At 33.1% G+C, this 72,089-nt stretch overlaps 2 pseudogenes; one reads left to right on the forward strand and one right to left on the reverse strand.

Moving 5' to 3' along the window:
* Nucleotides 1-19,429: 19,429 nt before the first annotated feature.
* LOC101971146 (pyruvate dehydrogenase E1 component subunit beta, mitochondrial pseudogene) lies at nucleotides 19,430-20,616 on the reverse strand (annotated as a pseudogene).
* Nucleotides 20,617-39,913: 19,297 nt separating this feature from the next.
* LOC144367238 (large ribosomal subunit protein mL48 pseudogene) lies at nucleotides 39,914-40,498 on the forward strand (annotated as a pseudogene).
* Nucleotides 40,499-72,089: the final 31,591 nt, after the last annotated feature.

A 72,089-nucleotide genomic window follows, 5' to 3' on the forward strand; every position in this document is an offset into this window, starting at 1 on the left:
GCTTATGATGAAAGTATTCAAAATCCTATCTTCTAGCTATTTTAACTGTGTAGTACATTATTGTGTTCTAGTCATTCTACTGTGCCAAAGCACATCAGAACTTCTTGCTGTTAACTATAATTAAATATCCAGTGCCCTTCTTTCTTCTTTCCCTCCCACTCCCTGTTCCATCCAGACTCTGGTAACCACTATTCTACTCTCAAACTCTGTGAGTTTAAATTTTTTAGATTCTACATATGAGTGAGGTCATGGTACTTGTCTTTTTGTCTTGACTTAATTCACTTCATGTCATGAATTGTGTTTAGATGCATGCTGTTGCAAATGAAAGAATTCCATTCTTTTTATTGCTAAATAGTGTTTCATCTTGTACACATGCCATCTTTTCTATACCCATTAATCTTAGTAGGTTTTTTAATGACCTTGCTATTGAGCTCATAGTCATTCATTGATTTTAACTTCCCGAGAACAAGACCAAGATGTTGCTTTCTATTCAAATGTAATTACAGAGGTCTCAATTTTTAAGGTAAAAAAGAACAATAAAAATGTTTACTAACTTAAAAAATGTATTTTGCTTGCGTTAATATCCTAGAGGTGATCAAGTCAAGAAGTGATTGATTTATTTCTATTTAGAAAAGAATGGTATATGTTGGTGGAATTCAAACTATTTTTTCTAGGAAGTAAAAAAATCTGGGGGTAATTATTTTTCTGCCCCTAACTGCTCTAGATGTAAAGTCTAATAGTTTTAAAGAGTGCATTTTACTTAAAGAGTGCATTGTAAAATACAGAATATTTTTCAATAATTAATTATCAATTGTTTTTATAAATGTCGTATGTATGTAGATATAACTGTAGCTATATCTGTACCATATTTTATTCCTCACAAGAATTTTCTGGGATAAGTACTATTGTCATTTTTATTTACAGATAAAGATAGCAGAGTTAAGCAAATGATATGAGATATATATATCTCACATTTTCTTTATCCATTCATCCATTGATGGACTCCTAGGTGGATTCCATAGTTTGGCTATTGTTAATTGTGCTGCTATAAACATGAGTATGCATATATCACTGTATGAAGATGAATTTATAACTTTAGGTTAAATACCAAAAAGTGGTATAGCTAGGTCGTATGATGATTCCATGTATTATCTTTTGAGAGGCCTCTATACTGATTTCTTTAGTGGTTGTACTAATTCACAGTCCCTCCAAAAGTGTGTTTCTTTTTCTACGCATCCACTCCAGCATATATTATTATTTGTATTCTTGATGACTGCCATTCTGACTGGTGTGAGATGAAATAGTGTAGTTTTGATTTGAATTCCCTAATTGCCAATGATATTAAAGATTTTTTTCATGAATTTGTTGGCCATGGGTATTTCTTCACTAAAGAAGTATCTGTTTAGTGTATTTGTTCATTTATTAATTGGGTTATTTGATTTGGGGGGTAAAGTTTTTGAACATTTTATATTCTAAGTATGAATCCTGTGTCAGAACAAAAGTTAGCAAAGATTCTCTCCCATTTTTTTACATTCTTTCTCCACGTTTCTAATTGTTTTTTTTTTCCTGTAAAGAAGCTTTTTAAATTTGGTGTTGTCCCATTTATTAATTCCTGGCATTATTTCCTAAGTTTGGGGGTCCAATTGAGAAAGTCACTTCCTGTGCCTTAAAGCTAGAGTGTTCACTCTCTATTTTCTTCTAGGAATTGCATAGTTTCTGGTCTAATTTTGAGATCATTGATTCATTTTGAATAGATTTTTGAGCAGGATGAGAAATGGGGTCTAGTTTGATTTTTATACCTTTGGATAAATAGTTTTCCTAGTACCATGTGTTAAAAGAGCTGTCTTTTTTTCAATGTATATGTTATATATACCAATATGGATACAGAGACAAAACAGAGTAAGAATTAATCTGTCATATACTCAACTCTTATTTTTTTTGTCTTATTACTTGGATAACTGTATTACATGTGGATTTCACTTTATTGGTAAACAAATAGTCTTAAATAAGAGAATTATTTTTCCTTAAGAAAATGTCTCAATAATAATTTTATATCTGGCAAAATCATCTTAATAAATATATTCAGTTCATTATAGATGTAGAGTGGTACTTTCAACATTTGCATTTACTTTTTCCCTTAAGCATTTCTAGTTGTCAAGTGTATATATATTCACTGAGAAGAGCTTCACTAATTTGGTAATTTCATTCAGTTATAAGACATTGATTTTCAAGTATTTGTGTTAAACTGTTAACTCATATAGAAAATGTGGTGTTATTTAGAAGTGGAAAAAGCTGTTCTATTTTCTAAGATTCTTTAAGTGGTTAGGGCAGGAATCAAGACATTAAAATACAATTTATATTAACATTCCAGTTCCATTTGCTATTGGGACATGTGTAATTACCTCTTTATCATTAATCTACAATACTTTTGAAGATTGTTTATGTTTGTAAATATATCACATTTTTATCCCATACTTACCAGTGGCTTATCACTTCCTTTTATTATAGTAGTTTAATGTTACTGCTACATGAACAAAATGCGGTGCTTTAGAAATCAAAAGCCTGCTGCTGTCATTGACAATGTGCAGAAGGCTGTATCGGGTTCTCTCTAAAATGTATTTCTCCACTGTAAAAAGCCTTAAGCAAACCTACAAAGGCCAAGGAAGCTTGAATAAAAGGGAATTGTGATGCTAGAGCGGGCGCAATCATCCCTAGGTCCATTCGTGTGGGAAGGGCAGATGTGACTCACATGATAAAAGTGGGAAGTGAGCCAAATATTGAATGCATTCTGAAAGTTAAATACCAGAGTAGCTACTTCATTTCCAGAATTATACTGCAAAAGAAATTTTTTTTGAGGATGTTTATGCACTAACAAATAAATAGGAAACTATTTGTTTTCCTAAAGACTAAAGATATTAAGAGGAAAATCATATATTATGTAAATATATTAGTGATATTTCATACTTATCAACAGCAGAAGGGAAGAGTTAAAGTACAGCCTTATCACTCATGTGGTACCCAGAAGGATGTTTCAGCTCACTCTCCTTTTCTACTGAGTCCAAGCTTAGTAGAATATTCGTTTTTGCATCAGAAAGATTTATCACGTCATTACGCAGTGAAAAGCCAATAAGTGGAAAAACAATTTTATCTTTTGCTTCTCTTCTTTCTCTGAGGCTCTGTGGGGACTAAAATTGGATAATTTTATATCACAACTTTTTATTTACCAACAAAATTTCCTATTTTAACAACATTCACAGATTTTGGGGGTGGGGGGATGCCAGAGACTGAACTCAGGGGCATTCAAGCACTGAGTCACATCCCCAGCCCTATTTTGTATTTTATTTAGGGTCTCACTGAGTTGCTGAGGCTGACTTTGAACTCCTGATTCTCCTATCTCAGCCTCCCAAGCCCCTTGGATTATAGGCATGTGCCATGGCACCCAGCTTCACAGATTTTTGATGTGTATAAATAAAATTTTGAATAATTAAAAGATTATGAGTTAGGTAATAAAGGAATGATCTATGTAATCCTATTTTTATAATTTACATACTACATGCAAATCCTTGAAGTACAGCAGTTTGAAATGTGACAAAATGTTTTGATGTTATATGTTTCTAATTTATTTGATTCTATTATGATAGTGAAATTAATGCATATTTCTGATACTTTAGAATTTTTCTGATATTTTATAAAAATTATATACCACAATTTAAGTGCACAATAGGATAGTTTCTAGGGTATCACAGAATCATACAACCAGAAACCCCAACACAAAGTTCATGCCCATTTAAACATATTCCCCCTTGCTTCTCAGCATTTCAATTCAAGCTGTAGCCATCTACTTAAATCTATAGGTTTTCCTATTCTAGACTTTCCATTGTAATAGTATAATGTGTGGCCCTTTATTTCACTAATGTTAATAGTTGCAAGGTTCATGTAGGTCTCAGAACTTCCTTTTTTTATTACTGAATAGCATTTTACTGTGACACTCTTCATTTATTTACTCATTGTTTTGCAGATATTCAAATTATTTTGAAATTTGGGAATTTATGAATAATCCTGATATGGATAATTTGTGTACAATGCTTATTTGTATAAAAGGTTTTGGGTATGTGTCCTTTATATTCTGTTTTCATTTCTCTTAGATATATGCATCTAGGAATAAAACTGCTAGATCATATAGTAATTTTATTTGACCTTTGGAAGAAGTGCCCGGATATTTTTTAGAGAGGATATAGTCTTTTATTTCTTCCAGAGGCAAATTTAACTTTTCCCACATCCTCATAAATGCTTGTTATTTTGTATTTTTTAAATTTATTTTTATTTATGTATTATAAAATTTATTTATCTATTTTAATGTTATATATGACAGCAGAATGTATTTTGATTCATTGTACACAATTGCAGCACAGCTTTTCATTTCTCTGTACACGATGTAGCATCACATTATATGTTCAATCATACATGTACCTAAGGTAATAATCTCCATCTCATTTCACCATCTTTCCTGCCCCCCCACCCTCCCTCTCCCTTTTGCCCAAAGTTCCTCCATTTTTCTCATTCCCACCCCCCACCCCCATTATGGATCAACATCAACTTATCAGAGAGAAAATTTGATCTTTGTTTTTTTAGGATTGGCTTACTTCACTTAGCATGATATTCTCCAACTCCATCCATTTACCAGCAAATGCCATAATTTTATTCTCTTTTAATGCTGACTAATATTCCATTGTGTATATATGCCACTGTCTCTTTATCTATTCATCTGTTGAAGGGCATCTAGGTTGGTTTCACAGTTTAGCTATCGTGAAAAGACCTATAAACGTTGATGTGGCTGCCTGACTATCATATGCTGATTTTAAGTCCTTTGGGTATAGACCGAGGAGTGGGATAGCTGGGTCAAGTGGTAGTTCCATTCCAAGTTTTCTAAGAAGTATCCATATTGCTTTCTAGAATGGTTTCACCAATTTGCAGTTCCACCAACAAAATATGAGTGTGCCTTTTCCCCCACATTCTTGCCAATACTTATTGTTATTATATTCTTGATAACTGTCATTCTGACTGGTGTGAGATGAAATCTTAGTTTTGATTTGCATTTCTCTAATTACTAGAGATGTTGAACATTTTTTCATGTATTTGTTGATCCATTTATATCTTTTTCTGAGAAGTGTCTGTGGAGCTCTTTAGCCCATTTCTTGGTTGGGTTGTTTGTTATTTTTCTGTTAAGTTTTTTGAGTTCTTTATATATCCTGGAGATTAGTGCTCTATTTGACATGTGCATGTGGCAAAAATTTGCTCCCAAAATGTCGGCTATCTTTTCACCTCATTGACTATTTCTTTTGCTGAGAAGAAACTTTTTAATTTGAATTCATCCCATTTATTAATTCTTGATGTTTTTTCTTGTGCTTTTGGAGTCTTGTTGGAAGGCGCAGCTTAATCCAATGCAGTGAAGATTTGGGCCGGCTTTTTCCTCTATTATGCACAGGGTCTCCACACTGTTTCCTATGTCCTTGATCCACTTTGAGTTGAGTTTTATGCATGGTGAGAGATAGGAGGTTATTTTCATTTCGCTTCATATGGATTTCCAGTTCTTCTAGCACTGTTTGTTGAAGAGGCTATCCTTTCTTCAATGTGAATTTTCAGCTCCTTTGTCTACTATGAGATAACTGTATTTATGTGGGTTTGTCTCTGTGTTTCTATTTTGTACCTTTAGTATACATCTCTATTTTTGTTTGAATACCATGCCCTTTTTGTTACTATATCTTTGTAGTGTATTTTAAGTTCTGGTATTGTGGTGCCTCCTACTTCACTCTTCTTGCTAAGGATTGCTTTGTCTCTTCTGGGTATCTTATTTTTCCAAGTGAATTTCATGATTGCTTTTTCTATTTCTATAAGGTATGACATTAGGATTTTAATTGGAATCACATTGAATCTGTATATCACTTTGGGCAGTATGGCTATTGACAATATTAATTTTGCCTAACTAAGAGCATGGGAGATCTTTTTATTTTCTAAGGTGTTCTTCAATTTCTTAGTGTTCTGTAGTTTTCATTGTAGAGGTCTTTCACCTCTTCTGCTAAGTTGATACCCAAGTATTTTATTTATATAAAATATTAATTAATAAATTATTTTATTTAAATAAAATATAAATTAAGTTGATAAAGTGAATGGGATAGTTTTCATAATTCTTTTTCAGAGGATTCATCACTGATGTATAGGAATGCATTTGATTTATGAGTATTAATTTTATATTCTGCTACTTTCCTGAATTCATTTGTTAATTCCAGAAGTTTTTTGGTGGAGTTTTTTGGATTCTCTAAGTATAGAATCATATCATCAGCAAATTAATGATACTTTGAGTTCTTCATTTCCTATTCATATCACTTTCACTTCATTCATCTGTCTAGTTATTCTGGCTAAAGGTTCAAGGACTATGTTAAATAGAAGTGGTGGAAGAGGGCATCCCTGTCTGGTTTCAGTTTTTAGATGGAATGCTTCCAATTTTTCTCCATCTAGAGTGATGTTGACCTGGGGCTCAGCATCAACAGCTTTTACAATCTTTAGGTATGTTCCCGTAATCCCTAGTGTTTTTTAGTGTTTTGAATATGAAAGTGTGCTATATTTTGTCAAATGCTTTGTCTGCATCAATTTATATGATAATGATTCTTATCTTTAAGTCTATTGATGTGGTGAATTATATTTATTGATTTCCATATGTTGAACCAAACTTGCATCCCTGGAATAAACCCTACTTGATTGTGGTGCATTATTTTTTTATGTTTTTTTGTATATGATTTGCCAGAATTTTATTGAGAATTGTTGCATCAGTGTTCATCAGGGATATTGGGCTAAAATTTTCTTTCCTTGATGTACCTCTGCCTGGTTTTGATATCAGGATAATACTAGCTTCATAGAATGAGTTTGGGAGTGTTCCCTCCTTTTCTATTTCATGGAAAATTTTGAGGAATATTGATATTCTTTTTTGTAGGTCTTGTAGAATTCAGCTGTGAATCTGTTCCTGGGCTTTTCTTGGTTGGTAGGCTTTTGATGGCATCTTCTATTTCCTTGCTTGGAATTTATCTGTTTAAATTGTGTATGTCCTCTTGACTCAGTTTGGTTTGATCATATGCCTCTAGAAATTGGTCAGTGTATTTTGTATAACAATGAGTGTCTCCTTCCATCTTCCATGCAATTCCTCTTCTCCCTCCCTTTCCCTCCCACCTCTCTTCCCTATCTAGAGGTAATCTTCTTATCAAGCTCTTCTTCCCTACCCCATTTTGAGTCACCCCCCTTATATCAGAGAAGACATTCGGCATGGCATTTGTTTTTTGGGGATTGGCTAACTTCACTTAGCATAATCTACTCTAATGCCAGGAAAAAAAAAAAAAAAGAAGTGTGTCACATTGGATTGCGTCGAGAGAAGTGATGAGAAGGGAGGGGAGGGGAGGGGTAAAGGAAGGACAACAGAATAAAATAGACATTATTATTGCTGTGTGTTTAAACGTGACTGCATGACCAATGTGATTCTGCAACCTGTACAGTCAGAAAAATGAGAACTTATATCTTATCTGATTCAAATGTATGATATGTCAAGGTCATTGTACTGTCATGTTTAACTAATTAAAACAAATAAAAAAAATTTAAAAAAGAAATTTGTCAGTGTCTTCGAGGTTTTCTATTTTACTGGGGTATAAATTTTCAAAATAATTTCTCATCGTCTTTTGTATTTCAATAGGTGTCTGTCATGATATTTCCTTTCTCATCATGAATTTTAGTAATTTGAGTTTTCTCTCTCCTTATTTTCTTAGAGTGGCTAAGGGTTTGTTAATTTTATTTATTTTTTCAAAGAACAAGCTTTTTGTTTTGTCAATTTTTTAATTGTTGATTTTGTTTCAATTTCATTGATTTCTGCCCCGATTTTAATTATTTCCTGTCTTATTTAATTATTTCCTGTCTATGTTTGGTGTTGAGTTGTTCCTCTTTTTCTAGAGTTTTGAGCTGTAATGTCAAGTTGTTTATTTGTTGACTTCTTTTGCTTTTAATGAATGAATAGCATGCAATGAAATTTCCTCTTAGCACTGTCTTCATAGTATCCCATAGACTTTGATGAGTTGTATCAGAGTTCTCATTTATCTCTAAGAATTTTTTTATCTCCTCCTTGATACATTCTGTTATCAAAGCATCATTTCATAGCATATTGTTTAGTCTCCAGGTATTGGCATAGCTTCTATTTTTTATTTTATCATTGATTTCTAATTTTATTCCATTGTGGTCAGATAGAATGCAGGGTAGTATTTCTATTTTTTCTTTGTGTGTATGTCTGTGTGTGTATTTTCTAAGACTTGCTTTGTGGCATAACATATGGTCTATTTTGGAGAAGGATCCATGTGCTGTTGAGAAGAAAGTATATTCATTCATCAGTGGATATAATGTTCTATATATGTCTTGTAAATCTAAATTATTGATTTTATTATTGAGTTGTATAGTTTCTTTATTTAGTTTTTGTTTGGAAGATCTATCCAGTTTTGAGATAGGTGTGAATTAAAGTCACCCAGTATTAGTGCATAGTGTTCTATTTGGTTCTTGTAGTTAAGAAGGGTTTGTTTGATATATATTGATGCCACGTTGTTTGAGGAATAGATATTTATAATTGTTATGACTTGTTGATATGTGAGTCCCTTAAGCAGTATGAAATGTCCTTCTTTATTCCTTTTAATTAGCTTTGGTTTGAAGTCACCTTATCTTATATGGGAATGGATGTAAACCTCTGCTTGTTTACATGGTCCATGTTAGTGGTATTTTTTTTTTTAATATCTTTCCCTGTGAGATGAATCTCTTGAAGATAGCATGTTGCTGGGTCTTTTTTTTTTTTTAAATCCAATCTAAGTCTTTTAATTGATGAGTTAGGCCATTCACATTCAGGGTTATTATTGAAATATGATTTGTATTTCTGGTCTTTTTTTTTTGGTATTTAAGTAAACTTGGTTTCTCCTTTGATTGGCTTTTCCTTTAGTGTAGTCCTCCGTTTGCTGATTTTCATTGTTGTTTTTTATTTCTTCCTCTTAGAATATTTTCCTGAGAATGCTCTCTAGTATAGGCTTTCTCACTGCAAATTCTTTTAATTTTTGTTTATCATGAAAGGTTTTCATCATCTGTAGATTCAATATAATATGTGTTAAAATCCCAGGTGCTTCTCCTATTCAGAATTGATAAATTAATCCTAAAATTCATATGGAAATGGAAAGAGACACAGAAGCACAAACGATTTTTACAGAGAACACTTAACAATTTGAAAACTACTATAAGACACTAGCAGCCCATCCAGCAAGATATTTTTAAGAGGACAAAAAATATATATACTAGTGCAAAAGAATTAACAGTACCGAAATAAACCCTGTATTTATGGTCCCAAAATGCTAAGCTAATTTAATGGGGGAAGAGTAGTCTTCTCAACAACTAGTGATAAAACCACTAGAATATCAACAGGCAAAGAAATAAAGTTGGGCCCCTGCTTTATGCCATAAACAATGGTTAACTCAAAAGAAATTGGATTAAGTATAAAATTTAAAATCAAGAAACCAAAGATTAAATCTTTGCAGCCTTGATTTAGGAAGAGTTTTGTAGATGAGATATCAAAAAAGTTGAGTGCAAGTGTGCTTGTTGGGGGCCATGAATGAATTAGTGTTTGTTTGAGTCATCTCAAGACAGGGGCGTTGTTCTTCTGAAAACTCTCAGTGAAATCCTACTGATTGGAGACCACTCAGTTTATGGTCACATCCTGCCCATTGGCTCAAACAGCCCTAGGTTCAAACACAGCAGCCTGGAAGGAGAGGAGGTGGGTGTAACCTGCTAAGCCTCAACCAAGTTGTTAGCTATAGTCACATTTTAACAACACTAAGTCTTCCAATATGTGAACTTGGGATACTTTTTCTGCCTATTTGTGTTGCTTTTATTTGTTTCAATGATGATTTGCAGTTTTTGGAGTACCAGTTTTGCATCTCTTTTTCTTAATTATATTCTTATGTATGATTATTTTTTATGTCTTGAAATTTATTTTCTTAACTGTGTTTTTGTTTGTTTGTTTGTTACTGTTTACAGAAATGCAATGGAATTTTGTATATTGATAATAGTGTTTTGGCAGTGTTTGCTTCAACCATTGCCTTGATCTCTCTGTCTCTAGTGCTGTTATGCTTCTTTCCTCTGTTGGTTTCACACCCAGCTCTGCTCATTTTCAGTTAATTGCTACAGAGTTGTAAAGGTCTCTGTTCTTATGAACTGCCCCTGTTGTGGAATAACATTGGTGCCACTGCATAAGAAATGAGTATGAATATGAACTACTTCTCTCAGAGTGACATGCTGCTTTGCAAGTAAAATCTGGGTAGGTGGTAGTTATTAGTTGTTTTGGTTTTCTTTCCCAGTGTGGAAACTCTGGTCTACAAGTGAACTGGGTGGAGATGGGTGGGACAAAGTTTTCTAATCCTGGTACCTGGGATAGAACTTTCTCCCTGCCAGTGGTATAGGTAGGAAAAAGGATGTCCTAGACCTCTTCCTGCCCTTGCTTGCAATTGCAATTCTTCCACATAGAGTTCAGGTAAATGAAAAATACAGGTGTTCTGCCGTGCAGAAGAAGCCCTAGTCTGAATAGAGATCCCCATTCCTCTTGGCTTAGCCCCCAGGAATAGAGCTTCTGAAACAAGGGACTGCTTTTGTGAATGGGAACGGAAGGAACACATTTGGCCCCAGTGTCACTGACTCTCACTGTTTTTACAGAGATTTAGTAGATTTCCTGAGTGAACATTTCTATCTGTGCTATATCGTGCCCTCAAGACAATTTCAAATATCTTTGAGTGGTCACTTTAAACAGTTACAGCAAGGTATGATTTTTTATCTGGGGAAAGGTCTGTCACCCATCTATCCTGGAAATGTGCTCTTTACAAATTTGTTCTTGAAGTTTCCCACATAAAAATCCTAGCACTTACAATTGCTACAACCTCAAATTTAGTTTCTGCTTGAATAAGAAGGAAAATTAAGAGTATATTTATATTTAGTAAAGGCACACTGGGAGTTGGTGTTGAAAATATTTTAATTCTATCAGCCCATTTTTTTATAATTTAAAAGCAATTTCCTAACAGACTTTGACCCAATTTTTAGCCATCCTTCATATGGTCCTTGATGGATCTATGAATTTTCTTCATGGCCATAGTACATCTTTTTTCATATAGGATTTTAATTTATATTGGAAATGAAAAAAACTGACATGTTGAAATGATGCTGCAACATAATTATTTTGTCTGAAATTCACTTTTATTAATCATATAGTATGTTAATTTTCTCTGGAGCTCACATCCATTCTTAGCTGAAAGAGATAGACATTTATGGATGCACATGGCGATTCTTTGTTTAATTCATTTGAAAATATATCCTAACAAAACTAAAGTTTCTCATCTATGTATCAGTGTATAGTTTATGAAAATTCAGACTCTTGTAATTTGTATATTCACTTGTGCTTTTCTTTAATGGAAATTCACAGGTAATTATATTTAAAATTTACTCTAAGTTTACCCAGTATAAAACACAATCAGTTTAATTATTGCCAGAAACACTAAAGTTTTGCAGCATAGACATTTCACTGAGATGCTCTACCATTCGTGGCAAAATATATTTTGTAAAGAAATATGGTATTGGGAAGTGAAATTCTTCTATACAAATACTTAAAATTGGCTTTGGAATTGGGTATTAGATGCAAGTTGGAAGAATTTGGAGAAATATAATAAAAAGAGTCTAAATTTCTTAAAGACACTGTTGTATAAATATGCACAAGAAAGCTGCTTTTGATGAGGGCTCAGAAGGAATTGGAAACTAGAGATGAAGGCAATGTGAGGCATGGAGGCATATATTGGAGTGATATGGTCCCAAGCCAAAAAATAGTTGGCTTCCATAATAGCTGTGAGAGAAAAGAAGTGTATATTCATACTCATTCTGAGCCTTTGGAGCGTGCACAGCCTTGCCAACAATTTGATTTCAGTCCTGTGATACTGATTTCAAGATTCCAGTCTCCAGAGCTATATGCTTACAAATTTCTATTGTTTTTAGTCATCAAGTTTATGGTGATTTGTGATTTTGGCTGCAGGAAACTAACCCAGATTTAACTGTGAGTGTTATTCTACTTACCTCTGAAAAGGGAGCACTGGATCAGAGGGTATTTTTCCATTGAGAATTCTTGATGAATAGCATAGTTATTCCCATCAATAAAAGATCAAATATGCCATTGAAGAAAGTCATTTGCTCATTTATTTATTTTGTCACCATTTAAAAGTTAAGTGGACGAATTAATAAATTCATTATTATTAATATTGTGCATTTGTCAAATACCAAGATATGGAGGAAACCTAAATAAACATCTTCCATTATAAAACTCACATACAGGTCAGGATGCTAACATATCAAGAGAATTGTTAAACTCCTCAGTGAGTGCCTTGTAGAAGTCAGTCTATGGGCGTGACCTAAAATGTGTCCTCGTGAAGTGCTATGATATTTCTGCCCGCGCTGGAAGCCCACACTGCCAGCAACCAAAGGGGCAGGGATTTGGAAAAGAAAACATATTTTATTCAGGACTCAGTAACCTAAAACTTTTGAGCCATTTACACAAGAAGTGAAAGTAAAAGAAGTCAACATGAAGGAAGGAAGGATGGGAAGAAAGAGCTGTGATTGCAATAATTGCAGAAAAGAAATCTCATCTTTGGGACTTGATCTGTTGTTCTCATGGGTGCATATGGGAGACGATAATTAGCTAGAACACTTTCCCTTGATTCCACTGCCCCTGCCTAATCTGTTCAGGATACATTACTCATTTTGATTCAGCAAGAAACTGAAAACTTCAACATAGAAAAGAGATAGCATGCCCACTTTGCATTTTGCATAATTCATCTTTTAAAAATAAAAGGATGAATGATGAATCTGACATAACTGTGCAATCTAGAAAAAAATGAAGTGAGTATGTATGTACAAAGTGTATTCCTAATATTTCTAGTATTAATTCAACCAATGTCTACCCCTAAGTATAGTAAAGTGGCTGAAAATAAACTGCTCATCGAATCTTTGGCTTTAAAACTGGGAAATATGGAATAGTACCAAGACTTTTAAGAGATGAGAATGAAACTTGGAAATTTGTGTGGCAGTTCATAGTGTCCCTGTAGATAACTATTTCTGTTACCAGGAAATCAATATTTGATAGACCTACTGCTCTTCTAAGAGCTTGGAGGGCAAGCAACTAGCAGATTAAACCAACATGGTCTTCATCGTCCAAATGTACAATAAAACTGTTAAGAATGCCTTTAAAGTTCAATTCCTTCACTTAAATATTTAGAGCATCCGTAATAATCCTGAAGATCTTAACACTGCAAAGCAGAACTAAAATTCGAAGTCCTGTGATAGATACAGATATAACATTTGATGTAGTCATTTACCTATTAAATTGGTTGGTTAAAAAAATTCATATTTTCACTCTTATTTAAGAAATGTTCAGGCTGGAGTCATAGTTTAGTGGCAGAGTGCTCACCTGGGTTTGATCCTCAGCACCACATAAAAATAAATTTATTTATTTATTTTTATGTGGTGCTGAGGATGGAAGATATGTCCTTCTACAACTACACACACACACACACACACACACACACATATATACACACATATATTAAAAAATAATTTAAAAAAATGTTCACTGAAACCAAGACTTCTCTGTTTTTTTTTTTTTTTTAACATTTTAAGCTGGAAAAGAAAAACACCACCTTATTTTGCAATAGTAGTGGGCAATAGTAGTGGGCTTTGTTTTTGTGGTATGTTAACTCATCTGTTTCACAGACAGTGTTAATGAGGACATGTCTTTAATTTAACCTTCGGTTTTCAAGTAATCAGTACTCTGTTTTTCCTTAGCTACAGATTCGAGATAACCCTGGCTAGCAATCCTGCAAACTAATTTGGTCAGTCCTAACTCTCCCCAAGCTCAACTTACACTCCTCCAAGCCTAGTGTCTTTGTCTTTCTTTCACTCAAGTACTTGAAATGAGATTTCCTATGCCCAGTAATACTTTAAATCTGGTCTTTATGAATATTTCTCTGTATTTTTAGCAATTCTCTTCTCCTTTCCTGAATTAAAGTTATTTGTTTTGTTTTGTTGCTGTGATAGTTTCTTTTTCTTTTTTTCTTTTGTACTGAGGATTGAAGCCAGGGGTGCTTAACCACTGAGCCACATCCTCAGCCCTTTTTTGGTATTTTTATTTAGAGACAGGGTCTCTCTGAGTTGCTTAGGGCCTCACTAAATTGCTAATACTGGCTTTGAACTTGTGATTCTCTTATCTCAGCCTCTTGATCTGTTGGAATCACAGGTGTGCACCACTAAGCCCTTTCCAATTTCCGTTTTTGTTATTAATAGATTTTCAAGCCTTAATTCATATGTGATTAGAATTAAACGTTTCTGTTATACCTCTTTTTCTTCTACTTTCAGAAATAAGCGTATTTTATGAGGCAAGTCTATTTTAATCTCTCTTTTTTCATCTCATCCTCTTTGATCTTTGGGAGGTTCTTGGTTAATCTGGGTTTACTCTAATATTTTCTTGAGAAACAACATGGAATATTGGTTAGAGTGATTAGGATGGTTACCTATAATCAGTTTTTAACTCTGTCCCTTATTAACTTTGTGACCATGGGCACAGATTATTAATCCATCTGTGCCTCTGTTTTTCTCCTTGGAATTGAGTAGTACCTATGTCAGATGGTTTCTAGAATAAAGGAGTAGCTACAGGTGGGGTAGTGAAAAGTCAACATGACAAAAGAAAAAGAAATCAGCATAAAGGAAGGAAGGGAGGGGAAGAACTATCTAGAAGTTTTAATGCTGAATGTGTGGTAAGCATTCAGTAAGCTGCCTATGTTTACTCTTGGGTTTTGCTCATTCCATTTTCGTACTCTATTCTCTAGGGTTATCATCTAGCATTTTCCTTTATCATAAAACAAAATCTTAACACACACATTTATTTTCCTTTGAGTCAATTTCTATATTAATGCTTTCTAGATTACCAAGTTATAAAGAAAATGTAAACAGTCTGTTCTTACTTTTTGGTAACCCTTAACTTTGTTGATAATTATGAAAAAAACAGAATGAGACATTGTAATAGTGAAGGTGGACTATTGCATAAATAATAGTAGGCAATGGCATTTATGAGAGATTGTTGATATATGGAATTTTAGGAGAAACAGGTCAAAGGATCAATAAAATATCATAGTCAACAAACTCAACAAGAAATAACCTGTTGGAAGAGAAAAAAATCATATACTATTTTGCTCTAGGAAGAAAATAGTACGATGTAAGTTTAAAGAAATTAATGGAGAAAAAAGTTATTGAAGATGATTTTAAAATGATGAAATACCAATAATAATTATAGGGATTTTATATATGATGTTTTTATTTCTAACAATATTGAAATTCATGATGTTGAACCCATTTTTCAGATGAAGAGATAAAAAAACTGTACATTCAGATATATTTATATGTTATCTTTTGAATAATAAACATCACATATTTATTTAATAACTACTATAAGGCAGTACATATATTGGGCATAAACCACTGTTTAATTTTCATATAAGTACTTTTAATGTAAGAATTGTATGTTATGTTTACATATGTGCTTTGGTGGACCAATTTTTATAGTTTAAGGATGATTTTAAGCTTTCAGACTGAACATGTTACAGAAATTACAGCACAATTTTAGAAGAAAAAGAAATGCTAGAGTATGAATAAGAGCCATGCTTTTAGTTGAAATATGAGAGATGAGATCAGATATTTTAGAAAAGCAGTACTTCTGTTTGCAATGAACTGTAAAAATAAAATAAAATAAACTATAATCTGTTTAGTAAAATATCCCATTAGAAGATTATGTTTTTGGAGGATTTCAGTGGAGAAAACTAAGAATGTTGTGTTGGGCTCTTTACAAGATTATTTCTTTTTAAATGAGGGCTTTGGGTGAACAGACATTGACTTTCTTCAAATTGCAGACTAGCCATGTGATGATGTAACAGATGACATTTTTTTTTACTTAATCATAAAAAAAATTGTGTTATGCTAAAGAAAATCAGCACTCCTGAAAGAGTGCTTGAAGCGCCCTGGATTTGATCTGGCACCACAAAAGCAATTAGAGGAAGAGAAGAAGAAGGGAGAGGAGGAGGAGAAGAAGAAACACAAAGAGAAAAGCAGTGCATTTTAGAGAAAGATTTCCAAGAAGAAAACAGTTGTGGTGATTTTATTGATAAGATCGTTTTGACAATTTTGCAACAGAAGATTGTTGTGGCAACATGAGAGGTAAGCTTTAATTATCCAAGACTCATTGCCTCCACACTGTCCTTCAGAAAGGAAGTTACCCTCCCTGGTATTTCATAAAGTCAGTTATAGCTTAAGGAAAGCAACTCTGGTAAAATACTAAGGGTAAAGTTCAGAGATGGGAAACACTGGACTGTTATTTATCCACTATTTCAAGACTTAGGCCTCAGTGTTCAATCACGCCAGGAGAATAAGTAGTATCATAAAAAGAGAAGACGATTCAGGTAGCAGAATATGGATAGAGAATTAGTTTCATTTTTTGTGTCTATGTAATTGCAAAGCGTGGACTCTAAAGGGAGCAGCTGGTTATTTCTCAGACACATATGTCTTAATGATCCACCACCCATATGTGGTTCTCAAAGTTTAATAACTCATCAGCATTACCATAAAACTTGATGGGAATTTGTAAAACATAGACAACTACAACTGCTTAATTCTGTATGAGTTTTATGTAAGGTATTTTGCTAGGAAGACCCATGGAAGACCCATTTTGGACTATTTGGTGTTTCTTTTTTTCTTAGTAATTGTCCTATCAAACAGGTCTGACCTGACAAGGACCATGGTGTTATAAACCAAAACCAAAACCGATTGAAGAACAAATAATCAGCCGGGGAAACAAAACCAGTCCATTTCTTAAGTCTTTGCTGCTGCTGCTAAGTCACCCTCAAGGACTCAGTTGGCTCTAAAACAAATTGCAGAAAATGCATCTTTGAAGTTTTAAGGAACTCAAATAGTGAACATTCTAAAAAGGATTCAGAAGTGAATATATTACTAGAATGGAGATCCTTACTGTTATTGATGGATGTAGAATGAAATATTCAAATAGAAGAGGATTCCACTGAAAAGAAAACTATCCTAGTACTTCTGATGTAGAAGTAGCCCCTGAGGACAGGTACTTTATGCAAAGAATTGGATGACCTATCCTATCACAGTCAAGCAAGTCTGCTCCTTTGTTACTTTTTCTGCAAGGAGAGATGCCTGAGTCCACATTTGTTATTGTGAAATAGCTCTTTAAAATTGGAACAATGAGAAGGGCAGCGGTAACTACATGAAACCCCTGATTATTTTATTGTGTGGAAGATTCACCTAAAGGGTAAAAAGGAATCGATAGTATTACTAGGAGAGCTGCTCTACAAGGATTTCTATTTGGAAACCTATTAACTAATATGGCTTTTAAAATCAGGGGTGAAATATAGCAGTGTCGATAGTATTTAGAATATCATTTAGTGGAAAACAAGACACAAGAAGCTCTAAACACAGTAAGTATATAAAGGGAGGAAGAAATTTGATTAATGTCATAATTTAGAAGATAGCAGAGGGACTAAAGTCAGGAAATGACGCTGATCATGCATAAATTGAGAATGAAAATCAGTCCATACGAAGTTTCCTCTATTCTACTATATTGAAAGGTGAGAGGAATTCATTACTATCCATCTATATGCAGACACCCTTCATTTCCACCACCACTTCAATACACAATCCAAACATTGGAGGGACAACCTTGTGTACTATCAGGAAATACAAATGCATTCATCAGACATGAATGTTGATTGTGGCTCAAGACACAGAGCCTATCATAGAATCTAATAGCGATTCAGTGGACCTTATTTTACAGAAAGCATGGAGCAAACAGAATTCTGGAGTGGATGACTTGAAAACAAATTGTGCCAACGTGTCACACACTCCCTATCTGCAGTTTGGCTGGATCACTTGCACAATGCTGAACATGTCCAAGAAACTACTGCCCCTCACAAAGGTTTATTTTTTCCCAGCCCTGCCTTGAGTCGAGAGTCAGGGGACAGTGAAGTATTTGGATAGGTACAATTAAAGTGTGGGAATCAAACCTAGATTATTCTTAGTTTACTTTGTTTTTCTACTTATCTTCCATGACCAGGTAGCTCAAACCAAGAAAGAGTGAGTATTTTTCTGGAAGAATTGCTGTTACCTGGTTAGTGTTCTCAATTAAATTGAAAGGTGTTTTAAACCTCTTTTGTATGTAGTATTTTGCTTCAGGGTCCAGACTTCTATTCATGGAGAACACTGCTGGCTTGTTTATTCTGATAGGTGTGCAGAAAGGTAGCACTTAACTGCCATTCAATCTTATTGAATAGAGGGTGTTTACAACAGGAAAGACCTAATGAGTCCCAAAGTGATCAAAATATACACCAGTCCCAAACATCATTCTGGAAAAAGGTGTCTCTCTCTGCCTAAAAACAACAGTAAAAAACAAACAAAAAAATGGGAAAAGGGGAATACCAAATGCAAAAAGACAGGGTACTGGATGTAATACTTTATTTGGAATTTTTCTCCACAATATTTTAATGGAGTCTACTTTCCCTTTCCTACCACTGATGAGATGGAACATCTTTTCTTGATCTTATTTTTCTTCTCATATTTGAAAAAGTGCACATTATGCTTCTGCCATTTTGTAATCATCCTAAATTTCCTAGAAGTGATTAAAAATAATAATATGTGAATATCTTACAACTGACATAAAATCTTTATATGACTACAAGTACTTCTTGTGTCTGCTTTAGTAAACTTCCTCATTCATATCATCCTCATTGTTAGGCTTTTTCTTTTGCTAAACAAAACACAAATTTAAACTTAATATTATCATTTCACTAAATTTATGTATAATTTTTCTACTTCATTTTTCATTTTACTTTGGGATTTCTTTTTATTAGCTGAAATGTATTGTTTAAGTAAATGCATGGAAGTCCAATTTTTTAAAGTCTGACTTCATCCTTTTCAAAATTCTTTCCCAGATGTTTGGAGAAAGGATTATAAATTAATAATTTTTGTTGACCTTTTTTTGTAGGTTATACATTTAATTTATACACATATGTTATCTTTTATGGATTTAACTTTTATCAGTACTATGCCACAGACATACCTTGTGTTTTTAGCAAAAGAGGTAAAATTTTACATTAATTTACTCAAAGAACTGGGCAACCATAACAGAAAATGAAAGCATGGAGTCTGGGTCAGGAAGTGGAGCCTCTCCTACTCAGACACATATAAACATCCCACCAATACAAAGGCACTTGTGGTTGCCTTAGAGATAACGGTATGAATAGTATGGTTTTGCAATACAATCCAGGTGAAGTCCTTGCAAGTATTTTAAGTAAATTTCAGTGACTTGATATTCAAGTCTGAACAAGATATTTAATGTTTTCTTTATGGTAAATATGATGTCCTTGAGCTGAAGTACAGGATTGTCCTCTGGAACCTTTGCATAAGGCATAGGGATGTCTGTACTGGTGACCCAAACAGCAGGAGCATCCAGGAAAGGAAGTGCAGGGTTTTCCATGATTCTGGCACAAATTTCAGCTCCTGCTCCAAATTGTGGTCAGCCTCCTTCCACAGTTATGATGTGACTTTTCTTCATGGCACTGGCTTCTATGATGTCAATGTCCATTGGTCTGATGGTACACATATTTATTACCTCATATTTAATTCCCTCTTTTGATAGCACCCATGCAGCTTCTGAGCAGTGGTCCACAGTTCTTGAGTGGGAAACCACCCTTATGTGTCCCTTGTCTTTCTACTTTGGCTTTTCCAACAGGAACCACAAAATCTTTGGATTGAGCTTCTGCGGGAAATTCAAAGGGAACTCCATACATCAATTCATTCTCTAGTACCACCACTGCATTGTTATCTCAAGTGGCTGATTTGATGAGTCTTTTTTCATCTTCTGAATTCGAGGGGCTGACTACCTTCAAGCCTGGGCAGTGCCAGTACCATGTGGCAAAAACACTGTGAATGCTGGGTAGCTATGCTTGTCTATGCACCACTGGGCCTCCTGAAGACTATGGGTATAGGCTGGAGTCTCCCAGACATATAGTAGGTCTTGGCTGCTGAGTTTATAACCTAGTCAATAGCTTGCATGGAGGAATGGAAGGTCATAAATTCACAAATGGGCCACAACCCAACATAGCTGCACTGACAGCAATTGCAGTAAAGCCCATCTCAGATATGGAAGTACCTATAAACCTCTTTTCTCCGTATTTCTTACACAGGCTAGGCTAACCTTCTATTCCCTGACATACAGAACAACTTCTTTCCTAAGCAAAAATACCTTTTCACCTCTTTCCAGTTCCTCATCCATACCTTGATTTATAGCATTACATCTGTCATCTGCAGTGACATCAGTGTGGTCACGTGAAAGTACCTCCTCAGCAGGCTGGGAACCTGCTATGGGAGTCTCCGCACCAGGCCAGCTAATTCTGCTATCTTTACCATGTTGATTTTTGTTTACTTTTTAACTAAAATTTGACTATGGTGATCTATTTTTGCATCCTGTGACCAGATGACGCATTTGATATCATTTCATTCCTGTTATTATTCATATCTTTTGGTCTCTTTCTAGAATTTGAAATTTGCTTTAAAAAAATCAGTGTCAGCATTTTAAAGTATAACAATTTAATTCTAAGTTACTTGGTTTTGAAAAGGGTTTTACTCATACTTTTAATACTTCAAAAAAATCTGCTAAGCTTACTTTCTATTCACTTGATCTCTGTTTCTGTTTATCCTCAGTTCTGAAAAAGCTGTATCAATTTTCTTAACCCACTTAAAATGTCTATATGAATGTTCTCTGAATTACATCATAAATATTGCAATTTATACTTCTGTAGTTCTGTAGATTTTTTTTATCTTTCTCTCCTTATTTCTTCATTCTTATTTTAAGCTTACTAATTTTCTCTGCATCATTGTTTATTCTAATCATTAAAACACACACATATATGTAGCAGAGATATATAAGATATATAAATACAGAAATTCATTATATTGTTATAGATTATTTATTATCAGATTGATATAATGATCTCTAATTGACTTTTTCATTGTGGTCTATTCACGTTTTATATATATCATAGATAGCAGTAATATAACTCTTCATTTTCTAAATCAAATACGTATGTATGTATATATTTGGGGAGGGTACCAGAGAACTCAGGGGCACTCGACCACTGAGCCATATCCCTAGCCCTATTTTGTGTTTTATTAGAGACAGGGTCTCACTGAGTTGTTTAGCGTCTCACTGAATTGCTGAGGCTGGCTTTGAACTTTCAATCCTCCTGCCTCTGCCTCTGGAGCCACTGGTATTACAGGCACGGGCCACTACACCCAGCCTCAAATGTATTTTCACATATCCTACACAAATGTTATAATTAATAGTGTAGTTCAGTGTAGATAATTTTAAATGAATGGCAGTTTTCCTGTATATGAATTGGTTTTCCCCAATATTTTAGCACCTACTTTTATAGATGATAAAAAGTAAGAAAATGAGCGATGGCGGGGTGAGGGGGAGAGGGAGGGAGAGCATGAGAAATCAGGAGACAAATTTGACTATTTTACTGGTTCAAATGTATGGCAAAGTCTACTTGATGCTTAGGATTTATAATGTCAAGATTTTTACGGGCCTGATCACTTGCAAGATAATGTAGAAATATCCAATCTCATCATCATTAGAATTTGCACAGCTAGATATTCCTCACAGTTATCTCATGAGACCAACAATACCAGGAAGTAGGGAAGAAATAATATACTTCTTTCTGTGGGAAGCAAAAGGGTAACATAAATCGCAGGAAATAAGTTCTGGAGAAAAATGTTAGCATTGTTCCAGGGTCAGCAGAAGGAAAGAAGAGCATGAGGTGAGGGAAAGACTATCTAAAATGATTCAGGTCTGAGTACAAAAACATTAAAGCATCTAAAATTAATATTCACCAACTGTGCTTCTGAGATAATATTCAGATAATCTCTGGTTTCCGTTCACAGTAAAAGTATCAGAGGATGATATTTAGGAAATAGTCAAAACATTTAGTACTCTAATACATAGATTTATATCATAAAGGAAAAACAAAACAGTAAGCACAATAAATAAGGACGAAAAAGAACAACATGGAAAACTATTGCATATTGTGGAAGGATACATGCACAAACATTTTCTAATTTAATCAATTTCAGTGTTAGGAACCTGGATTATTTACTTGTCAGCTGCTTTGGTTGCTTCGTATTAGGGAACAGAGTGATTCATTTATCAATGCTGGGGGTTTGCTTTAGTGTTCATGTTTTCTATTAGGGCAAAATATTTTGACCTGAATCTGTTGCTTTCAGACACATATATATATAGGTCACAATTGTTTTCTGAAATGTATGCCTATTAAATTTAAAAGTGGTTAGCAAAAAGGATTCAACATTAAAAAAAAGTTTGTATATTCGTCTTCCTAGCTTTTCAAATGCATTACTCTAGTGTTGTATAAATTTAAAAAGCTACTTTTTTTTTTTTTTTTTTTGCTAGGCACAATGGTATCCACCTGTAATCCCAGTGGCTAGGAGGTTGAGTCGGGAAGATTTAAAGTTCAAAGCCATCCTCTGCTACTTAGCAAGACCCAGTCTCAAAAAAAAAAAAAAAAAAAAAAATTAAAAAATAATGGCTGTGAGGGGCTTAAACTGTGACTCAGTGGTAAAGCGCTTGCCTAGCATGTGTGAGGCACTGGGTTCGATTCTCAGCACCGCAATTAAAAAAATAAAATAAAGGTCCATTGACAACTAAACAATATTTTTTTAAAAATGGCTCCAAATGTGGCTCCGTGGTTAAGTACCTCTGGTTTCAGTCCCTGTTTAAAACAAACAAGCAAACAAACAAACAAAAAAATCCCCTACCTTTTGTTCCTATTTTTATGTTGTTTTATAAATAAACACATGCACATATGGGGAGGGAGAGTGAGATTACAACATTAATTTAAAATTTTTACAGGAACAAGCTAAAAATAAAACAAAATAGAAATAATAATCCTATCTTGGGAGTGAAGACAAGAAACTTTGATTTTCCTCCTGAGTGCTTTCTTTTGTTATTTTCCCAATTTCTGAAATGACAGTTCACAATTTCTATAGACATTATTCATCATGCCATATATTGTTAAAGGAATTATAAGAAATGTAAGATTTTCCTATTTAGTTTTTCTTTTTGGTTGGTAGTGTGACACAAGGATAGCTTCATGTCCTTGATCTTGTCCCCAATAAATTAAAAAAAATAGTTGAGATCACTTTAAAGTGTCAGTGTCCACTGACATTTGGACTGTACCAAACTGATTCTGCATATGAACAGACAGACTGTTCCGGGGATACTAAAGTCAATTGGTTTGATTTAAGCTTTATTTAACTGGTCCCTGAAGTGAAGGGTCTCCGCTTTATATCTATTCTGGAGAGTGATAATGTAGATTACTATATTTTCTTTTTATAAACCTTAGGCTGACATAGCCGTGAAAAGCTTAAAAGGGTGCTATTAAATACTATTGGACCCTAAGGACTGAAGATAATTATCACAATTTCCTTTAAATTATAGTGTGTGTTCTCATCCATACAATAGGGACTGAGAAAAGATGAAAGAGTAGATGTGATTCTTGGCACACAAATATGAATAAAATTAAATTTTAATGTTAATTTTAGAAAGTTGCACACTTATCCCAACATAAAATATTGGTTACTTATGTCTAAAAAATGTAGTAGTCTCTACTTTAAATATTCAGTTATGACACAATTATAATTGCCATGAAGTAGAGATTTGAAATCCAGTCATAAAGTGTAATTAACAGAGATATTTTCAGATATTTCACAAAATAAGAGAATATAGTAGCCACATTTAAATAGACTGTGAAGGCATAGATAAAAGTTGAGTTATGTAGTTTATGAGAAAATGGGTAAAATATTTAAACCTAGAGATATATTTGCTTTACCTGTTCTCACAGAATGACTGATTTTTGTTCTTATGGCCCATTTAGCTAACTTCATATCTTCAGGTCACTTAATTAAGCAAGATTACTATTAGGATTTTTTTATGTCCAAAGATGTTCTTCAGTGAGAATAGAAATAAAGAATGAATAAGTAAACTTTAAAAAATATTACAACATGGACTAAAACTTCCATGTAGGGTGTACAATAAGCAGTGTAAGATACTAATTCATAGTATTTAATAATCATGAAACTGTTCAGAATCCAAATATCTCATGTACTAAACTCAAGATAGTTATAATCCCATTCTAGAAAGAAACTGGGATGCTTTCATCCCTAATAGAATGATTGAAAGAAAAAAACCCCACAGAAATAAAGAAAAATTAAGTTTATTTTAATTGAATTTTAATGGTCTCATGCATCCCCAAATGATGAGTATCCTGCATAGCCTCTTCCCCTGAGTGGGTCTACTTTAACCCACCAACAGTTTTCCATGGGCTTAAACCATATGCACAAGAAGACAAACTGAAGGAGGGGAACAAGGTTGAAGTGCTGAGCTTAGATGCTCCTCATTGCACAGTCTTCCCAGATGTAAATCAGTGGCTTGATTTTGAGCACTTAAAGGAATCTCTAAAGCACCTCAGGGGACTTCCACACATGTACTTCAGTGACTGTCCTATGATTGGGGCGGGGCTGAAATGTTTAGAGAAATAAATCCCTGCATGGCACTCTGGATCTTCATTGCAAATATTTGCAGTAGCACTCTGAAAGTTTTGAATACCTAACTATAAAACAGAAATAAATGTTCTCATGGTTAGAAAACTGGTGGTTGGGTTGTAAATCATAAAGAGATCTCAAGAAACTCACAGGTGTTCATATCTGAATCCCTGCTGAAGGAAGTCTCACCCTTGAAATATTTGAAGTAGGTGATGAATTGAATCTACCTAAAACTGCAACAAAGCCTAGACTCTTTTCAACTACAGACTAGACTTGAGCAGCTATAATTACTCAGTATTTATCATTCTGGGCATAAATATCATTTGCTTCTATCTCTATGATTCTTTTACATACATTGGGTGTTATGCAATGAAAATAATGTGAGACATGCAGAGACAGATGGATATGCATGCTCAAGAGTATAGATAGTCAATAGAAAACACTTAAAGACAACCAAGAATTTGGAATTAAATGAAAAGGACTTTAAAATAATAGAATTGTTAAGGGGGCAATAGAAAATCTAGAAAGCATGCATGAATAAATAGATCATTTAAATAGAACTTTAAATATAAGCAAATAACCAAATTTTTAATAATTTTTTATGATAATAAATTATAAAAGCAAATAAAAATGCTAGAATAGATATTAATAGAATGAAGAATTTGTTGCACACCTAGTAGATACAGAAGAGGAAAGAATCAGTAAATTAGAAAACAAGCTAATAAACATTATTCAAAATGGAACAAAGATAGGGAAAAACGGTGGAAAATCACAGAGTAAAGCATTCAAGATTGGCATATCAACTATTTTGAGACTGAAGAATTTCTATTGAAATAGCATCTCAATTTTTTATAGAATTTATCCTTTTTTATGTTTTTACATAGTAATGTCCTGTTATCAGATTGATGAACTAGATCTGTAAATGTAGTGAAATTAGCATTTGAAACATACCAACAACTTCAAATTCCTTTAAGTTTTGAGTTGAGTGCTACCGAATTTGTCAGAAATAAAATGATAAACACAGAGCACAACAAACAACATTTTTCTAATAGCTTGATATGAATATAAAGGTATTTTTTAGTTTTTTTTTCAACAAAGACATTATATATTTTGTGCTTATTTTCACATGTATTAGAAAAGGATTTGCTTTGTGGTTCATATTTCTCATGAAGAAATTTTTTATCTTTTTTTTATAAGTCTAAATTGACCCTGAAATATTCTATTTATGAAGTCCTTCATCTATTTTGTTAATGTTATTTTTATTTCAGAATTTCTTAGGGAATAGTTGTGTGGATAACTAGATAATACCCAAACCTCTTTACCTGTTTTGTATCATGTGTGATGTGAAAAATTTCCAGGCTTGACTCATAAAAACCTTCCATTGGATCCTCCACTTGCTCTTCTCCATCTAGTGGTTGGACCATCTCAGAGCAGGCCCTTCTAAGCCCAGTCTGCATGAGATTTGCTGACCATACCCCTGCTGGACCCAGCACTCATACTTACTAAAATTCATGTGAAGAAGGAGTAACAATTTCCTGAATTAAATGACTAAACCTCCACACATATCTATCCTAACAGCCTGAGCTACCCCAATTGTAATATAACATTTCATTTTTGTTGTTGTTGAGTTTCACAATGAAGTCCATGGCAGTAGACATGTTAAGGGAGAAAAGGACAAACATAGTTTTCCTTCCCAATTTCTACTTTTTTTTTCCCCATGGGAATTTCATCATGTAGCTTTATCATTATTCTAATGTTCACTGTGCTTTTGTTTAAAGTTGTGTACCTACTGGGCCACGAAACACTATCCCATTATAATAGAAATTTCCTGTTTATCCCCTGAGATATTGAGCAGTATCATTTTTATACTCTCAGGTAAAACATATATTGTCCTTGATGAATAAGTGACATGAATAGACAGATGACTGTATTATTTGGTCAGCGTGTTAATATATTTCATATTTTATGAGAAGCATTACATGATTATCTGAACATATTTAGATACCAACCTTGTTTTATTTTATAGGAAACTCTACAGAAAACATCTTTAATACAAAACCCAAAATAAATAAAAATAAAAATAAATAAGGAAAAGGAAAGGTCATTATTGTTTCCTTGACTCAATAGTCAAAATCAAACATTTATTAAACACTTTTCATATTTAAGTTATGTGGTGGTGAATATATATAGTCATATCTTAGCTAATCATATAATAGTTATTAAATTGTACATGTAAAATTCATATGCAATGAAATTATATGAATGGAAAAAACTGTTATCTAAACTCCAGTGTTATAATATATACTAACTATGGAGGACAAAGACGAGAAACTGAAGTGTTTAAGATGTGAATGATTGAAGAAGAATATTCAGAGAAGTAAATATTAGCTGAATCAGAAAAATCATAATGAAGAAAAGAGGCGCAGGGTTGTGCCAATCTCAGGAAGCAGTGTGAAAAAGCATGAAGAAAAGAGATTAAGCAACCTTCCTTTTAGAAAGGACAGCATTTCTAAAGGGTGAAGAATTGTGGTAAGTGGTAGTGAAAGTCCTGCAGTGCCAAGTATGTCCTTACAAGGTTTTTGGACTTCAGCGGAAAAATTATTCGATGTGATTGACATACTGTAGCTTGGTGTGTGATATGGTCGCTTTTACTGATTCCTCCCTGAGCCCTGCAATTCTTTTGCCAAACATGACAGTCTTATCAGGAAAAATCAAAAGCTACATAGCTCTTGGCTCATTTTTGTTTTTGTTACCCTGCAATGCAGCTTTTATACAGTTGACAGAGTGTTGCATTCTAGGCTACATCTGATAGCATTTTCCCCATGCATAAAACACTCATATAAAACATCACAGTGAAGTAGCATTTAAAAAATAAATTTCAAATGTGTTACCACAGCCTACGTAAATGGCTATCTAAATGGGAACACTGCCTACTACCACATGGCCATATCTCCCTCTCCCCTCTCTTATTTATTACTTCTTTCTTATACCGGCTCTTTTTTTTTATTAACACAAATTGTATCTTATTGATTTTTTTTCTTTAGGTGTCAGAAACACAGATTGAGACAAACAATTTCCTGAATCTGTGTTTAATTTTTAATCATTATTTTATCTTTTTTTTCTTTCCAGCCATCCAACTTACTTCAATCATTCATCCACATAAAAGTAACCATTCTCATGTGTTTAATATGTATTTTTATTAGCCTATACTCCTGCAAATGAGGCTTATTATCTTGTGTGCATTGTATAAAAGTATATGCCTCATACTTCTAGAGGCAGGAATAATAGTCCTAGGATCCATTCATGTTACTTGTGCATCTAGACTTTCCCTAAGGTGATAAACATTTTCTATCTTTAGTTAAGATAGGTATCGTCATCTGTAGTTGCTGCTTCCAGCATATTGGGTAATCACAGGTCAGCATCAGAGGGAAAATTCATGTTAAGCGAGGCCATTTGCTACCTGTTACTTGTTGAAGGGATGTGACTTTATTTTAAAATTCTGGTGGTTTCTTTTATGACTCTTTTTTTCCAGGGTTACCATAAACAGGACTGTCTACAAAGACTTTGAACTCCATTGCATAAAAAGGATCACAAATAGAAAAAAAAAAATAACGTTGACATTGCATCTTAAATGATCATAGAGAACATACCTATGTCAGTCAGCTTTTCATTGCTGTGGCCAAAATACACAACAATAACAACTTAGAGAAAGAAAAGTTTGTTTTGGCTCATGGTTTCATAGGTTTAGTCCATGGTGGGCTGACTCCATTGCTCTGGAACTGAGGTGAGGCAGAACAGGACAGAAAGATGTGGCAGAGGAAAACTCATGGTTCAGCTCATGGCAGCCTGGAAGTAGAGAGAGGAGGAAGGGGCCACAGGAAGATGAACACATTTGGGGCTTGCCCCCAGTGACCCACATCCTCCAGTCACACCCCACCTGCAGTTACCACCCAGTTAGTCCATTCAAACTAGCATGGACTAATTAGGTTACAGATCTCTTTATCTAATCACTTCATCTTTGAATAATCCCACATTAACACAGGAATTTTGGGGGACATCTCCTATTTAAACTATAACATTACTCTTCTAGAGACTATAACTATGGGTTGTGGAAAGTATGGCAGTATGGCAGATATCAGCATTTTGGCAATATGAGCATAGTGTTCCTGTAACTATTGTATTTTGGCATATTCTTAACTAAAATGTATGGAAACCAAACCTACTGGGTGAGTAAATTTGGCTAGAAATGCCTTACTTTATGGGTTTTTGAATCAAATTATTCCTAATTTATACTAGGAAACATGGGGTCTGTTGTATGTAGTCTATACCAGCATCTGACAGCAAGGCAAAAGTTATTCTCTACCTCTAGAAAATGCTTCTTAGATGATACCTAGTGAATCTGAGTCATTTCTTTCTCTGCAGGTCCCCTAGGATGATTCCATCAAGGTAATAGGCCAGTGAGATATCTTGTTTGAGGGTGAGATGGTAATTGATCCTCTGGACTAAAAAATAGCTGGAGTTGAACAATATATATATAACTGAAATAACATGACCAGTGTCCTTGTTCTTTGCTCATGGTAGTTGAGTTCTAATGCAATAAACATATCAGGAGTTGCAGAGTGGCTGTCAGGGGCTCTCTACTACTCAAGTTCGGACAACTATCTGGGAAAACAGCTTTTATAAGCTGCAATATAAATTATCAAGTCCTAACCTGTTTCATAGTGTCTAAAATGAAGATTTTATTCATCCAGTAGATACTTACCGAGACTCCATTTTATGTTAACACCAGAAATACAAGAATAATCCTGCAAAAATGGGAAAAAATAATAAGAAACAAAGGATATAATTAAACTTCATTTTCAAGCATGAACTTTCTGGGCTACCAACTTGCTCTGTGACTCTCCCCAGGCTCAGCAAATTTTTCTAACAGGGTGAATGGTGGACTAACCTCTTTCTCCTGGGTTTCACTTTGGGAATATAAAGTACAGGCTTTTCTCACAGGGCCTTCAGCAGTTCATCTTTCTTTTTATGTATTCGTTAGTTTGCAATTCTCCCACTGCACCTCAACTGAAAAAAAGAAAAATAAACTTAGTAATTATTATATAATGTCATACTGTGTTTTAAAAATAGGCACAAAAGAAAGTATAACTTTCTTTATCCTCATTTCCATTTTGTAATTATTTGATATCTGCTCACTTTACTTATAAAGTTATCTTCATGTTACACTGTTTGATTGAACCCTGTTTTCTGGTCCTATGCTTGAAATTTCATTTCTTCCTAAAGTTTGAAGGTCTAAATAAGAAAAATCTGATTATGATAATGAGATAAATATTGAAATTTCTCAATTCCAGCATAGTTAAGAATTTTGAATGACAACACAATATGAATTCTGAAAAAGAAGAATCATGAAGTAGCTTACAATTTTATGAAATCAGATTCTAAACAGTAACATTTAAAATATTTAAAAAGAAATAGAACTCCTAAAATATTTTAAAAGGAAAAGAAAACCAATGAATTCATAGTTTGTATATCATTGTTTATAGATTACAACATGCTAAAAATTTATTAAAAATCTTTCATTACAATAGGAAAATTTTATTTGAGAACATCAGGAGGTAAACCACAAAATTAAGCTGGATAAATGTTTCATAACATTTGAAAGGCATAGAAGCAACTTTATTTTTAGGATGCCCTTTAGAAACACAAACCGGATAAAACAGCAATTTCTGTTGGAAGGAAACTCAAATTCTCCCACTCTGATATAAATGAGTAAAGGATTTCTCTAAAATCTTTTAATCCACTCTAGAAGTCAATCTTCTTACAGAGAAAGCTATTCAATTATTTAGACATTCTGAGTAAAATTCTACCTGAATTAGTAGAGATTGCATTGTAATCAGAAAATAAGTGCTGGTTTATATGTGTTTATTCTGTTCCTTTAATTGTGGAGAGGTATATGTTAAATCCCATTACAAAACAAAAAAATTGTTCAGCCTCTGAGCAGGTCATTCAGATCAGAGCACATACGTAGTCCTTTCTGGTTTAAGTTTTGTAGCTCAACCCACTTAGGGCATGGGTGGAAATTTGAGATTGGTGTCTTTCTTCAACTCAGGGTATACAATTCAACAGTAAAATGACCTTTTGTCTATACTGTGGTCCACACTACCGAGCCTTACTTCATTGACCTTCTAGTGTGTAACTGCCTCCATCCTTTTGAACTTCTTTCTCCTTTTCCTGAAGTCCCAATCGTTTTGTGTCCTTCGCCTTAGTCCTGGGCAAAGCCATACTAGTGATTTAGTTACAGGTAATTTTGTTCCTTGATGTATGAGGGTTCATAGTTTATAAGTGAAAGGAGAGAAAACAGTAGACGCTACTCTGGTTCAACTCTAGGTTTTTAAATCCCAGTGAAAAGATACTGAATTTCATTTCCTGATGTACATTTAGCTGTATGGTGTTTTTCTAAATTTGTCATTATTGGGTCTTCTTGTTCCCCAACGTGTATTACTGAAAGTTTTTTTTTGTTAAGCAGTTTCCTAGGAAAAAAGGAGTTTTTAAAACAGCTGTCTTGCATATGGTTTACATAAAGTGAGTTAAAACTGTGGCTTCTTAAAATGAACTTCATAAACTTTTCACAAACTCCTATTTTTATTATTTCTTCATAATTTTTTAAGTAGCAACTTTTATACACATAAATGATCAGTTTTGGTAAGAATTTTTTTTTAATTGCTTTCATATCCAACTAAAAATAGAAAGCTGATAAAGGATTACAACTAATATTTCAAAATATTTATTTTCCCTGGTTGTCACTTAGGGTTACAAAAGGTATTCTGTTAAGTATTTTCTAATTTCTATGAAAACCCTTTTTTAAATGCTGGGTGCATTTAAGCAACAAACTACAGTTTAGGAATATTAATCAGGATCACAAAAGCATTCAAAAGTCTTCTATGGAGTAACTGAAGTTTGTATACTGAGAAATAAAGAAGGAACTGATGAATCATCAAAGATGCTGTAAGAAAAGAAATAAAGGGTACAGGAGGAAGAGGAGGAGGAGGAAGAGGAAAAGAGCAGAAAATTTATTTCCAGAAAATTATTGCTAAAGAGGAGATAAAATTTGTGACCTATAGTTTCACATGAATTAAAATCCAGCTGAAGAGGTAGTTTTCTTTACAAAGGAGATTTGAAAAAGGAGAACTGAAAAAAAATCTTGAAAAAGAAAAGTCAATTTAGAAAAATAGTGAGGGAAAATAAATATAGTTAAATGCAAGGGGACAGATGGAGTATGTAAAGACAGAGAATCGGGGCTGTTCCTAGAGCTGTATTTGCCTAAGACTGCCCCTTTCTTTCCAGCTCCCCAGTGAATAGCATATTGGCAATTGTACAGCATCCCTTTGGTACTTAGAAAACAAATACCTCTCAAAGCATCTGAAGAATAGTGATGAGTGAATCTCTCTGCAGCTTTCCTCCACTCCTTGACCTTGCTCTATATTATTGCTTTGAAAAATGAATTAATCCTACTCTTTGTAGCATTATCTGCACTAACTCAGGTGATTTGTCAGCAACCCTAACTGCCAACCAGCCTCCCAGAAGGGACTCCCTAGATGAGATGCGGAGGGGCCAGTCTAGGGCTCCCGGAGAGCCTGCCATGGCTAAGTCATTGGACATGTCTGGCCTGCATAATGCCAGCAAAATATCATTTTGGTTTCATTCCCAGATATTCCAGCATAGAATAAATAGTAAGTTACAGTCCCAACAGGGGCATTTCTAGAGAGTACTTTTTGACCTTTCTTGATTATGTTTGAACTCCTACCTGGGTTATATATTGATTGCCTTGTTTAGTTAGAAAAATGTTAGTTCTTCTTGAAGACCCAGCTCTAAACTTCCTTCCTTACCAGCATTCTGCTGAAAACCTTCAAGTTGAATGGATTTTTTTTACATATTGTCTTCTTCCTTTTCATTAACATACTGGATAAACTTTGAATTTGGCAGTTGTCACTGTAACAAAACAATGAAGAAGAGCAACTTATAGGAGGAAAGGTTTATTTTGTCTCATAGTTTTACAGGTCTCAGACCAAGGAAGGCTGGTCCAATTGCTTCAGTCCTGAGGTGAGGCAGAACAACATCATTGCAAAGGAACTGGTAGAAGAAAGCTACTCAACTCATGGCAGCCAAAAAGCAGAAAAAGAGAAAGGAGGGTACAGGAAAAAAAAAAAAAGATGTACCTTTTCAAGGTGCTCCCTTAATGATGAACCTACCTCTTCCAACTAGGTGTTACCTTTTATAGTGTCCACTACCTCCCAATAATGCCATCAGATTTGAGTCCATCAATGGATTAGTGCACTGATGATGTTGGCGTCTTCATGATCTATTCACCGTCCCAAAGGCCCCTCATTTGAACACTGCTGCATTAGGGAGAAAGCTGTCAGTTGGGGTAATTCAAGACCTAAACTATACAACACTTTAGATTATTTCCTTTTTCTTTTTCTCTTTGCTCTCTGTTGGGGAATGAACCCAGGGCCTTCACCTGCTGGGCAAATGCTCTATTACTAAAATATACTCCCAGTCTCATAATTGTCTGATAATATCACAATTAAACAATTTCAAGGATGGGCTGAGGGTAGTATACCCAATGTCCTAAACTGGATTTATTTAGGTAAAGTTAATATCCACAGAACCTGGACAAACACAAAACCCACTAGTTTGAGTTTTTATTAGTTCTTTAAAGAGACAATGAGAACATAAATAAATAAACAGCTTTGATTCATTGGATTTTGTGCGGGGTGTACTAGGGATTGAGCTTAGGGGCACTGGATCACTGAGCCATATCCCCAGATCTATTTTAGAGACAGGCTCTCACTGAGTTGCTTAGCACCTTCCTTTTGCTGAGGCTGGCTTTGCTTGCTATCCTCCTGCCTCAGCCCTGATAGTCACTGGGATTACAGGTGTGGGCCACCGGGTCCTGCTATCTGCTTATTTTTATCAACATGACTTCCAGGAAATTTTTGTCCTTGGTTAAGACCTCAGTCCTAAACTATACCTTATGGACCGACCATGAAGAGGCACATGGCAGTTTCCCCTTTAGACTTTACCTCATATAGGTTTTCCCACAACCTTAATCCACCAATTTCCACGTGTTCCCCAGTCAGAGGCACTTTTCTCATATTAGTTGTCTCTCCTTTTAAACAGCTTTCTTCCAATAATATGGAATAGATAAGGAGGGAAGAAAAGTGGATCTAAATATACTGCCATATTTAACAATTTGGGGGAGCATCTTTACTATGATGTTTACACTAAAAGGGTGTCTACACCTTAAAATGATCTGCTTCATGCTTGACTTTGGAGGAGATGAAGTAGGAAACAGAGAAGTCCCACTCAAAAAGTCTCACAGTGCTTGGTAATTGAATTTCACCCACTGGATCAATGAGATTCTTAAAGATAAATACCACATAATATTCATGCTTATATTCCTAATATCTGGCAAGCAAGAGAAAACATTAAGAACTTCCATATAATTCCCATAATGTAAGTACATATCTATTATTTATGCATAATATATATTCAACCAGTTTAAAATAAACTTGGCTTACATTAGCAAATCATAATATCTGCAGCACTTGTAGGGTAAAACTTAAAATTATCTACTCAGTGGCAATCTTAAATGCTCATTAGAACATTCTTGATTTGTCAAAGAGTATGTATTTTAGTTTACAAATACTTTACACAACTAGAATGAAGATATTATTTTCATAATATAAAAATTAGACCACTTTAATGATTTAGCCAAATAGTATTTTGAGTATTCAGAGAAAAGTTTTAATAATAAAGTTACTAAAATAAAATTTATTTTTTTTCTCTGAATCACACATGAATATTACTATGCCATTGCTTGAGTGCCTTTTAAAAAGAGGATGGCATGTGCCAAAAAAGTCTATGCTTTCAAATTAAAATAAAATTAATAAAAACATTAAAGTATGTTTCATTTTATGGCAGTAGTTTCACTGTTATTTGGGGAGAAACACTGGTCAGTACAGGATTGCCTAAAGATATGGTTAACAATATGCCTAACAAGTGTTAGGTGAAAATTTGAATGTGTATCTAACATGTAAATCAAAACAAAGATAGACAGAAACTTTTAACTAATGAATTTGTCCTCAGGAACATAGATCTGACTTTTAATTTACTTGCAGATAGTCAACGGGAATTTGTGTATTAGGATTATTACGCTCAAGATTTGAACCTGCAATAAAAAGTTTTGACCCTTTCTCTGAGAACACCAAGATGTGATTTCTAACACATCTTTAGTCAGTGTCCCCAATCCAACAGGAGACACTGAAGCAGAGATGAACCAACAAAGTCATCCCAAATTGGAGAAAAAAAGGCAAGAAAATTTGACTCCACATAGGTCACTTATTTAGATGCAGGTAACTTTGAGAAATAGAAAGACTCTTTGATAAGGAAGCTCTTTCCAATAGAAGAAAGTCCTAATGAGAGCTAAGTTCTGTGTATCAGCAGTAGTCTCATGTAAGGAATGTAAGGATAATCATGTAAGGTAGATAGGTTGACAGTTGGATAGATAGATGCTTAGGAAATGATTACTGCATCTATGTGTCTATTTTAATCAATAAAATATAAATTTCAGGGCTGGGGTTGTGGCTCAGTGGTAGAGCGTTCATGTGAGAGACCCTGGGTTCGATCCTCAGGACCACATTAAAAAATAAAAAAGTAAAATAAAGGAATTGTGTCCAACTATAACTAAAAACTAAATATTAAAAAAATAAAATATAAATTTCAAAAATTATTTTTATTGATACATCAGAAGGCCTAGATTATTCTACAGGGGGTTATATTATTCATTTAGTTCAGTAAAATTTTTCAGGTATAGAAAACTTCTTAGTAGATTTTATGTGAATGGTTCTATCTGAGTTGGCCAAGTTAATGAATTTGACCATTCTTACTAAAGGTAATAGACTAATATCAAAGTTCAAATAGAAATAAAAATGTAAATGTATATGTGAAGTACAAACTTGAATATTCAGCTGGTGATAATATCACTCAAAGCTAAAATTAGTTTTAGTTCCTCAAAATGTATGATTTTGACCTTCTTCAAAGTTCCCTTATGCAATTTATTTTATCTTTAATAGAAGAAGAATGTTGGACATTTTTTAACACTCAAAAGAGTAGATTTTTTTGTCCTTTACACATTTCATTTTGTGACTTAGCCAAAACATGCAAAACGATTAATTACTTCTGTAATGCTAAGCTGTATAATTATGGTTATTTCTAATCAAATATTTTATGATTAACATTGGTGAATATATATTAGCAGATTTTTTAATTTTCTGAGTTTATTCAGAATCAACTGGATATACTGATAATTAAAAGGCAATGTTATTATTAAAATGAAAATAATATGCATTTTGATCATTATAATCCATTAGTCATTTCAGCATGAGTGTTTCTCTATATTCCATTTCTATGATGCAGCCTGCATTTGAAAAGTGTAAAGTTTAAACAAATGGCTTTACATATATGATTGGAAAATGCTTTGATTTGGGTATGGTCATTGCTACCAAAACTGGTGTTGAGGTTTCATTCCTGAAAGGGCTGGGGCTGAAAGACTAAGGAAACTTTAAGAGTTGATTAGCTCTTTAAGAGAGATCATTAGTTTTCTCATTGAAGTGAATTCTTGTTCTTTGGGGGCACAGTATTAATTATTAAAAGTGGGCTAATATAAAGTGCTTTCTGTCTGGTATATATGCTCCTTCCCCATGCATTATCATCTCCTTGGCTTCTGGACATGCTGCATCATGAGGCCTTCACCAAAAGCCAAGAAGATGCTGATGCCATACTCTTGGAGTTTCAGAACTGAGTCACATAAACCTTATTTCTCCATAAAGTACTCAAATATTTTGTTACAGCAACAGAAAATGGACTAATATCCAGGATAAGAAAACCAAATTAATAAATAGTAGTAACTTTCAAATATGTCTTTGAAAAACAATGACTTCGAAGAATGACTTAGGAAATTATACTGAAATTAAAATATAATATTTTAGTCATTAACCGAAATTCAGTTTTTCTTTTATATTATTTTGCTGAAACTTGAAATATATATCTATAGGTCAAAAGTATATTCTTTAAAACTTTCTTCTTGCTCATGCCAAGAGTGGAGAATATGGCAGGGTTTCTTTTCCAAACTTCAACAAATATGTCTGACAGGCCTGGCAGCTCACACAAATTTTGGAAAGCATACAAACTCTTTCACACACAATGGCAGTTAGAAAATGCCATTCTGCAAGCTCTTTTTTTCATTACTCTTTGCCAGTTTGCAAAGTCTCTTTTTATAGATATTTAAAATTACTTTTGAATGCAAAATTCAAACGTTTTCAGAATATGTATGGCATTTAACAATATTTCTATGAAAGATGATATTTAGTTTCTCAATTATATGATGGAAAGTAAAGGTAAATACATGTTCATTTAATCAGTTATTTAAAAAATATTAAAATCCACATGATGAACATTGCCTGAAGGATCAATCTAGAGTGTTTTAGATAGCTTATTTTGAAGCACTGCATCTTTGATGGTAGACTATTTTAGAAAATGAGAAATATGCAGAATGATTGAAACAGTATTTTTGACTCTCATTTTACCATTCATAAGAATAACTGAAAGTTCTACAAGACATTTTTAACTGTTAGATAATATTTCCTAACCTACAGGTGCACAAATTTGAACCAATTTTCCATTGTATTAACAGAGGTTAACACAATATCATCTTTAAATCTAAGGAAAATGTGCTAAATTTAAACTGACATACATATATAAAAAATACAGTTGAGATACACGTTTAAATGTTCATCTTTATGTTACATGCACTCTAAAGTATCAAAAACAAGCTATATCATACAAATAAGCATTATTTGAATTTTGCATTTTACATAATTCATAGCTTCCTCCCTAGACTTTCTTCTTTATAAACAATTGATGTTTACCCCAAACTGCAAATTAAAATATTATCCATCACTGACATTTATTTTTTACAAAGTTTTCATTTCACTCTCAGGGAAGATAAAACAAAACAAATTGCTGCTGCTGAAAGTCAGTGGGAAGGGTGTTTGAGGTTTTATTTTCTCACTTCCCAGTAGACAATAATCTAGGTATAACTATACCATAATGACATTTTAGTCAGCAACAGACCACATAGAGGGTGCTGCTCCCACAAGATTATAATAGAGCTAAAAAAGCCCTATTGCCTAGTGATGCTATAGCTGTTGTAGAATAATACATTACTTGTGGGTTCATTATGTAAACAAAGCTGCTGGGCTGCTAGTCATATAAAGATATCACACTTATAACTACATATATTATATAATATATGGAAATGATAACAAATAACTAAGCTTCTGCTCTACGTTTTTACTAAATGTGGCCTCTATGCATGAGGAGACAACATCAAGTGTGATTGGTTTATACCATCTAGGTTTTTGTAAGCTCCTATGATTAGCAACATATTTCTTGGAGTATAAATTCATCATTAAGCAAAATGCATGAATATATTTAAATTATAGATAAAAACATTCATAAGATTGTAAAAAAAAGCACTATAACTTATATTCTATTTCATAGAAATACATGCTTTTAACAATGGAACATGTTTCTGAAAGAATGACTCATTTTAATTCTAAATAATTTTGAATAATAATTACTATAATATTAATTTATTGATATTATAAAATATAAAATAGTGGGTGAAGAAAAAAGTCCATAGTTTTCACAGGAAATTGTTTTGAAAAAAACTGGGTCACAAATATTCCAGTGCCATAAAAGGAAAAATGTAAAGCTTTTTACAAGTGGAATAATTATGTTTTCTTAGTTATAATCTTTGTTTAAGAAATTGTACAAAAACATACTAACAGTGTGAATGTGCATGTTTGTGTGCTTGAATCTTGCCTGTCCTGACTTCATAGGATTTCATGAATCTATAGCTTGCTTTTTATTTTAATGCCTGATACTATTTCAGAAATTTTTAAAATATATAGATATAAGATTCTTCTTTGTCTATCATGTGGCAACATATATTAATTCTAGAGACTTACACTATTTATCCAATGACTTTTGGATTTTTTAAACTAAAATATTCTGTCATTTTTGCCTGGGTATTGCAGAATTGCTATTTTATTCTTGTTACCAGTTATCTTTTTTGCCATGACAAATCTTCTGTTAAAGCCATCTATTAAGTTCTTTATTTCAGAGATTTCACTTGTCAGTGGTAGAATTTTCATGCATTCATTTTTTTAAGGTGTTTAATTTTTATGCTAAATACCTCTATGTTTTTCTTTATTTTTAAAATATATTAATCACAATTTGATCCAATTTTTTATAACACCAGTAGATGGGTAATCTGTGGATTTCTTTCTATTGTCTGTTTTGACTCTTGATCATGTTTCTGGGACTCCTTAGTATTTTTCCATTGAAATCAAATGCTTTCAATGATAAACTGAGTTTATGTATAAAATTATTTTTCTTAGAATTTTTGGAATATTTGTGACCCCAATTTTTTTAGACTTTTGCCTTATCTCATATACATACATGTTATCAGATCACCTTAATCCAATCAGAAAACTCAATTTTAAAATGTCAGTAGACTTAAAATATGTAACAATAATAACATGAATACAGGAAGAAAGAAAATAAAAGCAAATTATAAATATGTGCCCTCTTTAAAAGGTAAAATTTACTGTGAGACCTTGATATGTAAAGGATGCTTATTATTATTTTTAAGTGAAACACCAAAAACTAGTTAAATTAATGTATAATATTATCCTATTAAGGAGGAAGTAAATTATTATGTAAACAATTAAAAAGTCCTACATAGAAAAAAAATTGTAACATATTGTACACATAAAGGAATATAAAATGGTAAGATGGTATGTTAAATTCAAATACATCAGAAATATAGAGAAAATATGTCAATTAAAGGAAGCTCTTGTTAGAATCATTTATTTATTTATTTATTTTGCTTGATGGCAAAGGGATCACATTTGATGGGTTGAATCTTTGGTTGCACATTTAGAGGCCACAGTAGCAAAAGATGAATGAATCCCAGGAAAGATACTGTACCCGCAGAATAATACTTTTCAAAGAAATCCTTTTCCTCTTAAAATTCAGAGATTTGAAAGAGAATCCCATTTATTCTGCAGGTTGTGTTCTACTGAATACCAGTGGGCACTACAGAAGTAAGCCCACTTCTGGCTTTGGGTGATACAAGTATCTAATTAAAGCAGGAGAGCTCAAAAAGAGGGGGAAAGTGGAAACCAAAACATTCTCCTGACTGCATATGACATGACCCTAACAGAGAGTTAGGCCCAGTCTAATTCCTGCCACTCTTCATCAAAGTCCAGGCAAGTTGTGCAATGCCCACCAAAACCACAGAGATAGAACAGCTTTAGGACCAAGGCAACAACATATCCCAGACTCAGTCTTACCATCCCTAAGTGAGGAGTGCATATCAGTCAATGGGGCACCAACATTTGCAGAGATTTTCTTGGAAATCTTCCAAAGCAACCCTTGTGATGGAGTAAGATTATCAGCAAGCGAGCACACTGAAGAAGAATTCAAACAAAACTTCAGATCCCAACCACTTCTGGAAAAACTGTCGGCCAAGTTGAATAAGTAGTCAGGGAAACATAATACATGGGGGTTTTGAAGGAATAGGGGAAACTTAACTTTCAAGAGGACATTTAAGGTTATGGTGGTACCTTTCTGATGCCCACACTGGTGATAGTGAGTGCCAAGGAGAAGCCTTCCAGGCGGTCAGAGTTAAACAGGAGACATGGACCCTTAGATATGAAATTTCGACAGCCAAAAAAGCTTTCTCCCCTCTGTGGCATGACTGTGCCTGCCACTTTTTATCATTATCTTTGAGATAATATGGGGTATCCTCCATCCAACAAAAATCATCCACTGCAAAAAAAAAAAAAATCTGCCTTATAGTATTTATAGAATAGATTTATTATAAATAAGAAAAGACATGGTGGTAGGATAGGAATGGAAAAGATTATGATGTAAAGGAAAACAAAAGAAATATGTAATTGCTCTATTAATATCAGGCATCAAAAGAAAAGCCATTACTAGGGATAAAAATAATATTACAAACCAAGGAACATCAATTACCAGGAATATATAGATGCAATGAAATATGTATTTACCTGATGATAGAATCACCAACAATACAAAATTCACAGCATAAATAGACAAATAAATTAGTGGCTACAGGTAGACAACAGTTGTGTGGTCATTTTGACAATATCAATTCTATCCAAGAACAAGGGAGATCTTTCCATCTTTTAAGGTCTTCTTTAAGTTTTTTCTTTAGTGTTCTGCAGTTTTTATGGTAGAGGTCTTTCATCTCTTTTGTTAATTCTCAAGTATTTCTTTTTTTTTTTTGAGGCTATTATAAATGAAACTAGGTAGTTTTCCTAGTTTCTCTTTCAAAGGATTTGTTACTGACGTACAGAAATGCCTTTGATTTCATCTCACTCTAGTCAGAATGGCTACTATTAAGAATACAAACAACAATAAGTGTTGGTGAAGATGTGGGGGGAAAAGGCACAGTTATACATTGCCGGAGAGACTGCAAATGAATGCAACCAATCTGGAAAGCAGTTTGGAGATTCCTTGGAAAAATTGGAATGGAACCACCATTTGACCCAGCTATCCCACTCCTCAGTTTATATCCAAAAGACTTAAAAACAACCACATCAATGTTTATAGCAGCTCAACTCATAATAGCTAAATTGTGGATCCAACCTAGATGCCCTTCAGTAGATGAATGGATAAAGAAAATGTGGTATACATACACAATGGAATATTACTCAGCATTAAAGACTAAAATCATTGCATTCACATGTAAATGGATGGAGGTGGAGAATGTTATGCTAAGTAAGCCAATCCCAAAAAAACAAATGTTGAATGTCTTCTCTGATATGAGGATACTGATCCATAATGGGGATGGGGGAAACATAGGAGGAATGGAGGAACTTTAGATAAGGCAGAGGGGAGGGAGGGGAATGAAGAGGGGATGGGGGGGTAGGAAAAACAATGGAATAAGAAGGATATCATTACCCTAAGTACATATAAGCAGACACGAATGGTGTGACTCTACTTTGTGTATAACCATAGACAAAAAAGTTGCTCTATATGTGTAATATGAATTGGAATGCATCCTGCTGTCATATATAACAAATTAGAATAAATAAGTAAAATAAAAACAGAATAATAAGAAAGATAAGTATGGTAACTAAAACTCATTCAGTGCCTTTTATGTGTCAATTATCATCCAGTGGCATGTATCATCCAATCATATAATGTTATTAGGTATATACCATACTATCACTCTTTTACAGGTGAAGACACTGAGGCACCGCTACAGTTTGGACCTTCAGTGTCGTTCAAGTGTCCATGTGTTAAAGGGTTTTGTTCCAGCTTGGAACAGTGGGAGGTAATAGGAATATTAAGAGATAGGCTTACCAGGAGGTCATTGTGAGTGTGTTCTCAAAGGGGATTGTAGGATTCGGGTCTCTTTCTCTATTTCACTTCCTGAAGTTAATGGCTTTGGTTCACATTGTGCTCCCTGCTATTGCCATCTGGCACTATCATCAGAACTCTAAAGGTATTGGTTCACCTGATCATGGAGTGCATCTCCACAGGGTGAGTCAAAATAACCCTTTCTCTTACTGATTTCATTATCTCAGGCCGTAATTAAAGTGACAGAAAGCCAACTAACACAGAGAAAGTAAAACATTTATACCAGTGTCATCTTGCTAGTTATTGGATAGTTTTGGTCCCAAACAGTCTGGCTCTCAGGTTCATACTTCTACTTACTATGTGATGTTGCTCACCAGGCTGATTATTATTTATGGAGTAACATCTGAAGAACTATTTTTATCAAACATAATTTGGCATTAAGTCTTCATTATCACTAGCATCCGTTTTTGGTTATTCCTGTTCAACTAAATACAACAGATTACATGAGAAGAGACATGTTCCTATGCCCTTAGTTTTTCATTAATTTGGAGAAAGAATGTTTGCTTTCTATGGCACACTTGATAGCTGTCTCCTCAACTCTCTATTTTAGATCATTTTCCTCCACCTTGCCACAAAACTATCGGGCTAAAGACTACATTACCCAGCTACCATTCCACTCAGGTCTGGCCCTGTGGCTATTTTATTACTTTGTAGACATGAATGGAAGTGAGTTCAGTAACTCTGAGCTGCTGGGATAGCTCAGGTCCCTGGTCCTATGTAATAGAAACTGTCTATCCACACTGATTGGCTACATAAGAGAAATAAAATTGTCCACTTAAGGCACAATGTCTAGGTGTGGTTTGTGGATAGGACAAAGAAGACAATACAGTGATTATCCTAATGTGCTGGAAACCACTAATCCCTTTTTTAGAGATTTCTACACACTTGAGTATTTTGACAAATCCTTGAAATCATGGAGAAGTGGCAACACTGGAAAAAGTTGGCTCACAGCTTCTTAAAGCTGTAGAAATGTGTAAATTCTCAAGAGAGCTTCTAATGGAAGTCCTTTCATTACTCCAGTCAAAATTGTAGAAAGTGAGGATTGATTTCAATTATGTAATGTAAGGACAGCAACTTTCTTTATTGATACTGATGCTGGTTAAAACTGTACTGTTGTGAGGATATTGGCATTCATAAATTGAAACCTACGTATCATTCCTCTTTTTTTCACTTGTTTTATGATCACTGATATTTTTCTTTAAAAATTAATAGGTTTTTTGGTGGGGGGGGGGGTACCAGGGTTTGAAGAACTCAGGGGCACTTGACTACTGAGCCACCTCCGTATCCCTATTTTGTATTTTACTAGAGACAGGGTCTCACTAGTTGCTTAGTGCTTCACTAAATTGCCGAGGCTGGCTTTGAAATCAAGATACTCCTGCATCTTCTTCCTGAGCCACTGGGATTACAGGCGTGTGCCTCACTGGGCCTATGAATAGGTTTTATTTAAGCAAATGATATCTGTCTTTACTTGAATGTTTTGTTGAAAAAGTTAAATTACATTCCACATATTGTTTGTTGATTGAAGCTAACTGCATTTCCAATACCTAGAACCTTATGTGAGAATGTTTCACAACATATGAGTTATGTGCCTAAATTATAATGTTTCTTTCAAGACTATCATTTTTACATTTATACAGCTATGCAGAATGCTGCTTAATGTTTTTGGTTTTGCAAATCAATATCAAAATATAATCCAAGGCATAAAATATAATAATTCTATTTTTATCCTAGTCAAAAATTATTTAGTATAACATTTAGCAGTAGAATTATGGGGTCTTTATTATGTGCTACTAATGAGTTTTATTATAATGAGGAGGTTTTGTCAGCTTTTAACAGTATTGGAAATTTTCCACATCTATTAATTCCATTAAAATTGAGTAAGTCAAAATTGTAGAAAGTAAATCAGACGTATGTTAGATTTGTTGTTAAACATGGACACCAATGAGCTAACTGGACTCATTTTTTATACCACATGAAATGTCTGGTATAATTTTAGAAATCATCTTAATTGTCTTTATCATCCTTACCATCTGCATCAGAATCAGTACACTTTAATTGAAATAATGCATGAAACAAAATATTTGCATTTTTAAGAATGTAGTATTTAAAAACCAGGCTCTGAATTATTTCTGTATTGCTGTTTCTAAAGAGTCCTGTAATGCCGTGTCTCAGGAAGTCTTTAGAATGAGATTTTTTTTTTGTCTTTTCGTTGTTGTTGTTCGTTTTTCATTCTAGAAAGGTTTTAAAACTTCATACTACAAGCAGTCATAAAGAAGGAAGTTATCTCATAGAAAATAAGTTACCTTATTTAAGGATCAAAGAGAATTTGTGGGATTCAGTTTAGTAAGATTGAGAACAGTGGCGCTCCCTAGCCATGGACTCTTTTGGGCATTATACTTTGAAAGCTGAGCTTCTGAATAAAACAACAGATAAAGACACATTCCTAAAACTCTATTTTGTAGAAATCGAAAAGCACAGGGTCAAAGTTTACAACGAAGGGTCTCAGAACTGGAAAGTGGGTGGACACTGTACAGGGCAGAAGTTGATTCAGTGCTCTGTTATTATTGCACTGGTTAAACATCTTCCACGGGATTCCTATTGAGGAACTGGAGTCCCATGCCCCACCCATTGAAGATTTTATACACTGCTGTACAGAAGTACACTTGACAAAACACTATATAATTATTAGAGAGGCTCAGTTATTCTTAAATTCGTTTTAAAGATTTTTTTTCTAGTTGTTGATAGACCTGTATTTTATTTATTTATATGTGGTGCTAAGAATCAAACGCAGTGCCTCACACATGCCAAGTAAGTGCACTATTGCTGAGCCCCAGCCCCAGCCCCTGTTCTTAAGTTCTTATGTGTGAGAATGCATCTTCCCCTAAGTCTCAACTTTAAAATTTCCTGTAAGAGCATTTTACCATAGAAATAGCCTGACAGTACAGATTTCTTTGTAGTTATATAAAATAAGATTTATCATTTCTAAGCAATAACATTTAAATAAATATGCCGTATTTTTATCATTTTTAAGGGGCACTTTATCAGTAGGACTATAGAGATATTCATTTTTAAGTAGCTTAAAATTTAATTGAGAATATAAGAAGTACATATTTATCATGTAATCGCAGTGTATAAAAATTGTTCCAGGTAGTCCCACAAAAATACAGAAACTAGGCATCTTCCATGTAGAAAAAAAAAAGATGATAACTCAGGTAATATTTGATGAAACCTAAAACGAATTGCAAGAATTAAACTAACATTGTGTAAGAAGAAAAACTTGTTAGATATTATATTAAATAATTTACCTTGTCTTTCACAAAGTGTATTTCCTATTAAAGCTTTGTTTGTACCAAAATTATTTGCATTTTATTATGTGCATTCCATTGAGTTAATTACTAGAAATAAGGAAGGTGTCATAAGTCATTCACTAGTATTTAAATTAAGAAATATACTGTTACTGGTAAGATTTAAACTAAAATTTTAAATCTGACATGATGTACTCTTTTGTGAAAGAAAATATAGTCCGTGTCTGGCACAGGGCACTGCAATCAGCAGAGAACCCAGCTCCTGCCCCAGCTGTATGTAGCTTCTTTAACCACAGCTAGTGCTGTGGCCACTCTTTAGTACATACTGCAGGCAAAAGGAAGGAGGAATAGGAGAGGGAGGTTTGAACCTACCCTTTTAAAAAGTTTATTCCTGAGAACCCCATAAACCCAGCATAAAATATTGCTTTGGATTTGACCTCATGCCTATGCTCATCACACAACATTTAACTCTGGGCAATGAGGCATATTTTCCTTTGAAGCAGCAATGTGCATAGTGGAGTATCAGAGTTCTTACATGAATGAAGGTTGGAATAGTGACTACAGGAAAACACCTAGCCATTTCTGCATACGGTAAGCAGATACTAAAGGAAGGAGTTGACAGAAACCCCAAGGCCCCACAGTAGGCTGAAATCACTAGTTTGCAACACTGAGGTTTAAAAAGGTCTAAGAAAAAAATTCTCTTCACTCAAGCTCAGACAATGAAAATTTAGTGAGAGGAGCTAAAGAGACAGAATTAAAAAGGAACCAAAATACTATTGAAAGATAGAGAGGAGTTAATTTGTAAAATTGTCTCCCGCTTCTCTTGCAGCTTGATACCTTGGTATAGTTTTTCTGAGAAAGTTCATTTCACAGGGAAGATACAGGTTCCCTTGATTGTCACCTATTAGTAGAAAAGTTGGAGATGGAAAATGCACTAAATGCTTTTTATGTGTATAATTCACAAGATCCATCCAAATAAAGAAAGAAGGCAAATCTTTATAATGTATATATTGGCAAAACTATCTAGTATAACACTCATACAGAAAAAAATGCATAAAGTAAAAGTGTAAAACATGATGAATTATAATAAAGTAGGCACAATCGGTTCTGGAAATAGAAGTTAAACTCAGCCCATAAGTTCCCCCACCTCATGCCTTTCCTGGTTACTACGTCCCCCTCCCATCCTGACTTCTGTTCCTGTTGATAATTTTTGCTTGCTTTTAACTATTTTATAAATGGAATAATTCAGTATGAATTTTCTATCTTTCTATTTTCACTCAGTGTTTTCTTTGTAAGATTCACACATCGTGGGGCGTAACAGACCTTTATCTGCATTGCAATGAAATGTGCTGATGTGTGACTATTCCATGATATTTTAAAAATTAATTTTATTGTTGTTTCAAACTTTTGCTGTTGAAAATTATGCTATTAAGCACATTCTTGCATTTTTGCTCACATACATATGCATTTCTTTGTCCCTGTAACGAGGGTTAGAATTGATGGGTCATTAAGTTCACATATATTCAGCTTTGAATCTGACAATTTTCCAAAGCACTGTATCAATCTATGCTCCCAGCACACTCCTGTCTTATAAACACCCTGCAGATGCTGTCAGTACTTCACTGACATTTCAGCATGCTCTTGCAAACTTCAAATCGCTATATCTGCCTTTCTGTGCCTGAAGCCTTTATAAACGTGGACAGAGGTTGTTAGTTAGGAGTTAGAAAGGTATTATTAACTGCCCCACCACACACACACATACTAATTCTACTCTATTAATCCCCTTCACTTAATAGCTCATAGGAGTTGATCTTAACTCCAGTTCACTGGCTGTTCAGGACAGATAATTTTGAGAAGTGTGTTGCACTATTTCCCAGAGTTTCTGCACTGAATTTCAAGAGGAAAAAAAAAATCCCTTTGAGGCTACTTTTCTAGTGACTACTTGCTTCTTACCAGTGACAAACCCACATTTGCTTTGCTTCGCTCATATCTACTATCATGACTAAATCCCCACTTCTAATCCTGCTTCAAAAACAGTAACCAGTCCTGAACAGTTCTTCTCTTGGATCTCACACAAAACCTCTCAGAAGAATTCATCCTACAAATTATACTTCCCTGTTTGTCTTCGTAAGATTTCCTTGGCTCCTTTCAGGTTTCCTTCTATACTGCATGGACTCAATAAATGTCACTCTCTCAAGTTATAGGCTGTTTCAGTGGGTTTTGGCTGATTAGATTTTATCAGGATTGAACTGCAGTCACCTACTATGGAGGTTGTCTAAATTTATATACCATTTACTGGCTGTTTCTCTTTCCTAAATCACCTTCACATTTTCTTACTGGTCATTCTTGCCTACAAACAAGAATCCTTATCTCAGAGTGCTCTTCTGGGAAACTCAAACCAAGACACTGCATTTAGACAAGGAAAGAAAAGACTGGTATAATTCTCCCAGGGAAATATTGAGAAGTGTCCTCTGAGAATAGAGAATGGGTAATGAGAAAAATCATGTATCCATGCCCATGAGATTAGAATAAAAATATTCAGTTACTTAAAGTTTGAATAAATTTTGTATAATACTAAGTTGTGAGCATGGAATATTATTGTATAACTAGATACCATGTGACTCAGTTTGGGTGGGTGAGGATTATAAGTATTGCCTGTGGTTTGAGATATTACTAGGGAGACCACAGAAATAAAATGAGACTTTCAAAGGGAAGACAGAGTAAAAATGTCAAAATTAACAGTGTAAGAATATAATTTATACTGTCATACTATTATAAAATAAAATATGAACCAGCATTTTCTTATTATAATGCAGTAAGACAATATAAATATAGGAAAAAAAATGAAAGTTATTTAATCAAGTAAAGTTTAGAAGCCATGGTTTTCCTTAAATAAACGTGTGTGATTAACGTGTTCCTTTTTCAGCTTTGGGGAAAAATCAGTGTCTCAATAAATATAGAATTTTATATTCATATTCAGTATTTTCATACATATTTTATGAAAAGTAAAACATATCATGCTAATGACCAATTTTTCCTGTAGCTAGCACATAATTTTATTGTCAATAGTAAGTACTCAACAGCTTAAAATAAAATTTAAAAAAAAAAACCTGTTGAAGAGTATATTATTTTATCAGTTATTGACTGCTGTCCCTTTAAAGGTTATATATTCCTTCCTGCTCATTGGTGGCTTTCTATGTTTTTCTCTGTCTTTGGCATTCAGTTCATGAATTTTGCTTGGCCTGAGAATACATCAGCAGTACAAGGTAGGCCAGTGTCAAACAGAAGCTTTAAAGGTCCCTGAAAAATTCTATATTTTCTCCCCAACCCTGACATTTGAATGTCATGTCCTAAATAAGGAGGTCTGTTCATTGTGGATCTAACTGAATAAGGCATGGGTTATGCAGCTACACCTGCATTAAGTTAATCAACAGGAAGAGAGAGACACAAAAAGACAGGGAGGAAAACAGAAGTATGCTATTGAAAACAAATAAGACTTGATGGTTATTTGATACAATAGCATAATGTTGAGCAAACATAGTTTAAGTGAATGATTAATTGGGATAAATATTTAATGATATTAAGGCACACTGATTAGACATCAGGCAAACTTAGTATCTGCACAAGCAAAAAATAACTTTATTAAACACTGTTACTTTAGATTCATTCTACTTTCAAAAGGACATATAAGGAAGGTTTCTTGTTAATATTAAAGGACATTTCTTGAAATCAGCCTTTCCTTTTCCTCTGTGTTTGATGCTTGACAATGTACTATATAATAATCCTGATGGATGAGGAGTGTACCTATGTTTTCTAAAGGGGAATCTGGCTAATGTTGTAGGGGAAAAGGCTCAAGGAAAAGGGGGTAGAGAGAGGTCACAGAGAAAAATGTTGGTCCTTTATTAGCTGATATATTTTAGAATCTCACGTATAGAAAAGTTGAATTTCTGGAAATATGTGTGTGCATATATAATATGTTTCTATTTATGCTTGGGTACCCTTTGAAGTGTCTCCCAATAATCTCAGAAATATGAACTGCAAGTTAAAAACTCCTAATCTATCTATAAATATTAAAGAATAAATTCTCTGTATCAAATAAAGGACCGGTACAATAATATATGCTTTCTGGTTATGTCAAAATCTTTTCCTCAGTGATATTCACAAAACAGCAATTCATGAAGATAATCTGTCCTCCTACTATAAATTCATTTTGTGAGTCTTTTGAGCATTTCAAAGCTGTTGTTTGTGAAACAATATCTCAGTATGCTTATATATTTTTAAATTTTCTCCACACTCAACAAAAGAATCTTCCTTAGAATATGGTTCCTATCTAGGTTTTCCTGTCAATAGAATTGTCCATGGCTGAAAAGTATATAGTATCAAACATTTTTTTGAGCCCAAAGACTCCAGGGTCTTCTTTATTTTCTGGAGTTTGATGGGGGTGGAGGGTTTTATTTATTTAAGTTGTAGAGAGTTAAATATTTTAATGCTTTTGGCTTTACAGTATAATTTGTCCAAGCACAGCCATCTTTAATTTTATTGTACTATTGACATAAGCAATTATATGCAAAAATAAGAAAATTACTCTAAATTGTAGTTACCCCTGTGTTTTTCTCCCATGTTATTTGTTATTTTCTCAACTTCTTTCACTGAAAATGATTATTGCTTATTCATCCTGAAACATTTATCATGCCTTTGCTTTATATATATATATATATATATATATATATATATATATGTATATATATATATATCTTATTAATATACACAATTTCATTAAAACATATTTTGCTAAAACACATATTATTATTTCTTATTGTTCATCTTACACTCAAACTAAAAAAATCACAATGAAAAATGTTCATTCTTCACTCAATATTATATTACTAAAATTCATGCAGCAGCAATTGGCCATATTTTACTCCTTGAAAAGCACTTTTGTGTTCCACATATCTATGTATCTATCTATCTCTATATATCCCTGCATCTGGAAGATTTTATTTCCAGAATTTTGTTATTATGGAAAATAGGCAATAGCTCTATGCTGCTAAATACAACACATTCAGACCAACCTCAACACTAAGATAACTTCATGAAGCTAAATTCTATACTTATAACATATTTGTACATCTAACAACATTAAAATAACATCTTATGGACAAACTTAACTCTATAAAAAATAATATCAATTAGAAAATAGGACTTCAAATTTTATTCATGTTCTAAAAACCTAAATTGGGTAATGATGATGATTTAAATTAAATATTTAAATTTTTAGCATAATAATTAAATTATTAGAAGTTCAATATAATTTACAGATTTCCAAATATCAACCTTTGGTGATCTTCTTGCAATCCATTCAATATAGTGTATGTCATGGTTATTCAAAATAAGGTGACATAATTTGGGCTAGAATATCTACAACTCAGTGAGAATTTTTCAGTTCAGGGAAATAAACATCCAATAGAATGTAAATAATAAGCATTTGTAATAAATTTGTAATAAAATCTTTGTTTTGTTTTACAAAAAGAAACAGAGTATTTGGACAATATGATGCCTCCAGAGTTTTGGCTTACAGTGTTCTTATTGATAAAACACATTTATATTTACTATATTCTAGTCATCATATTTTACACAATGCCAATAGGAAATCTTCTATGCAAGTGACACTTAAGTATTGATCCTATCCAGGCTCATAAAAGAATATATTGCTTTTTGTTAAAAATAAACCAATAAACAACAAGAAAACAAAACTGGGAGCAGTTTAAAATAATTTACTTAAGCAAGAGAAAGTTTCTAGAACTGGCAGCATTCTTAAAGATTGTTCAGAATTCCCCACCCCACCTTGTATGCAGATTTTATTTATAGCTTAAAGAAAAAAAAGGAAGTGACATATAGACACGACCTGGTTTGCTACAACAGTCAGGTTTTGCTTTATGTAGATACCGTGTTAAGAGGTACTTGCTTTTTTTGAAAAGTCTGCTTAATTTTCAGCCTTTGATTGGATGAAGCTGGGCTGCTGTGATTGGATGAAATTCAGTTGCTTAGTTACAGGGATTTACTCTAATTTATTAAGTCACAGTTCATAATGCACAATGTATAGAGGCTGCTGTAGGCCAAATTTTATCAACCATGTATGAAGACAGGGTTAGGCTAAACTTACTTTGCAGTATAACATGACAATGAATTTTTTTGAGTTATTTTGAAGAACAGGCTGAAAAATTCCTCAAGCTTAATAGCAAGTAGTTGATTATTCCTTCAGGATCAGTGAATGACATTCACAACTAATGAATTTAAGAGGAAAGAACAGGTGTTTTGGTCTACTTTCCTTAATTTTAGATACATCAATAAAACTGTGAAATAGTACGTGTGTAGGAACAAAGCAAATGTTTCCTAAATCATTTTCAAAGAAAATATAATATTTTGATATTTTATGATGATTTTATGTATTCATGACAAGAATAACAGTTCAAACACTATGTCTTGGTAAACTCTTGACTAAATTACTGTGATTTTTACTGGAGATTTTCTAATGTTATGAAAGTTTCTTTTTCCAAACATATCCTTTTATTAATCTGAACCCTTACATTCTGTTTTATTTTTTCTCTTCACATGGGACTGTCAGCAGTTTGTTCCATTTTCATAATGAACCAAAATTATACTATATTATAAAAGAAAGACTTTTACTTGGTAATGTCAGATTATTTTTAATAACTGGTTTCCAACTGAACACAAGGCTGTAATTTAATCTCGGCTGACATCATAAAGTATATGACTTCAGTATAAGCAGTTGATGAATGACAAGAGAACAATTAATTTAAATTATATCCTAAAGATTTATTCCAATACAATAAAAACTTTTAAAGCACATTACATTAAAATTCAAATAATGCATTTTCTTCATAAAGGGAAGTAAAGCAGAATATCTTCCCAACACATTTCTTTTTCATAAGTAAGACTTAAGACTGTCAAGGATATTTATGGTATAATATAAAGAATTAATTTTCAGATAATTAATATGTAGTTACACATTTTGTTTTGTATATTTGAAAGGTATTGTTATTTTGTTCATTTTTTAATAATCAAAAGACTCTCTAGAATCACAAAATATATTGTATTCTTTTTCATATTGCTCATTATAAGCTGAAACACCATAACACACACACTGTTTTTCCTGATAATATAGTAACTACGTGAATTATAAGTGGATCACATTAGGTAAAACAGCAAGTTAAATTAATATATTCTTCTGAATATAGGAAGCTTCTTGATATCTTCAAAAGATTATTAAATCTACCCTTTTATAATTGGCAACAAGCACCTTTCTATGTAGATTGCATAAAATTATCAATGTATTTACATTATCTTTTTTTCTTTATAATGGTTTAACTATCACATCAAATCAAAAATCTTACATCAAATACTCTCTTTTAAATATCTTAAAATTTTATACTCTTTTATTTCTATTTTCAATGCTTAATTTTGATTCACAATACCTCTTTCTTTGGCAAATTGTATATACTTTATCCTCTGTTGTTACTGTTTTCCTAAAGCATTTTCCCTTCCGCTTAAGATTCATCAATGAGCCTTCACTTCCAATTTGTCAATCCAATACTTATGAAAGGACATACAGTACCATTCAAGACAAAATTATAACACTGTTTACAGGTTTGGTCTTCACTAATTTCATGGAAGGAAGACAAATGCTTGTTAACTAGAAGATTGCAGTTAATGAGTCCCTATAAGCAAGTGGGTGCTGACTATCTTAGACTTTCTTCTTATCAGGCCTGAACAAATTATGGGCATTGAAGAAGTGCAGGAGACAAATTAAAACCAACATGCCTTATATCACTTTTTTTTCACTAGACCCTCAGGATATGATTTTCAGATATGATCAGCATTTTCCATAATTTTCATCATTAATCCTACCTCTGAATTCTACATGATCAATGCTGAGGATTTTGGAATAAAGTAAAAAAGTAAACAATTCTGTATTCTACATATATTATATATCAGCTATCCAATGCTATATTTTCTTTCATATGTTATAATTTACCATCAGTGGTAGTTGGTAATTTAAGTGTCATACTAAATATGCATTCCTACTTGGTATCAAGTTAGGGTTAGAATTATGAGAAAAACTGGTGAAGGTAAAAAATAAATTATGTTTCCTCATGTTGTTTTACAACTAAGTGATTGTGTGAGTTATTAATGCTGTCACTATTAAGCAGAAGTCACTAAAATGTTTGAATATACAAATTGTTGTATTCTAAATTTGAAAACCTCATTTAAACATTGAGCTCAATCAGTCACATTACATATTGAATGATCAGCCATTCTAACAATGAAAAAGCAGAAAGAAAATTTATTTGGGAATTCAGTTCAGCCATGGAAAAAAGTCATATTTGAGAAGTTAAAGGAATGATTTTGAACAGGCATACCAGAGACAAATGCTTCATTTATTCTTCTTGATGTATGTACAAATGTTCCTCCTTCAAAGATTATTGAAATTTCCCTAATCACATGCCTACATATATGAAAGGTATAGAAATTTAAATAATATAGCTTTTTAGTCTTAACACATTATCTACTGAGAACAGTAGACATAAAATAATTTTTAAAAGGAAGATTTACATAATAAAAATATGCATAAAATTTTATGAAGATTAGAAGAATGCATGCAAACTCCTGTGCACGTGGACAAATTTAGAGAGGGCTTCCTAGAAAAGGAGGCATTATAAAACAACCTAAGTGACAATCCAAAACCTCTTCTTTTCTTCACCATATTGTCCAATATATGCATTGATTTAAATTCCCTGATGAACGGCTCTGACCAATGCTTACATTTTTAGCTCTCTTTATCTTTTTGTTGCCTGGATGTCACAATACAACATGATGGACTTCCTCTGCAGTCTTCCAGCACCTACCTTACTGTCTTAATATGCTTTAATCTCTCACCTTTATAAAAGTTCGGCTGCATGCACAGTGAAATGCCCATTATTTTCAGAAGTGTTTTATGTATGCCTTTCCTCACTGTGCTCATTCCTTCAATTTTCTTCTGAATGACCCTGACTATTTCATATTAAGAAGTTTGATTATTTTTGATTTTCACTCCCAGAAGACATCTTGTACACAACATAGTAGGTACCAGCCCATTTAAACTAAATGTTTTTTATATAGCAAATGACTGTATGTGAGTAATTTGTTCTTTTGTATTGTTCTTTAGTATTTATATATCCATTAGCTTAGTCAATATGTAGTTAATTCTTTGAGGAGGATACAAATTTAAGTTATCTGTTGATTTGCTTTAAAAATTTTACTATGGGGTTCAAACCTGAAGAGGGGTATTTGTTTTGTTATCTCAGCCTTCTACTTCTACTCTTCTGTGTCCTTTTCAAATGAACCTTCTAAAGAAAGATATACTATTGTGTTCCACAATAAGCATTATCATCATCTTCATTATAACTAACATGTTTTTATGAGTATATGTTAAACTGTGCTAAGTGCTTTTCTTGAAGTATACTTGATAAATGCTGATTTGATTTTCCTAAATTTTCCTTCTTCTCTTAATGAACACCCCTTTCAGCAAGACACTCCCTCCAGATTTCATTCATGTCCTGCTGAACTTTTTAAGTGTCAAGTAAAGAGGTATTCTTGTATGAATGTTCTGATTGTTTAGATCCAAAGTAAAAAGTAATAGACATAGGAATAATTTTCACAGATTTATTTATATTGCTTATGTTTTTGTGTGTGTGTATGTGTGTGTGTGTGGATCTGTCTGCCTCTTATAAGTCAGGGTAGAGAGGGCTAGAGAGAAACATACAAATCATTTATATCCTCTATCTTTACCTATATTTGTATCTGTAATTCAATTTCTTTTTTTTTTTTTAAAAAAAAAGAAATGAACAAACTGTTTTTTTTTTCCTGTCACATCCACCAGATTATGTTGCAATAATGTGCTTTGCACACCACTGTATTGATATGTTCATTTATATCAATAAGTGATATGGATACCTCAAGTTTTATTTTTATCAAAAATCAGAGAAGTTTCCAAAGAAAAGAAGAAATGAAAAGGATAAACAAAGGGGAAACCTGAGACTCATTAGGTCCTGGGTATATGATTTCCAACCTCCTATTCTCTTCTACCTCCTAATCTGAGTCCACCCTGCTCAGTCTCCCAGGCTAGAAATGCCTCTAAGTTGGAGCCTTACCACACTTGTTATGGAGATAACAAAGTGAACCTCAAAAAAATTCAGGTCACTCTTCAACTCTTAATAAGGATGGCCCAATTGAGAGAGACTGTCGAAAAATTCAATATCATCCTATATTCAACTCAGCTACTCTAGAACTTTAAACTGATAAATATTTCCACATGAATAGTAGGAGAAAATGAATTATTTCTTTTAATTGTATGTCCTATTTTATTCTTAGATTTTTGAAATTTCATTAACATCTCAAATTATTTTCACTATTTAGATTTAAAAGAAAATTACCTAATATAGAGCTAAATTTCAAAAAGAGATGAACTCTAAGATTTCAATCCTTTAAACAACCATAACCAATATTAGGGGCAAAAATGTAACTAATATTTTTGTTTGTCAACATGATTTATATTAATATATTATTTACTATATAAGATGCAAAGGGATAATGAACCTCAGTTGACTTTTGCCGTAGTGTTGGGCTATATATTTACAGCTCAGGAAGTAAAAATTCAGAATCCAGATAAGCACTAGTTCTTGGCTCCCCTTTTTTGTGTGAACTGCTTGAAATGTAACTTGGTGTGTGTGCATGTGTGTGTGTGTGTGTGTATGTGTGTGTGTGTGTTTTTATTAAATGACTAATCTTTATTATAAATGTAGAAAACTGCCTTTTATGATGCTGTGAGCCCTAAAAAATCTAAAATCTTCAAATTTGCTCCTAAAATTTTAAAGTTGGAGTGACTATCATTTAACCAATGGTATAGCAAATTCTAGACAAGGCAAAGTTAATTTTGCAAAGCCAAAACAAAGTTCATTATTTTAAAGACATGTCTAATTTAATTCCTTCAAAAGAATTGTTTAGTTGCCAGAGTTTTAATAGTTATTCAGAACATTTATTACCCACGTTGTCCATTTGTGTAGATAAATTGCTCAAAAATTAAAAGTTCATACATTGTCACCAGTTTATGCTAAAGCATGAACAGAAAATGTGAGTTGGTTGCATAAGAAATATGTATACTGAACAGGAAAAAAATTAAAAATAGAGCTTTTTTGAGTCTTAACTAATACAGAAAAGCTTATCCCATGGAAAAGAGAAACTTGAACTAACAATATATTTTTTAAAAAATCTAATAGTTATGGTATAAAAAAGACAAAATGTCATGTATTGCTTACTCCATAAATGTCATGTATTTCTTAAATTTAAGCGATTACCTGGTTTTGACCCATGTCAAACACTTACATCTGCAACAGATGTGTCTGACAGAGTTGCAGGTTAAATATTTGTTGATGTTTTAAGAAAATATTCCTTTGTACTATACATCTTCAGAACACATAATTCAATTGTTATGATCAGGAAAACTATTTTTCATAAACAACTAAACTCTCTATCACTCATATCTGCAAACACTTCATGTGTTCCAATCTAATATTGTAGTGGAAAGGGGGCAATATAGCTTTTCAAAAACTGGAATTTCTTATGTGAACAGAATCCTTTTATCTCTCCTTAGTCTGCAGGGAAGTATTACAATGATGAATGACTTTCAATTCCCTTACTTTCCTTCCCTTAGAATTACAAATTTTCATTCAGTACTCAACTTTCCTGTCTGACACATTGTACTTTTCAGATTGAAAAGTCCTATTATGGGAGTATTTGAAACATCTTGTCAGTAATAAATCAGAACAAGTTTAGTCTGTTTATAATTTCTGTCATTTTCTACCTTGTACTACATATTAGCATAACTAATGCTCTGACTTAAATAAATAATGCACATATAGTCATTGTTGAAAAGCTGCTTCACATTAAATGATTGATCTTTATTACAAATGTAGAAAATTGCCTTTTATGATGCTATGAGCCTTCAAAGACGAAAATCTAAAAATCTAAAATCCTGAATTTTGCTCCTTAAATTTTAAACTTGGAGTGACTATCATTTAACCAATGATATAGCAAATTCCAGACAAGGCAGAGTTAATTTTGCCAAGCCGAAACAAAGATGTAACAGTTTTATCCCTCCTGCCATCTTACATAAATTAAATAATTGGGTAGATGCATGCTTTCCTCTCTCATAGTTAAATAAATAAAACCTGAAGATAATAATTTTATAAAGATAGATAAAAAAATGCTGTGATAATTTAAATTATGTTTTCAATTACATACTTCTTTCCTCTGTCTCCAGCCTCTTCCTCCAAAATCAATGAAGTAGATTTGTTGAGTCAGTGGGGAGCCTGAAAACCAACAGTTCTGTTTGATGCATTAGAAACAGAATTTCAGCAAGTAGTCCTGTATATTTCCCTTTAGGAAAATAACTTGCATAGAAATGAAGAAACTAGCAACTCTAAAGCAGACAGCAGCTTCTTCGCTCAAGCAACAAGATGAAAAATCCTACTTGATATCTGGTCCCTGAGAGAAAGAGAGCCAACCATGAACAACTCAAATGGTCCACTTAAGGGTGGTGGTAATGAATCTCCAGCAAGACTATCACAGTAAAATTTTCGGCAGTGGTTGGTTTAGCTCAAAGCAAATGGGGAAAGCTGAGAAAACATGTACATATGTGGAGAATAAATTGTCTCATGGACTAAAATAAGTGTGAGGAAACTGTTCCTATCATTAAAGATATTGTCACCTTCATGGGTCATGTTTGGACTGTGTAGAATATCCTGCATCTGTAGCCTTTTGTCTCACCATATTGCAGTTGAATTAATTAGAAAACTAAGATGTTGCTTATTCAGGAAGAAAGCAAATTATTTTGGAGGAGGACTCATGAAATCAATCAAAGCTGCCATAGAAAACTAGAAAAGATGGTAATCATGAGAAAAGCCTTCATTTATATTGAACCAGAGAGAGAAAATTAGAGTGAGAAGACATGCTATACTAACAGCTGTGCTTAAAAAACAATGCATGAGTGTTCTGGTGACACATGCCTAGGCCCCAGGGATCAGTGTCCCAGAAGAACCAGGAGTAACCTCTCTGTCACTGCAAAAGAGCCAGCTTGGTGGTGCTCTACAATGCAACTTGCTCTAGAACAAGATTCATCAGACCAAATGTTACATGTAGTTTTGTGCACATTGGTTGATGCAGTTGTAGCTACATTCCTGCCCCAGGGAGTTAGTCCTGTGCTCATTGTTCTATTTACAGCAGAGGAAAGGGAAAATTTTAAAAATTGACTTTAATAGCTTAGAAATTACCAAAGAAGACAGTTTTAGTTTATAAGGGAGGGACAATGAAATGCATGGAGAGTTCAAAAAAACATTTGTAATTAAACAATATTAATAAAATGAGAAGTGTTTTAATTTAATAATAAAACTATTCACATAATGACCTCATATAAGTCTTCTATCTTCCTCAAATAAACATTTATTATTATTACACACTTATATATTGAACAAATAATATAGTTTAAGCTCTCAACTAGATTCAAACCCTGGCTTCTCCATAAGTCTTGGGAAATTACTTTGTCTCTATAGTCATAGGTGCAGATAGTAATACTTTATCACTCATAGGCTTCTTAGGTAGATTAATTTTATTAATACATATTTTCATTCAATAAATGTAGAAATAATTCTTAGTATTGCTATCACTAATAGCTTTTTATTTATTTATTTATTTATTTATTTATTTATTTTATTGTTGGTTGTTCAAAACATTACATAGTTCTTGATATTATTGCATGGAAATGGAAGGAGACCCTCGGGGTTATACAAAATTACATACAAGAGGAAGTGAGGGGAAAGGGAAAAATAATACAAGGGGGAGAAATGAATTACAGTAGTGGGGGTAGAGAGAGAAGAGGGGAGGGGAGGAGAGGGGAGGGGGGATAGTAGAGGATAGGAAAGGCAGCAGAATACAACAGACACAAGTATGGCAATATGTAAATCAATGGAAGTGTAACTGATGTGATTCTGCAATCTGTATACGGGGTAAAAATGGGAGTTCATAACGCACTAATAGCTTTTTGCAAAGATTATAATGTCCCCAAATATCAGCACAGAATATTTTGTAAACACAAAATAAAGCTTTAAAAGCCTCTATGTAACATCCATAATATGATTTTAATTATTTTAGAGATACAAATGCATAAAATATCATGTTAATAATAAACCTTTCAGCTATGTGGGATTAGATCAAATTAAAAGCTTTTATGTATTTACATAAAATACAATTCTAATTGTGCAAAAATAGTGAAAATGAAACATCACTGAAATCAAAGTAGTATATTTATACATATATATTCAAAAATATAAAAATTTTTCCATATTAAGGTGTAGTTAGAAAGAAAAAGGAAAGATTAGAAAGAGGGGGAATCTAAAATTCCTGCATTTCCAGCTGAAATCATGGTCTTTTTCCACAGGAAACACTGAATCTAGGAGGGGCCTTCAGAGTCGTATTAAATTTTGGCAAGATGTAAGGGCCTTTGAGTTGAGTTCCAGCCAGTCACTGGCACAGGCCTGCTCCCTGGGAGGAGCTTTACTTAGACCAAGAGGAGTTGAGCCTGAGGGAGAGCAGCAACTCTTTCCAATGCCTGGGGATCTCTGTTTTACCCTTGGAGAACAGGCTTTATTCTGTTCCATCCATCAGTGGGCCAATGTACTTATCTGCCAGCCAATATAACTGTGCCTTTTTACTGTTTGTTTATAATAAATCTTGGTTTGTTTATTGTAAGTCCTTTTAGGATTAGTCTTTTTTTTTTTAAATTTAATGAATTTCAGCTGACGCTTGTCATTTATTATTTGACAAAAAGTATATTTCTGTTGCTTTGAATCTCTAGATAAATAAAAATTTGAGGAAAACTATACTCAAGCTTTTCTAATCCTATAACAGAGTCTGTATCTTCCCACCTACCATTTTATAATTTTTGAGACAGAGGTCTTATATATTACCTGTGAAAATTATTTCCTGGATTCTGATGTATTTAATCTTATTGTAAATAGAGACACTTGAGATATTTTGTTTATTTATTGATAGTATGAACAAACATTTATTTTTTTCTATTGGATTTATATCCAATATATACTAAGTAACATATATATTTATTAATATGTTTATTTATTTATATAAATAAGTTCATATAAATCTGTTTAATTTGTCTACAACTTCTTTCTTATTATATATTAGGTATCTGTGTTGTTGAGGAACATTTCCTTTCTTCCTACTTTTCTTACATGAATTGCAATAATTTTTTGTGGTTTTTTTTTTTTTTTTTGGTACTTGGGATTGAATCCAGGGGCACTTAACCTCTGAGATATACCCAGCTTCTTTTATATTTTATTAGAGACAGCGTCTCACTGAGTTGCTTAGGGTCTCCTAGGTTGTTGAGGCTGGCTTTGAACTCATGATCTTCCTGCCTCAGCCTCCTGAGGCTCTGGGATTACTGTGCACCACTATGTCCAATTTGAAATAGGTTTTTATATAGTCTTTAATTAGATGAAGGAAGCTACCTTTTATTTCTAATATGGTTACAGACTACTTTTTAAAATAATATTTTGCATGTTGCACTTAGTCAAATTTACTTTATTTGCCTCTCATGATGATTATGGGTTTTTTATTCTTTTATTTCCTGTTGTTAATCTGGAAAAACCATGGAGTGATTTCCATGTGTTAACTAAACAATGCTTAACTAGAATTAACCCTTGTGAGTTATTATTTTGTAATATTTTTTGAAATTTTCTAGTTTGTTCATAGAGAGATTGTCATTACTAGTTTAATTCTAGTTCAGGCAGGATCTACTGGGGGCCAGTGAGTCCATGATGTTCCTGGTGATTTGGAAATCTTGGCTCCTTCCCAAGACTGTGCCATCACCTGAACACACGATTTACAAAGTTACTATGAAAGGAAAAGAGATGAATCAAGGGCAAAAGTGACATGCTTCATAAATAGCAGAGTCCACTGGATAAAACCAGTTACAGTATCCCAAACCACATAAAAGAAGGAAAAATATAAACTGATGAATCCTCAGTGAACATTGCCTCTACCTCGAGAAATTTCCTAGTCCTTTAGCTCACCCCAATCTCTAGTCAAAAATTCTGTTAATGTATGTAATCAGTGTTACGTAGTTTTCTCAGCAACCATATTTAAATGTTTACTCTCAAGGGATTCCATTTGCTTCAGTTAGCATACTGGAACTCATTTTATGTGAGTAGATTTTTTTTTTAAATGTGCTTATTGTGACTTTCAATACATAATAAATGAGTAAAGCAATAGACAAATATCAAATAAATTTCCTATTTCATGTGTATTCTATATAATTAAAAATTATTTTTTCTGGGTATATCAGAATATAAAATAAATTTCCCTAATCTTTCAAAGTATTTTGTGAATTTAAAAATAGTAGAATGTAAATAAATATTCACAAAGCATTGCAACGCATTTTTTTAATAAAAATTATTTCCACAGATTATTATTAATCCTTGCTTATGATTTTTGCTTGTTTGAACTTATATTTGGAAGATTAAGCTTCCTTCTGTTAATCCTAATTAGCAATATATTGGTTTCCTTAATATAAGTCTATACTGTTAAAATATTCTGTTATCTTCAAGGAGCTTGTTGAATTAAAATTTCAACACTTTTGTAAACTATGATTTCAAGAGGAAAATAGTCCTCTTGAATTTATATAAGTATGAAGATATGACTTAAATTAATTTGCAGTAATTCATGATGGGCATCTTCACAACTGAAAAAAAAACATTAATGAACAAGACCATATAGCTGCCTGTGACTGAATCTATATTTAAAAAGAAATAAACAAGTCATTTTAGAAATGAGCTTTTAAGGAAGAGACATTCTGCCTCTTTGCTCTTTCATACACATTCTACCAGCCTTTATTTAACATCTGTTAAATGTCGGCTACTCTGCTGGGCACTAGAGTCATAAAAAAATAGATGATATAATCTCTGCCCTTAAGCAGCTAATAGTCCAAGAGGAAAAATTAGACTTGGTAACGGAGACTCCTAAGTCAAAACCATTATAAATTCTGCACCAGACAGACAGCCCTTTAGAGCCAGAGATTTGGAGATCCAAAAGTACAAATGAGGAAATATACTTCCTATAAGATCTGGACCCACATTAAAGTTGAATTTTGACTTTCTTGCATTGGCTGGCTTTTTGACTGTTTTTCATCACTTCAAAGAACTTGAAGTTTCAGGGCAATTCTTCCTGTTACTTTGCAATTCCTCCCATGTACTCTGCTTTTATTGCTAGTGTCTGCCACTAGGTGATTAATGATTGTTCATTAAGTATAGTTACTGTGGCCAGACTTCTCATGCATAAACAACAAAGGAAAAATAGAGAAATATTGCTGTTTAAAATTTTCTTCATTTTATTCATAAATTTAAAAAATATATTTTATGTTTCACACAAATTATTTAAACTTCAATATGTGCTGTGTAAAATGTATATTATGTGAAATATATATAAATACTATCTAAAATGTATACTCTAAATGTAACAACAATTCTCAGAACAAATTATGTACTTTGTTATTTATACTGTGATCAATTTCTTTTCTGCCTATTCAAATTTATCATTTTTTAATCTATAGGCTTCACAGGCTTTATATATATATATATATATATATATATATATATATATATATATATACATACATATATATACACACACACATACACATATATACATATATATATATTTTTGTTGTTTGCTATTTTCATTTTTGCTCTTTTTCAGTGATTAATTCATAGTCTAACATTTATTCATTCAATATTTTATCTAGTCTTTGTGTTTGAAGATGTGAAGATTCTTCTTATTATTTGCTGTTCATATTCTTCCAGGAAATATTATCTTGTTATTGGGCAAATTACTAAACACTTCTACTCTAAGCTGCCTGTTCAGAGTTTACCATTTCATGTTAGTTCATATTCCACCACCTCTTAAAATTTTTTTTCAATGCAATTTTCTTAACTCTTTTTCAGCACACTAAAGCAGTGGATTTCTAACTCTGTGGTGTGTTAGTTATTGGGATAAGTTTCTAAAATATAGACTAGTAGGTCCTATCCTCACAATTCTCATTCTGATCTTCGAATTCAGAACCACAGGTGAATTTAATCACGGTGTTCTGCATGACACAGAATAAATTTATAGAAACGCTGGAATAGCCTAAGAATAAACATATGGGAATTTATTCTGAATTAAACAAATTATCTTAATATTATGATTTTAAAAATAACATTGATTGTTAATGTGTTAGGTAGAATAGTCTTAGACAATTCTATCCTAAGCCCTGAAAATCTGTTAGTTTACATGGCAAGGAAGAACTAAGATATTTGATCAACTAATTTTTAAAATAGGGAGATGATGCTAGATTGCCTGTGTGGCTGCAATGTGTTAAAAGATCTTTAAACTTGGGAAAAGGAAGCATAGAAGAGTCAGGGAACATAGGAGTGCATGAGTATGGTCAGAGAGGTCCAGCATAGTTGGATTTGAAGATGGAGAAAGGGGCCCATGAGCCAAGGAATGTAGACAGCTTCTAAAAAATGTAAGGGAACAGATTCTCCCCCAGGAGCATGGCACTGTCAACTTGATTTTAGTTAAATGAGACTTAGGCAGAAATTCTCACCTCCCAAATTATGAGGATGATACATTTCTCTTGTTTTCATCTCCCCTGTTTGTAGGAATTTGTTACAGTACCAGTAGAAAACAAACACAAACGCATGCCAAGACTCAAGATCACTAGAAAGCTACAAAGCATAGCAGTCTCCTTCCCAAGTCTTCCCTGTTTCCAGTTCTATACCCAGAGGTAACCCTTTTTGAAGTTATCTTTTTTGTTTTTCTACTATTCATTTGTAAAGCTTTATGATTCTATGACCTAAATTTCCTAAGTGTGTATCTATCAATTTCTCACTAAAAGTAAGGATTAAAAGATTTACACTTGTCTCTAGCTCCTATTATACATTAGGTTCCAAAAAAAAAAAAAAACAACAAAATAAAAGGTTTACAGTTCATTACTTTCCTTGTTTAGATTTATATTTTTTGTTCTATTGAATAAATAAATATCACTGATTTCTTCTATTTGAGTCAAATAGGTTAACATCTGGATTTTATACTACACTTTTTTTATCTACAACCTTCAGTCAGATTCATTACTATATTTATAATGTATAAGTTACTGACATTTTTATTATTCTATAGAATTACAATTATTTTAGGCTCCGTGTACAGGTACAATTATAAATATGAACTAAGGTATTATAAGCATTCATCTTGTCAAGAGCATCTAAACATTCTTCTCTTGGGTAAATTGATTCTTTTATTTTATAATTTGAATTTTTATCCTAGCTATACTTAAATCAGTATTACACACTCTGAAAACTTAATATTTGTAATATATATTTTATATATAGTATATATAGACTGATACAACATATAAATAACACCAAGTATCAGAGCATAAAAATAAATATACTTTTGCAAAATACTTATGTTTCAATTGATTTAAGAAAATAAAGTAGAAAAGCATAAATTAAGTCACAGACCCTAACATCTACTAGGGAAAATAAGATGCAAAGTAGTCAACAGAGGAAATAGAATAATAAAAACATTCACTTAAAATAAAGAAGGCAAATAGGAGATATAGATTTTTTTTTAAGCATGGATAAATAGAAAGAGCAAAATGTAAAATCAACCTCTAACACTTCATGAAATTGGAACAGTTAGTCAAATTTTTCTGGTATTCCATATATATACACAATGTCCTTATTCAATATTAACATCAGCACTTTTCTCTTCTGAAAAGTCTTTAGACTTTGTAAACCACCATGGTAGATACATTTCAAAAATTCTAACTTCATCCCTAAACTTTATTTTTATCAATGAAAACACAGATCAACATATTGTTTCTTTGACTTGACAGTCTTGCTTCAGTAATATTTAAGAAAATATCTACCAAATGTAAGTTCATACTCAGTACACTTTGGTCATCATGGATTGGTCATCATGGATTCTTCAGAATAAAAATGGAATTCCTTTAAAAGATGGCTATTTCCACTCATTTTTTTTAATGCAGAAGTTCTTTTTCTCTATATAGTAATTATATTTCTATATTCAACATAATACTTTGTATATTTTCCTTATTTTATTACACAGGATATTAAAATGAAGCATATACACTAGGGTTGACATTTAATTTAGCCATTTTATTACTTCATTGAGGATATCCTAAGTAAAAATGGATTCATTTTATTTCTTGCTAATTTTCAAGAATGGAGAACACATTGATTATTCTTACAGTTCTGAGCTCCTTGATTCAAGAATAAGGTATCGACAGTTTCACCCACCATAGTTTTTGTGCCATTAAATTAAACATCACATAATGGAAAAGGTCAATGTTGCCTGTTGTTTCTATTGTATTGCTAATATGGATTTGATTTTATCAGCCCCCCAAAGGTATCCAGGATTCCCTAAAGCTAGGACTACATTTGGGAACTACTGAGTTAAATGCTAGTATTGTGCTAATTATAAAACTTTTGATTTTCAGAATAACATTATAATATAGAAAACGTTTTCCTTAAATGTCGAAATTACACAGTAAATTATTTAGGGGCATAGTATCTCTAACACACTCTAAAAAGATATATATATATATATATATATATATATATATATATATATATATATATATATATATATATATACACATACACATACACATAAAGAAAGAGAATAAGGAAAATACATACAGTTTTGGCCAGAGAATCCATAAGAGCTCCTTAGTTCCTTATACCATTCTGGCACATGTCTGAAAGCTTCAACTATATCAAAAATTTTCACCCACACTGGTAAAGTAACACAAAGTGTCATATCATTAAGTCAGACCAGTATCATAAATCTTCACAATTTCAAGCATTCTGGTGATATTGTACACACATTTAAATAATTGCAAGGCATGGGGAAAGCAGGGAGTTTAGAACATCAGTGCTTTCTCTAAGATCCTTTCTTAACAGTATTCAATAGCCTCTGGCTCAGGTTTAACTAATGAATTCCCCAAATGTGGCTTGCAATCCTCACACAGGCAGGTGCTAACTCACTTCTGAAATAGTACCTGTTTTATTTCAAAAATTATATTGCTCACCTGAAAATTTCAGGGACCCCTTACCCATGAATTAATAGATTCTGAGTTGGTTTAACATAATCTAAACTAGAAAGGCCAGGTAAGAACTCTCCTCTAGTTAATTAAATGTGTATGTGTTTTCCAGAAGATATATCATTAGCATCTATAAGGGGATTCAACTGGATCATCTTTCTTACTTTCCCTGGTTGTCCCTGATAAAGGGAGAGAACAGATTGCAAAACTACACGTACTCCTTCTGTTTCCAACTGTAAGGTAAGATGGAAGAGTCCTTCATAACCTTTAAGAACAGATAATTCTCATATTAATGAAACTAATTGAAATTAAAGATAACAACAGAGGCTTTCTAATTTTATGAAATGGTCTTTTATGTGATAGTAATTTTTGACAAAAACATCACACAAATGGGATAAAGCTAAATATTTCCATATATTTGTATATGTATGTGTGTTTTATGTGTTTATATAGTATTATCGCTTATATTGGTATTGATTAAATTGTTTTGTGATTAGCCTTGTTGAGTAATATGGAGAAAAGTATTATTCTGGGTATACAGTTTTTTCTAAAGAATATTGCTAGGTATATATAGCATCAGAGAGGGGGGAAGAAAGAGAGAAAATTCTAAATAACACCAGGTAAATATCAGCACAAAAGTAGAATAAAGTTCAAACAATGCTCTTATGTAAAAACGGATAAAATGCTTTATAGCTTTATAAAAAATGTATTATTATGCTTTGGGTATGGTACCAGAAGATCTCACAAATGTCTAACTCCCAAATTAACAAGTGAATTACAACTCCAACAGAGAACACGTGGAATGTTGTCTTTGAATTACCTCTTTAAAAGTCCTCGGTTCCTGATGATGGGCAGAATCACAGCTTCTGGGATAGAAATCCTGTGTTTCTCCTTTGCTAACAAAGCAATAAACTTTTTTTTTCCTTTTTCTAAAAAAAAAACAAAAAAAACAGGTATTATATTCTTGTGGTTAGAACACTTAGATCTGGATAGATTCTTTTAACACACTTTCATGTGTACTTCATGTGTACAATACAGTCTCAATAACTATTGGCACTATGTTGTACAGCAGAACTGGAGAATATGTTCTTCTTGAATTATTTAACTTTGTGTGTGTTGATTAGCAACTTTCCCCTGCTCTGGGCAGCCAGCTTTCTACTCTTTACTTCTACGAGTTTAGCTGTTATAAATACCTCAAGTAAGCAATTCTTGTCCTTCTTCACTGATGTATTTTACTTATCATATTTTCTCAATATTTTTCACGTATTTTAGGATTGCTTTACTTATTTATTTTGGTCCAGGGATTGAACTCAGGGACACTCAACCACTGAATCACATCCTCAGCCCTATTTTGTATTTTGTTAGAAAACAGGGTCTCACTGAGTTGCTTAATGCCTTTCCATTGCTGAGACTGGTTTTGAACTTGAAATCCTCCTGCCTCAGGCTCCCAAGCTGCTGGGATTACAGGTATATGCCACCCACAGGGTTGCTTATACCTGTGGTACAAAATATTATGTTTATGTACATATATGGCATAATGAATAAAAATATTATATATAATTATAATGAATCAATAAGAAATGATAAAATATTCCATTGTATGTATATACCATTTTTTCTATTCAGTTATCTGTCAACCAATATTTAGATTGTTTCAACACTTTGGCTATTTTGAATAGTGATGCAATTAATGAGTGTTTCTATTTCTTCACGATCTGCTTTCAATTATTTTGTATAAATACCCAGATGTAGAATTGCTGAATCACATGTTAATCTTATTTTTAATATTTTGGAGAAACTTCATACTCTTTTCCATAACAGCCCTGCAATTTTGCTTTCCCATAAGCAGTATACAGGGTTCTCATTTATTCACTTCCTCCCCAGGATTTGTTGTCCTTTAACTCTTGAACAAGAGCCTTCCTGAGAGATGTGGAATGATAATCCACTCATGTTTATTATTTGCATTTCCTTGATGATTAATAACATAGGGTATCATTTTGTACATCTATTGGAGATTTGTGTATCTTCTTTGGAGTTGAAAAAGCTGAAAATCCACATGCAAAAGAATAAAATTGGACCCATATTTTACATGATGCTCAAAAATCAATTCAAAGTGGATTAAAGACTTAAATGTAAGACCTGAAATTTTTATAAGAAAATGAGGAAAAAACCTTCAGGATGTTGCTCTTGACAATGAATATATTGATATAACACTAAAAACATGTAAAACAAAACTATAAATAGACAAACAGAACTATGTCAAACTAAAAAGTTCTGCAGGGAAAAAGAACAATCAAAAGAGTAAAAAGGCAATCTGACAATGTACAAAAATATATGCAAATATATATCAAATAAGAGGTTAATTTCAAAATATGAAAGAAAAATATAACTCAACAGTAAACGTTCAATATTCTGATTAAGATCTTAAATAGACATTTATTCTAAGGAATTTTTTATCTTTATTGCATCATAGAAATTCAGGATTTTTAAAAACAAGTTTGTTTTCAATGACTAAATAATGATTAAATATCAATTTAATGAGAGCCATCCAATACACTACATTTTACTGTAACATCATATAAATAATGATCATGTATATAAGCAAGGCTCTAAGCAGTTCAGAATTGCCTTCACAGGATTCCTAGGACTGATGTCACATACCTTCCTAGACATTCATGAATCTTTATTGGCCTTTTTGGAGAAATGCTGAATCAGGAAAACTAGTAGATAGACATAGGCATTGTGCAAAATCAAATGATTAGAGAAAAGAATAAAGAGTTTTAGATAATCAATCATCATCTGTGTGTAATGTTAAGAACGCTCTTTATCCTTTCTATCATATAATTGTGTTCAATTAAACTGTTTTTGTTTTTTTTAAAGACACATTTATTCAGGGTCATGATCAGACTATTACATTTAGCAATCAACAGCATGGGTACAAAAAAAAGTCTACATTAAAACCTTTTGTTGGAATTCTTTACACTTTCCACAGAACAGAAACTAAAATAACTTGTTATACAATTAGTCACAAATACAGTCCTCATGCCCATACACATGAGTATTGTCTAAACCATTTCTCCTTTGGAGCAGCCAGGCCCTACCACAGCTGTGCTTGGCTGAGTTCACAAATCTGTTGTAACCTGTAGCTTCCCTGTCACTTCTCTGGCTCTCCTCTCCTGCTAAGCTTTGTTTCCTGGCAGTATTAAAACCTTCTGCCACTGCCATAGCTACTGCTGCTGCTAGAACCGCCATAGCCACCTTGGTTTCGTGGTTTGGCAAAATATTAGCCTCTACCACTGTAAGGTCCAGAGCTTCTGCCTCCAAAGTTTCCACCCTTCATGGGGTCCAAAATTTGATGACTGATTGTTGTAACTGCCCAAATCATTGTAGTTTCCACCAATCTTTGTTGGTGGCATTAAAGAACACACTGAAGAACATCGCCTACGAGATTATTTTGAACAGTATGGGAAAAGTGAAGTTATTGAAATCATGACTGACAGAGGCAGTGGAAAGAAAAAGGGTTTTGCTTTTGTAACTTTTGATGACTGTGACTCTGTGGATAAGACTGTCATTCAGAAATACCATACTGTGAATAGCCACAACGGTGAAGTGAGGAAAGCCCTGTCAAAGCAAGAGATGGCTAGTGCCTCATCTAGCCAAAGAGATCGAAGTGGTTCTGCAAACTTTGATGGTGGTCATGGAGGTGGTTTTGGTGGAAATGACAATTTCGGTCATGGAGGGAATTTCAGTGGTGGCCGTGGTTTTGGTGGCAGCCATGGTAGTGGCGGATATGGTGGCAACTATTAATTGATTAATAGTTTAATCAATTAAACTATTTAAATGCAGCACAATAAGTACATTTTCATATGACAGATTTTTTGTTGTTGTTGTTCCTACTTGAGGGGATATTGAGCAATAGATTTCTTACTTCCATCTCCAATATACTTCATTATAGACTGAGGGAACATCAGAAAAAATTGTCACACAACAGCTTTTAACCTTCTCAAATCCTAGTTTCTGTTTTTTTAGGCCCATAAATGTTAGTGATTTATGGCTTTAGCTTCTGCAAAGTCACATTTATGGTGATGCTCCTGAGACTGTTTTGTTTGGTACCTCATGAAGGACAGTGGAATGCTTATTTTTAAAAGATGGGTTTTAAAGTTAACACTGAATTTTTATTTGATTTTATCTTTCATTTCATGATGAAGAATGTGCATTGCCAATGATTCTGCATCATGTGTGCTAATGAGAATCATGAAAAAAAAATTACCCAGACCTTTCAGAAATGAATTATTGGCATGAAATATTGATAATATCAATATTATATTATTTTTAGTTCATTAAAAAGATAAATTATTATGCATGTATACTGAAAAAACTCAGTTTTTTCAAATAAGTATATGATTTTTGCCAAATTTGGATCATTTTAAAGTGGAAAATGTAAGAATGATTATTTTTGAAGTTTGTATTGATAATACCATGTTATATTAGTATAAAGCTATATTGGTAAGTTAGTCTTGCACCCAATTCTTATTGAGAGTATATTTACATCCTCCTTTGTCAGAACACACTGCTTAATATAATTGCAAAGTGTCAATGTCTTGGCCTCTTATATCTACCCTCACCATTTTTTACTAGCTACCATATAAAAGAGATCCATATATCTTATGTCCAATGAACAGAATTCTCAACAATGTTTTTTCTAATTATGATATATACATATTGCATATATGTTAAGGTCTGTAAACAAGTCAAAATAACACCTGGTATTTTGCCAGAGAAATGTTAGAGTTCGTAAACAAGTCTGGATGGGGCCTGGCAAAATGCCAGAGGGAGTGGTTTGAGAAGTAACAAAAGCAAGCCATTAAGTGTGGAGATTCCTTATTGGTTGACTGATGTATCTAGTTTATGCTAATTAAGATAAGCTGTGCAAAATGTATAAATAGCTCTGTTGTCCTACAATAAACGGCTCCCATTCCTGCTGTATCAAAGTACACAAGTTATTCGTCACCCCCCAGTTATTCTGCTGCAGCCGGACTGCGGCACATATATATATATTATATATTTATAATGTTCTAAGA

This window comes from Ictidomys tridecemlineatus, chromosome 10 (genome assembly GCF_052094955.1).
Source record: "Ictidomys tridecemlineatus isolate mIctTri1 chromosome 10, mIctTri1.hap1, whole genome shotgun sequence".
Lineage (NCBI taxonomy): Eukaryota > Metazoa > Chordata > Mammalia > Rodentia > Sciuridae > Ictidomys > Ictidomys tridecemlineatus.